Source organism: Molothrus aeneus, chromosome 3 (genome assembly GCF_037042795.1).
Source record: "Molothrus aeneus isolate 106 chromosome 3, BPBGC_Maene_1.0, whole genome shotgun sequence".
Classification (NCBI taxonomy): Eukaryota; Metazoa; Chordata; class Aves; order Passeriformes; family Icteridae; genus Molothrus; species Molothrus aeneus.
The window spans coordinates 9,895,335-9,967,423 of NC_089648.1; the positions used below are offsets into that span (position 1 = coordinate 9,895,335).

At 43.0% G+C, this 72,089-nt stretch overlaps 1 protein-coding gene across 2 annotated transcripts; it reads right to left on the minus strand.

The window, feature by feature from the left end:
• Positions 1-22,419: 22,419 nt before the first annotated feature.
• BTBD3 (BTB domain containing 3) lies at positions 22,420-43,356 on the minus strand. 2 transcript variants are annotated; one of them, XM_066546240.1, is made up of 5 exons: positions 43,313-43,356; positions 31,928-32,192; positions 31,286-31,376; positions 30,668-30,786; positions 22,420-26,775 (listed from the first exon to the last, which is right to left on the minus strand). In XM_066546240.1, exons 2-5 carry the CDS (start codon positions 32,068-32,070, stop codon positions 25,743-25,745), a joined length of 1,386 nt encoding a protein of 461 aa, XP_066402337.1. In that variant the 5' UTR covers positions 32,071-32,192; positions 43,313-43,356; the 3' UTR covers positions 22,420-25,742. The 2 variants fall into 2 exon arrangements, with proteins under 2 accessions (XP_066402337.1, XP_066402336.1); XM_066546239.1 differs by lacking the exon at positions 43,313-43,356 and having other exon boundaries at positions 31,928-33,237.
• Positions 43,357-72,089: the final 28,733 nt, after the last annotated feature.

A 72,089-nucleotide genomic window follows, 5' to 3' on the forward strand; every position in this document is an offset into this window, starting at 1 on the left:
GGCACAGGTTGTCCAGAGAAATTGTGGCTGCTCTATTGCTGGATCAGGCTCAATGGAGCTCTGAGCCTGATCTGGTGGAAGATATCTCTGCCAATGGCAGGGGATTGGAATTAGAAGATCTTTAAGGTCCCTTCCAAGCCAAACCTTCTATGATCCTGTGTAGGCTGTGTGTGCAGGATGCATCCAATTTGTCTGGGTGCATTACGTGTCAAACCCTCACAAAACCTGCAATCCCGGGTTTGCCCAGGACAGCCTCCCCATGACAGTGATGCCAGATCATTTTGATCTTTTTTTCCTTTCATATTCTCTCTGTATTTGTTACACATATATTTGGAGCTCTGGATTATTGCATTCATAGCTAGTTTTCCCTGCTCTGATAGGCAGAAAGACAAAACTCATTTATTGGTTTCTCTGTGTCTGGATTGAAGGCACTTGAGATGGTATTTCATGTTCTGACTCAGGTGTTTGTTATTTCTTATCTGTAAAACAGTCTCACAACCATGAGTTCAGCAGCAAGGCACAAAATGGCCAACAATCTCTTGTTCCAAGGTCTTTTAAGACTAAACTATCCAATTAAGAAAGGACACCTAGATTATTTTCCCTTTTAACCCAATAACCGATCCCAAAGAGCTGCAATGGGGACTTTTCCACCCAATTACAAAACACCACCCAAACCCACGAAGAAGGAGGAAGAAGCATGAAGAAGAAACCCAGGATGACACCCTGTGCCCTCCATCTTGCTTCCATCCACAACATACTCAAAATCCCAAAACCTAAATTTCTCACCAAGTGATTCACCTACACTGCTCTCTATAATCTATTTCACACTTTTGTGGATTCCAGTCTATCTTGAAGTCTAGGAAACTTTCTCCATGAGTGAGGGTCAAAGTCAGTGCTCCCCTGGGAGTCAGGGCACCCCAGAGCAGACAGAGAAATATTCCCAGTGCCCTGGGTTTCCACACTCATTCTAAAACCTCTATCCTATCTTGGGTCTTTCTGGGAACCAAGGCCAAAATCAGCTCTTTGGGACACATTTTCATCAACAAGTTTCCATCAGAGCGGGAAGGACTTAGAGAGGGGGAACTGTGGGAAATGAATTTGTGGAGAGTTCTCAGGGCCTGACAGAAAGCCCACACAGTGTGCATCCATATGCAGAGCTCGAGACAAGAAATGCTGACTTAGAAATGCCATGGGATGGGACAGATGTTGTTGAGAGAGAAATGGAGCTAGAAAAAAGTTTCAAAAGATGGCCTTGCAAATAAGACTAGATACTTTGGAGAAAAAGAACTATGAAAGATGCATTGTAGTGGGACCCATGAGGGGTAGTTTTAGATGATTGGCTTTCAGGCATCTACAGCATGGTGTGGCAAAAAGCTGATAGGCCAAGAAATGCTTATAATGTATTGGAATTAGGAAATAGTTGGCTTCTGATTGTGATGGTGTGAATTATAACATCTGTATTGTCTCACCCTTCTCATGAGACCAAAAATGGAATAAAAGTTTTTAAAATGCCTCTCAGTTGCCCCATCTCTGGGTCAGGAAAAGGGCATTGTCCGACAAGGGGGAAATAACCTCACCTCTTATGTCTCTAATTGGGGATTTTTGTTAAATATGCTAATTTGCTAAACCTAGAAAAACTGTATAAAAACCCATAGTCCTCTGTGGAAAGAACACTGACCACTAGTTGGAAAGCACTACCTTCTCTTTCAGCAGATTCAAATACTACATGGAATAAATTAGTGTTATAATAGGAAATAATAAAAATGCCAACAGCTGTTCACACACAACCTCCTCAAAGGAACCTTTGTGCTTTTAAGAATCAACAATCCAAAAATGAAGTGGGAGGTTTCATGTGGTCCCCTTGGTGCAGCTGAGTCTGCTGCATATGGGAGTGCTTTGTGCCAGGCTTTTGTGCTGGCACGGGCATATGGGATCAGACACAGAGGAGGAGTTCTGAACTTTGCTGCAGAAGGATGAATGAATTCAAGCTGAAGTAGCAGCACAGATCTTGCACTAGCCAGTCCAAAAATAGTAAAGAAATCCCTTTTCTACATTTAGCACTCTGTGGATGGGTTTCTGTGTTCATTGATGAGCTCCTAGGCCAGCTCAAGTTTTACAAGAGCTACAGCTCTTTATTTCTACAGTCAAAAGAGTGCAGGAGTTTTGAATATTAGCACAATATCATCTCCTTTTTTGCTTTCACTGCATTCAGCAGGGCTGGCTCCACTAAATAACAGATCAATCTTAACTGTCTGTTATACAAAGATTATTTTGAAAAAGGGTTTCTTGCCAGACTATTATCCATTTTGTACCACTTTTTCTTTCCTTGTTCTGACTTTTTTATTCTTCTATGAGAAAGAAAGATTTTTCCTCTCCTTTTTCTTTCTTTTTGTCCTGATCTAATTCTTGTGGCTGATATATAAGAGCACCAATTGATTGCAGTTTTTCATTTTGGCAGCTTTTTTTAAGCAAATTCCATAGCATGATCTGACCAGTGACAAATGACCCAGCACTTCCACTTGGAATACTAATGCTGAATTATCTGGCTTCCTGGGATCTGATGGAGATGCAGCAAGAATTAAAAAAATTACTGCACAGGAGCAGTGCTGACTGATGTAAGGCCTGCAAGCTGAGCTTTTGACCTCCACTGGTTCTACAGTAACTGTGCAATGCTTTGTGCTTTCTATTCTCAGGCTTGCCTTGGAAGCCAATTAAATTAAAAGGCTATTCATTTCATTCTGTTTGTCTCCAGGAGGCTCACATAGAAATGCAAACAATTCCTGTTCATAGTTCCCTGCATCAGAGAAACTGATACTGTGCTGCTAATTTGTGATAAGGCTATTAATCAATATGCAATCTGCCCTGATTTAAGAGATGTACATAATATGTTCTGTGAATTTACAAAACACTGATTAGGGAGATCATGGAATTCAATCTTCTGAAGGGCACATCTTCCAAACATTTAATGCAGCTCTTTTTCTTGGTTTAATCAGATAATTAATCATTACAACTCAGGCTTTCCAAGAGCCAGATTCATCAATACTAGGAAGCATGGATTTGTAATATTGAACATTTACAGTCTCAGGAAAGCTTGGTGAAAAGCAAAGCTGTAAAAGGTGGTTGGTAAGCATTTTGCTGCTTTAAAAAAAGCAGTGGAGGAACTGAGTGAATATTTCTTAGTAAAACCAAAGAGTCATTTGAGGACTGATCCACCAATTTGAACAACAGAGAAACATAGTCCCAAATACACTCTTCTCTTAGGGACTAGTCTTGTCTCCAGCTCAGTGAGAAATTAACATTTTTATTAAACTACAGAAAACAAATTGACACAAAACATTATTATTCTGTGTTTTTATTCTAAATTAACCTTGTGATACAGCTCCCCACGCAACTTTGAGCAAGTGTAATTTCAGGTTTGGAGGAATGACCTTCACATTGAAGTGAAGCAGGAGGACTTCAACACCATCCTGCAGGATATGAAATTACATCCTGCAACCTGCCATTTGTAGATCATTTTTGCAGGCTAGCAGCCACACATTGGAAGGTGCCTATCAACAATGGCAGGTCAAATGTTAAGGTTTTTCTAATGGCCATGCTGCTGAAGGTTTGTTGATAGAGAAGGTATGGGTTTGTTACAGAGGCAGCAGCCTCCACTGTGCTTTATCTGGAACAAGCTAAACGAGGCTGAAATGACAAAAATGTCTCCAGGCTCATGAAAACCTGGAACACTATTTCTGGGAAAAGCTGGCAGTTTAGTCAAAATTGCCAAACACTGGACTACCTTTGTCAGAGAGATGAAAGCATTCTGGCCCAGAACCACTCACCTGCAGGGGTAAAACCCATGGACCTTCCACCAGGGGTGGGCTTGAAGACACTTCTCTGGGTTGAGAAAATGAACTTGCTTCCCCCTGCTATGACTTCATTAGTTCTGTTTTCTTCCCTCCCTGACTCTCAGTAAAATTTCAATCAGTTACTGAAGTATTAGAAGACGAAAAATTTAAAGTGAAAAACTGATAAGTGAGGACAGGCTTCGTAATATAGCTTGGAAAAAGAAGCAAATATGAAAATTTCAAGCAGGTCACTTCAGCCTTCATCTACTATGCTTACTAGAAGGAAATCAATAAAATGAAGGATGAATGAATTAGAGGAGAAGTCCTTTTCAGCCTGAGGATTTTATGCCACAAAGTATCAAACAGCAGTTTAGCTGGCTTCCAAAAATCCAGCCAATGTAACATAAATGTAATGTAGTGCACACCAAAGCACCTGGAGGGGTTTGCACAGATTTGTATCCACCAGCACAGGGGGGACAGGAGAAAGCAAGATCTGCACAATAAGGACCAGGAACTCTGGGCTGGCACATTTCTCTATAAATTGCCCTGCTGTGAAGTTTCTGATCCATCTCCTGACCCAGCTGGAATGGGCCCTGCTAAAGAGAGGATGCTAAATGACAAAATCCATAGGTCTGTGGGACATGCAGCTTCAGGTCTTTCTGTGTCCTTTACTGCCTCATTTCCTGGCTTTGAGAAAGGAAATTTCCTTGCTAATTCTTTCCTAATTTCCTTGCTTTGAGACAGTTTTCCTTGTTATTGCAATTCCTCTGCAGAATATTAATCTTGAATTTGATGCAACAGTGATGGGGCAAAACTTCTACCTGCCTCAGTTTTGCAGCTTAGAGGATGAAGAGTCCAACAAGAAAACTCTGATAATTTTTGTTTGGTCTTCTAAGTATAGCAACCAGTTTCTAACAAAAACTCCCACAGCTTCTCAAAGCTTTTAGTTTTTCTATGACAATTTCCAAACTAAGGCTTTTCCTGAATGGGATTCTATTTGAAAAGAGAGTACAGAAGGGGACCAACACAGATTTTTCAATTCATTTTTCCTAAATGAAAAGAGATTTTTTAAAAGACTTATTTTTCTTTCTAAAAAGAAAGGTAACTTAGGTGTTTAGAAAGACCTGTAAATGGAACTCAAAGCTGCAAGGTAATTGTGACCAAAGACTCAGCTAGTTTTGAAGGAGAACTTGGTTTTATAGAACAACATTTAATTACAATAACTAATGATAAAAAAAAAATTATAATGGAAAGGAAAGAAAACTTGTTTCATGTAAGGACTTACCAATGCATTCTGGACAGGATCTGATGAAGACAGATTACCTTGGTTTTTTTGTTTGTTTGAGGTGTTCTTCACAATCACTTCAGGCATGGTGTCCTCGCCAGAGGTATGAGAACACCTGAGAGCTGGAAGTTTCTTCCTGTGAAAGTAACAGAGAAAATACAATTTTAAACATGGAGAACATCTGACTATGAATGGTTAGCAGATACTGTATCATGCATATACTCTGTTATGTTATTCTGCTTTTGTAGTTTTTTTAGAACAGAAAATTGAGTACTTCTTTGCATGATAGTGCTGAAAATAAATGGAAAAAACACCCCAAAAATAGCTTTGATTTTCTGTGTAAACTTGAGCATTTTTAAAATTTAGTTCTTTCCATAAATAAAACCCATTATCAAGGAAGAAAAAAGATGGTGAAGAATAAATCAATGGGAGTTTTTAATGACACACTCCTGTTATTCACTGAAGCATGGCACCTCAATTTGGGCACACATGCAACATGCACAAGATTGTGCTTCTAGGGAACACTTGTTTCTCATTAAGAGTAAATTCAGGCAGACTGTGCTGTCCAAAGCACCAATCTTGGTAACATACAAGTAGGACATCTCTAAAACGAAGCCTTTCTTATGGAAGATGAAAAAAAATCTGAGTCATATAATCAATAAAGGATTACTAAAGAAAAAAATCCTCTGAGACTTAAAAAACAAGCTTATAACTAGACACACACCCCCCCTCCGCCACCACCTCTTAATTAAATTTGTTGTTGTTTTCCACAGAAAGCTATTGAGGTAAAAGGGATATCGTATCACTATAGAAGAGATTATTTTCTTAGTTCATTTGTCTAATTAGAGGTTCAAGCCATAAGAACCAGCCACATTCTGGCTTGAAAAGTCAAATGTGAAGCTTACAAGTAATTAGATTTGAGAAATTAGGCCAAAAGAATTTGCAAAATTAGAGAGTGTTTTGATCAAAACTTTAAAGTATCTCTCAAATAAAGCAAAGTTAATTAAATAAAATGTTTCATGACTGATTAGAGTGTACATTTGACCACCAGTTTCATATCACATTCTCCTACCCACCAGCTGGAAAGCTGAAGGGACTTTTTATAACTTCATTAGGGCTACTTTGGGGAACAATTTAATTGTATAAAACCTTATAATGCAGATGCACAAGTACAACACTACCAGCTGCTGGCTTCTGCTCCTGTTGGGCCACTCTCTCCTTTACCTCTCCCCATGCCATCCACTATTGTATTCGCAGGGAATGCCCCAACAAAGGCAGGAATGATGAATCTGACTCCATGTTCTCAGAGGGCTAATTTATTATTTTATGATACTATATTCTATTAAAGAATGCTATACTAAATTTTACCAAAGACTACAGAAAGGATACTTACAGAATGCTAAAAAGATAATAATGAAAACTCGTGACTCTTTCCAGAGTCCTGACACAGCTTGGCCCTGATTGGCCAAAGAGTGAAAACAACTCACACCAGAATCCAATGGAACAATCACCTGTGGGTAACCAATCTCCAAACACATTCCACATGAGCACAACACAGGAGAAACAAATGAGATAAGAATTGTTTTCCTTTTCTCTGAGGCTTCTCAGCTTCCCAGGTGAAAAATCCTGGGTGAAGGGGCTTTTCCAGCGAATGTGAATGCCACAATCCACACTCCCCCACTGCCTGGGGACTGCCTCTGCAGGAGGCTTAGCTGCAAGAGCAAGTGGATTTTCCTGCCTAACATCCAATTTGCAGAGTTCCTGAAGGAGAAGGAGAGACACAGGGCTTCCTAAGTCCAGATCCCACTGAGGGAACCTCCTGAGCAAAGTGTTTGTCTGATAATGTGGAGAATATTTTTGGGTGGAATAGGTAATTTAATATTGAGAGGACAAATACCCACCTATGTAACTGCTTGAAATTATTCTTTTAATTCTCAAATAACTGCAAGGCTCTGTCACAGCACTTCCCTCTCTAGCCAAAGAGAGGAAAAAGCCTTGGCTAAAACCAATATTTGGATTTTCAGGATGAATGGCCTAGTGGTCATCTTTGTGATTGGCTCCGCAGCAAAGCAATGGAAGAGGAACGAGCAGCATTGCAGACAAGTGAGGTGACACAGCTCATCAACATGCAGCACTCCATGCCATGCTGCACACTTGCAAGTGCATCACATTTGACTTGATCTTTTTTATCTTTACCATTTACCTTTATAATATTTTTTTTTTGCTAGACTGTATTTCATGTCTTTCTTTGTCTGACCTCCAGCTCCTCTGTCGGAGGTGGTACAGAGAACGTGCAACAAGAGCAGAGGCAGGGAGAAATATCAATTTATATCTCAGTCTTTGTGACTAATCACTGAGCAGCATCTCTTCAGAACTAACAAGCCCAGAAAAGTTCCCATGTGTTCAAGGCTGACTCTACATGTTTGCTAATCAGCTTCAAATTATAATCAGGATATTAGAACACAACATTGCAAAGCAAGTTGTAGCCACATTCCTCTTCACAGAGAAAAGCAAGGCACAATTCTTCCCAAGAATATTTCTGGGATTCACATTCTCTGAACCTCAGAGAAAGGAAAAACAATTCTTATCCTTTGCTGTGCCTGTGTTTGTGCAAAAGGAGAATGCAATATGGAGATTGTTTACCCACAGTGATGGTGTTTTCTTTCCTTGGCCTATCAGGGCCAAGTGTGTGTGTGTGTGTGTTGGGACTGTTGGGTGACAGTCATGAGATTCTGGGCAGTTGTGTGCAGAGTTGAGTGCTTGGCAGGTTCAGTTTAGATGTAATGTAATAAAGTGTAATATAGTATAGAATAATATAGTATAATAAAGTAATTAATTAGCCTTCTGATAAGATGGAGTCAGATGCATCATTTCTCTCCCCCTCATTGGGGGCAAAAATATCCACCATAGCAAGTGGCTGAGAAGATCAGCAAATACTCACCAGTGAGAAGAAAACAGGACTTTGGAGGGGAGAATCTGACTCCCATCCGCTTCAGACTGATCAGTCACACAGCCTGGGAAGGGACAGAGCCCTTGCAGAGGGACCACTCTGATGGGATCTCTTCCTCATGGCTGAGAACAGGAGCAGCCAGGCTGTGTCTCTCCTGTTTCCCTCCAAAAAGAACCCCCAAATAATTCCCTGCAATCCAGCATGGATATTATCCAGACAAAGTCCCCTTGCCACGACTGGTGAAAGCAATTTATTTTTTCTTCTGTGAGTAGCCTCACTGAGCAGCAGGGTGCTGAGTGATTCAGCTTTTCTGCACAGCAACAGCAGCACAATGTGCTTCAGTCCTGTCCACCAAGGCAGCCTTCCCACCCTGCAGCCCCACAGGGCTCCTCCAGCAGCCCCACAAGTGCAGCCCACGGTGCCATGGGCAGGAATTGGCACAGATGGAGTGCAGGCACTCCAGGCTCTGTGTACAGCAGCCTCTCCCACGTGTGCCCTCCCAACAGAGTTGATGCTGCTGCTTTAAACCTCTTGTTTCCCCCTGCTCTCAACTTGGTCCCCTGGTTTTGGTGCATCATAGAGGCCTCTGCACAGGGGAAAGCAGGTATAGAAGTAGCTAACAAGATCCTCATTAAGATCAGGTTTTGATAATGACAAGCCAAATCACTCCCAAACTTCTGCTCCTCAGCATTCAGTTTTAATGATCACTTGATTTACAGCCAGAAAAATTACCTGCAGTGATACTGCTGTGAAACTAGAGCCTCCAGTCATATTTAGTTTCCATTTCAGCTACTCTACATTGAATATTCCCCTTGGAAATCCAGAGGGCAACTACACTGTCTGTTACATGTGTTACATAAAGACAATCAGAATGAGGTATTTGAGCACTGACCTGCTTGATTTTATTTTCAGCATTTTCTCCTTCCCACTCCCCCACATACATTTGTAAAGCATGAAATAAATTCACCCCTCCTGACTCAGTTCTATTCTTTTTCAATGACAGAACACTCGAGGTTGGTAAGTGAACTGTGCTACACTGGGTCATGTTTTCAAATGAAAAAAAAAGCCCCAAGACTGTGAAGCAGATTGATATAATTTTGGTTTCATAGCTGGCAATCATTTTTCATCATTGTTTCAAGCATGAAGGATTTAGCAATCGCTGCATAAAACTTCAGTGGCACAAACCTTTGATGTTCTGTCAAGCAGCTTTGCTTTTCTCTCTGTCCTACAGACTGCAGCCACAAATTACTCCCTGGCAATCCTAGGTGAGGATTATGAAGATTATTAGAAAAAAAGATGAGGTTTAAAGGGTTATTAGAAGTGCCTTTGGGTTTCAGCAACACGCGAATACTCAACTGCGTCCTTCACAAAAATCCTGATTTTCTTATTTTAATGTGCTGATGTTTTTTTTCTCTCTCTCAACAGATCTCTTTGCTTGGGCATTTTCACCTCAGATTCCAAGTAATCAAACTGTCAGGAGCATCACCTCCTAGGAGAAAGCAGTGAAACAAACAAAAAGCTCACATTAGCAACCTGCATGTGAGCTGCAAACACATGCACAGGTCTCTGAAAGGACAGTTGTGCTGCTTGGAGTGTGACTCTGCAGTGGCAATACAGAATTAGAATGTAGAGTTCTATTTCATTTGAAACTACTGCCTTCACAAATGATATACTATTTCCCTAGTTAGAAATTCAGGATGATTTTTTGCCCTGGCTTGAGCTCCTTTGGGCTGTCCTGAATTTTCTTGTGGATACCTATTTAAATTAAACAGGTCAAAATGCAATGTTCTGTCACCACAAGGAAAAAAATGCTTAAAAATGCTTAAAATCCACATCCTATTATTAAAGTCTTTCTACTAAACAATGTGTACTCTTAGTTGGGTTTTTGGTTTTTTTTGGCTTGCAGTTTTACTTCATCTACAGCATCTACAGTTTACTGTATTCTGTATCTTGTAGTGATACTGGATTCTGTAGGCCCTTGGAGCATTCCCCCAGCTGCTGCTGCAGTTTTGGGGATGCAGCTCTCAGACCTTTGCTTCATGACTGCAAGAGATTTTTATCATCCAAACAGGCTTTAGCTGTAAGATGGGGATAACAAAACTTCTCCAAGGAATTGATCTGCCCAAGGTTAAACAAGGAGTGGAGGTTAAATATCAGCATCTTCCTCAGAGCCTTGGAAATTAATAGTACAGATCATTACTGAGGTATTTGAATTCTAGAATGATGCTCAGGCTCTATTGCACACATTTTACATGAAACTGCCCTATTTCAGTAATCTCTAATGCAATGTGGAAAGAGCACAGCAGTTTAATGAAGGGATGAGAAGGAAGAAGAGAAGTAGTAATAAGTCAAAGAAATAGGCTTAGCTGTTTGTATGAGATTTGCAGATGAGTGTTTCCTAAGTATAATCATGTACAGACAGGTATTGAGATCCTCAAAACCGGGTAATTCACTCCAAATGCCTCAGATTTCATGGTTTACAAGATTTAAATTGACCTCTTCAAAGACTAGGCAGTGATGAAAGTTGAAATTAAACAAACTTTCCTCTGTACCTTAAGAATTCAACAAGACTGCACAAGCACCATTTAAGTGATTGGTTTTTGGTGTGCTAGTACTCTTACTTATTTCTCAGTATTTAATTATCAAATACCTCAATGAACTCCTCAGGATACAGCTACAACTCAAAAATTATTCACTGAAAAGAGCTGTTGAATAACATTTGACACACACAGGAATCCATTCGTAGATAATCCTCTATCAGCAAAATTCATTGACTAAATTATATGTGGTTAATTATTCACCCATCTCTCACCACACAAATTTGTCCTCTCCTTTGACAAATTCCTAAAATGATCAGAATGCTGATCACAGCTCAGCAGTCTATGCAGCCTCTTGCCCCTGTCTCCCTTCCAGTTCCTTCCCTCCAGCCCTTTAGTAAGCAAACCCTTCTGGTTCAGCAATTTGGCAAAGCAGGGAGATTTTGATTTGCAATTATATAACTCCTGCAAGGCACTCCAGTCAGCAGGAATGCCATCCAGGGGATTCACTGCTGCAAAAATGCAGAAACAGCCGTCCCTCCCTACCGTAGGACTTCTGTTGGAAATGCAGACCTCAGTTCTGAATGCTTTGATTTATTGGAGGGAGAGGCAGTGTGAAAACACTGTCAGGCTTCTGCAGCCACTGAGACAGGAGACTGATCCATTCCTGCACAGGAAAAGTGCAGGAATCCAGAAAGATATAAATTAGAAGATGCTGGAGATGTGGGGTGGGAGGAGGAATCAGAAGGGCAAACTTAGCTTGTGATTAGCTTTAAATCCTGAGAAACATCAAACAAATGTTGGCTGCTTCATGAATTACACCTTGCCTTTCCCAATTGTCCCTTTATTTGTAATTCTCCAGCACGAGTGCCGACCCACACTCCCCCTGCTCCTGGCTTGCAGCCACCTGGGCCAGCAGGGTCTGCCTGCTTTGTTGTGCTCCATTTCCCACATATCTTCTTTAGAAACCCTTTATTAAGATCTTAGACCTGATGTATTTTTAATTCCGCTGTGAAATCCTCACTTAGGGAAGATGCAATAAGGCCTTCCACCCATCTCTGGCCCTGAACTGTGCTCTTTCCTTCCCTTCTCTTCCTATAATGCCACTTTCTAAGGAGTCTCTTTTAGACTACAGAAATAAACTCTCTTTTCCCACCCTGTCTGCACAGTGCCTGGTTTATACTATTTATATAACAGCTCTCTAACTTATTAAAGGGTAAAACTGCCACAAAATTCATACTGCATGGAGTTCTAAACCTGAATTAGCCTTCCCTCTCTTGTGACAGTTTGTATTGAATTCCATGATCTGGGGCTTTGCTGACCATTGTCAGCCCTGACCCAGACCCACAGGTCCACATCTGATTTCTGGAGTACAAGATTCTGTGTGATATACAGAATCCTGTTTGCAGGTGATCCTCCTCTGCACTGACTGATCACAATTAGCCTGAAAATGCCTGTCCTGCACAGGATGAGCATGGAATCTCTGAAATTCCCTGGAAAAGTTTCACCATTCCTGCCTTTGGCTCCTCAGACAAAAGGGGCCTTTCCAGCAGAGCACATCAGACCAGACCTTCTTACTGCAAAGTTGTACTTTCAAGGCATTTCCTAGGGCTTTTTCCCAGGATTTCCTGGATTGATGTGGGAAGAGATGACAAGAGAGCCTGCAGTTTTTGGGAGGGGCAATTGGGCTGCAGCCCCTAACTAGTCATTTTGCAGCTCACCCTCTGTAAGGCATCTCTGTCCCACGTGGTAAAAAGGCTTATTTATTCTTCTCACATCTCATTACTAATGCTTTGGATGTATTCTAAGCAGACCAAGCAACCAGCTTCTGTTCTTGGATGCCAGCCCAGCTCTCCTTGACATCACCAGCATGCACAGACTATCTGAGGAGAGAATTCAGCTCAGTGTAGCATTTACACTGCATGCTGGTTATTAAAGCAGCCACCCGCTCCTGTTTCATAAGCAAAGATATAAATTCCAGGCCATTACATAAAATGACTTTACAGAGCATTTACTTAGCTACAGCTACAACTTGCAGACACCTCTGCTCACCCTTTGAAGGAGGAGCATGGGCAGCACCTCTCCTGCAGAGAGAAGCATTGCACATCCCACTCACTGCCTGGGAACTCGAGTGGGAACTCGAGCTCACTTCTGTGGGCAGCAGGGGAGGCAGTGACTGGTGTGACCCCACCTGCAGGGCTGTGTCCATATCTGGGGAAAAGCACAGGAAGGACATGGAGCTGGTGGAGAGAGGCCAGAGGAAGCCATCAAGATGATCAGAGGGATGGAGCAGCTTTCCTTGAGGAAAGACTGAGAGATTTGGGATTGTTCAGCCAAGAGAAAAGAAGGCTCAGGGGTGACCTTCCAGTACCTGAAGGGAGCCTACAAGAAAGATGGAGAGGGACTATTCACTAGAGCATGGAGTGACAGGACAGGGAGGAATAGCTTCAAACTGACAGAAAGTAGGTTTAGATTAGCCATTAGGAGGAAATTCTTCCCTGTTACAGCGGTAAGACACTGGCACTTTCCCAGAGAAGCTGTGGATGCCCCATCTCTGGAAGCGTTCATGGTCAGGCTGGGTGAGCCTTTGAGCAGCCTGGGATAGGGAAAGGTGTCCCTGCTCTCCTTGGAGGGATTGAAACTGGATGGTCTTTGCAGTCTCTTCCAACCCAAAGCATTCTGTGATTCTGTGGCATATCAGGAAAGCCAGCTGGAGATCTTGCAGCTGATCCAACTAACATGTAAAGGTGGGAGGGTGCCTTCTTAAGAGAAAGACTGTGCTATAGAGCAGAACAATTTCCAGGCCACTCTCAGGTGTCCTGTGCCTCATTTCTTCATCTGTAAAACAGGGCTAACACTTCCCTCACACACAGGTGATAGGGAGATGAAAGATGCTCAAAGATTAAGTATAGTCCATAAAAACATGACAAGCTTGATTCAGTATAAGCTGGCAACCAGTGTAAGTTTCAAAGGCAATTCCATTCACAGATTTTAGTGCTGTTTCAGGGCATTAACGTCTACTCTGCTACTGCAGTTTGCTTTGCAAACCCACAGCTGTCAAATAGAAGTCATTAGGAGAAGCAGGGAGAAGCCAGAGTTTTTGTAAGGATGATCAGGAGCAAATTAATTCATGTTGGCTATGAATTTTGCATCAGTAGGTTTCAGTGCCAATCCAGTGGTAGAAAACAGTTTATATTCCCCCTCTGGCTATTGTTGTGAGCTGTGTTCAGATGCATACTGACCTCCCTAAATTGCTTTATAGGCTGTTAACATCACAGAGATTTTCTTTGCAGCTGATAACCCAAGGCTGGAACCTTCAGGCTAAAAGCTGACACAGGAGCTCATGGGTACCAGCTCACTGGAGCTACGCTGAGGGATGGCTGAGGGTCTGATTTGTAATTAAAGAGCAAAAAATTGACTTCTGAAAACCAATAGTGGGATGAAGGTGAAGTCTGTTAGGAACTCATTGGCCCTGGAGTGTCAGACAACAGCTCTTAAATTTTCCTGTGCAGGGAGGCAGCCTGTCAGAGGTGTGTGCTTCCACCACCTAACCAGCCACAACCCACTGCCCACACAGTTGTATCAACAAGCAGAGCACAATGTTCCAGGCTGAATTTAAAAGAAATTAATTCTAGCTAATTTACCTAATCCAGTCACAGCATGGCTCTGGAGACAATTTGATGAGCACAGTCAGAGGAGCAGGAGTGTGTGTACATCCCTAAAACTGAGGATTGGCTGGCAAAACAAACCTGCTTCTGGTGGCTTTGCCAGCAGCTAGCCCTCACAGAAATCACCCTCACCTGATACCACCAAAAAGCAAATGATGAGAGCCCTTAGACTAGAAGACAATTGTAAAGAATAAAAAAAAAAAAGGCAAATAGAGGCCCCCCCTGACACTCCCTGTACAGGGCTCCATATCCATTGCTAATAGCCAATAAAAAATTGCTTCCAGAAATTCTTTGTGCCACTTCCACTGCTGGCTGGTGGCTTGCTGCAAAACTCTTCCTGCCAGAGCTTTAAACAAGGCACACAACTGACTCCAACTTAGATTTGACACTTTTCCTCAAGATTAAATGGGCTACTTGCAGAGACAGACAACTCAGTAACTTTAAAGCTCCCTGCCTTAGCTAACAAGAAACAAATTGCTTCCCCAGTGACTCCTCCTGAGGGATTAACCTGTGATATTTGCATTAATTCATCTTTAAATGTAAAGCAGAATAGATTCTGTTTCTTTAATAAATTTTCATATTATTTAAATAGACCTGTTTTAAAAGCCAATAACATGTTTGCTTTGGGGATATTTTGCATTTATATTTACCTTTTGGCTGGCAGTTCATTATATGGGAAGATCTGTTGGAAGTAAAGCAGTTGAAGATTTTAAAGGTTCTACAAAGGATTTACATGTGAGGCCCCTCTGAGTGTGATTTTCAGCAATGTTACTTGTCCCCATTCAGTGACATTTAAGGATATTGGGAACCTTTTGGTGACAGAGCACACCAGCAATCCTTGGCTTCTGAGGAGAGGGGGCTTTGCTGCACCTGTGCTGATTCCTGCTGCCTATGGAGCAGGTTTGATCAGCAGGTACCAAAGCACTGCTGAGGGGTGGGATTTCATCCTCCCCTTTTTGCAGCAGGGGAAATGGGGATAGGGAAGAGTGAAGAGAGCAGCAGAAGAAGGGTAATTTTTACATGTTTGCTCACAAAAAACACCACAGATTACAAGGTGCTCACTCATTCTGTCCTCTCTCTCCAGTTATGTCAAAGTGATTTGAGACCATTATTGGGGTATTAATGTGAACAATAATTATCTGATTGCTTGGGAGTGTGGTCTGGAGGTTGCTCACCAACAGGTGCATCTGTGATTGGTTCCATGTGAATTGTTTTTAATTAATGACCAATCACCATCAGCTGTGTTGGATTCTGAGGAGTCAGTCGCGAGCTTTCATTGTCATTCTTTTCTAGCCTTCTGATGTATCCTTTCTCTATAGAACAGTATAGTTTTAGTGTATCATTTCTTATAATATCATATCATAAAATAATAAATCAGCCTTCTGAGAACATGGAGTCAAATTCTCATCTCTCACCTCGTCCTGAGGACCCTCACAACACCACAGTCAGTGGAAGGACCTGAGGCACGGCTCAGTTCTGGATGCATGTGCAAATCTGTGAGGCTGTGTAAGCATAGATATCCATCAAAGTCAGGGAAAACCTTCCTGGGGCTTAGCTCCTCTTGAGCCCAAAGAGCTCCCAGACACTCACAGCGCTGCTGCCCTGAGAAAACAGAGCTGTTGTGCTGTTTTCATTGCTGACCCGGCCCACAGCAGCAACACGCAGTGTCACACGGTGTCAGCAGTGACATCCCACTGCCTGAGCAGCTGCAGCACTCCCAGCCTTTGTTTTAGCCTCTGATTAGCTGCAAGAAATTAGCTGTCACACAGAAATCACACTGATTCACAACCTGAATTCAACCTGATTCACAACCCACGGCTGGGAAATGGAATTTGTGCAAAGATTCTCTTAAGGCTGACGTGAGGTTCTGTATTTTTTAATAAAGCTGAATATTATGAAGTGGTGGGGGAAATCAATACTTTGGTCACTGGGTAAATCCTTTTGAGTTCTTTACTGGCTTTAAGATTTACTGTTTAGCCACTCCAATTCCTATGATGTGCAAATGTTTCCTACATTAACAGGAGAAGAGTGATTTGTGGGCAGTAAATGGGAAACAGGACATCAATTTAACAGGGCCATTTGGGGTTAGCATAAGATGACAGAACAGCAGGAAGCACTTAAAAGCTTCCCTCCCAGCAATCAAAGCCCTTCAATTTTGAGTCTTCTCCAATCAAGTAGTGTATTGATGAGAAACCAGTTCTGATAATGACCTTTGACAGACCTCATTCTGGCCTTCTGGTGTAAGTAATTTCTCTAACTATGGTGTCCTAACAGGAGCTCAGCAAATTCATCACTCGAGATGCACGAGAAATGGCAGAAACCAAAGGTAAGAGGTTTCTTTTTCCCTTAACTTGGATACATTTTTTTCCTTTGAAGACTCCTGATCTCAGCCTGAGTTGCTGGAATTGCTTTTTCTGTGTGCTGCTTCCTCTCCTGTCTGTCCCAGCTCCTTGAAATTATGGATAGACCATCCTTACTAATTCATCAGTCCTCCTGTGACTCAATGCATGAGTTCCTTCCTGTGCTGCATATTTTTAAATCTCATTCTGTAAGGCTGCTCCTGGATCTAGTCACACTCACATTTCATTCCAAGCTTTATTTCAATTAATATCACTTCTTTGGCAGTGCTGGAAAGAAGCTCTCATTTTTCTTTCAAAGGCAGACATGGAGTGAGGAATGCCAGATTTCCTAGACAGGAAATGGAAGGTGTTTGCTCCCAGTCCTGCTAAGGTCAGGAGATGTATTTCATCACACAAAAATACACCTTTGACAACAAACCTGCCAGCACAGACCATGCTATTGGAAGATCAGAACAACACAATAGCTTCCAGCTGATATTCCTGACCATTCCACGACCTGCTTTTTGAACTCCAGTTTGCAGTTGTGAGCCTCTGCCTTTTCCCAGGGCTGCAGAGCCTGTGATAGCCATGATCACTGTGACTGCTCTGCTGGGGAGTTCTGCCTGTAAAATGGGATGAAAAATGACTGCCATGAGCTGGTAGGAACCCCAACTTCTAAACATCTCATGCTGCACTTCACTGGTTTTTCAAGCTCCTAATACCCGCTGAGAAATGCCATGAAATGCTGACCTGACATGAACTCCCTCTGTCAGTTCCCATTTGTCCAAACCCTTGGCAGGCGTTGTGCCAGATCTGGGATCACCCATCCCCCTGCAGCTGGCAGGAGGGTGACACAGAGATCCATCCCAGCAGAGGCCACCCTGTGTGCCCCAGCTAATTCTCCACAAAGGCAGAAGGTGAGCCCATGCCTGACTGACACCAGGTCAGGACAAGTGTTTGATAAGGGAGCACAGCACCCTGCTGCTGCCATCCTGGAAACACAGCAGGCTGCAGGGAAAGCTTCCTCTCCCAGCTGCCCTGCCCTTTGCTGTCTTATTATGAGCCAACAAAGATCCTGTGTAGAGGGATGAAGGAGAGTGCTCTCAATTACAGACAATACTTGGAAATTATTTTCCTAAGCAGGGCCAACCAACCTGCTCGTCCCCAGGCACTGAGGAGGAAAAACATCTTATGTAGCATATATTGTAAAGAAACTACTGAAAGAAGCATGGAGGACAAAGCCAAAATATGCATGGATTGTATTTTGAAGCAGCAAAACAAATTCTCCCTTTGTAGAGTCTAGGGAAGTCTTGAGCATAGTCAGCTTTTGAAAATCATTTAAATAGTTGTCATGACTCCACTCTGACCTTCTGTCTGTTAATTTGGCTCCCATGACGCCTGAATAGCGCTCCTGAAGCCAGTTTACTGTCTATTGTTTGTGCCTGATGAGAGCTGTTATTTCTGATTAGATACTTTCCCTCTGTATTCCAGATCTCTGCCCTTCATTTCTCTCCCTCACCACATTTCTCCCTCAGCACTAGTGGTGTCTGCAGTGAGAACCACTCCTAGCATGCCCTGGTGAGTAAGAACAAAAGCAAGAATGTGTCACACCTGAGCGTAAGGCTGCAACCAAGGGACCATAACTTCACATCTGCAAGTGCCTTTATGTTGTGCTACTCCCATGCTCTGGAAGTTCTGTTGGATTTAGTATTTCTAAGCTAAATACATTTCCATCATTCTTTTATTCATAAAATATCCCACTACAAAACCAAGCCAGACATGCGAGGCTGTAGCTCTCTGGGAATTTATTTTATAGCATCACAACTTCTACAAAGAGGGGGTTAAAGAAAGAGATGGTTCCATGTATGTTTTTAAGGTAGATGTCAGCCTTGTCTCCCAACACCTCCTCTGAGCACACTGGGACTACTGACTCTGGAAAGGCAGAGGCATAAATCAGCCTCTACAGAATCACAACTCTTATACCCTACCAAAATAGTGAATTAATCTCATTTTCCCTTCTAAGCACAACCAGCAATTGGCTGGAGAAAACTGAAATACATCTGTACCCAGAAAAGAATTATCCTGCTCCTCCTGCCATGCCAGACCAGCATTCAGCACATCCAGGGCAGCATGCAAGCAGTGTCACCAAAACACTGGGGTGTCCCACCCTCCCTCAGCCAGTCTTTTTCCACCAGGTGCCCCCAGTCTCATCAAAAAGGGAATCTCTGGGCTTTAAGCATATGGAAGCCTCTGGCACAGAGCAGGAATAGCAGCTCAGGAGAGAAAAGAGCTGGAGAATGTCCCAGAACAACAAGAAAACAAAGTGGGATTCTGAGCTGTGAAAAACCACAATCATGTGCCAATCATGTGCACAATCACAGTTCAGCATCCCAGCCATAACCCTCCATCACCAAGGGTGTTGTGATACAGGATCAGATTTTTTGGCTCACAGAATCACCTTGCTCACCACTTGCCTGTATCTGGGAGCCTCCACCCCTGCCTTCACGCAGGGGTCCCCAGGGCACTTCATCCTTCCAATTCCTCACAGCTGCTGAGGTGTTTGACACCATGCTGAGCATGTAGCTGCTGCCACCACAAGGCAACACAAGGTGTTTGGCCCTCAGGGAGTGGAAACCCTTCCTCTCTACACAACTGTCTCTGTTCACAAGACAGGTGTCTGCTAGGGAAGGCAGAAAGCCTCCCTTGGAATGGAAAATGCAACCCCCTCCGAATTATTATAATATATAATTATAATCCCTCCAAATTATTATAATTTGAAATCAAGGGGCTCTGAGGCAAAGATATGGGAATAGGAATGACAGTTCTTTACTGGTGTGTGTAACAAGGTAAACCAAACAACGAGAACTATGACATTAACAACAAACAGAGCCAGGGTAACAGTCCTCAAGGTATCTCTGTTCCCTCCAGCCTGAGAGGGGTGCCCCGAAAACCAAAGGAGTTTCCCCTCCCTGCCATCAGTGCTTCTTAGCAACAAAATGGGAAAAGATTCCACAAGTAACAAGGAAAGAACAGAGAAAAAAACCACCAACCTCCAACGACAACCACAGCAGTCCCACTGAGATTCCTCTCCATGCAAGCCCCTGGTTGTTGTCAGGTTAAAACAAGCCACAGCTGTTTGTGAAATGCTGGTGCTCCCCAGGCAGCACATAACATCCCTGGGAAGCTTTAAAATGAGATCTAGGAAATTGCACTTGCTACTCTCTGTTCCAACCCCCTTAGATGAGGGTGGAGGATCCCTGAAGGCTAACTATGTTATCTTTGTCTATAGAAAACAATTAGAAAGCTGATTTTAAAATGCTACAATTAAAGGCTTAATATAAATGCATTTCTGATGCTATCAACAAGTACACAGGCTTCAAGAAGCTCTTTCAAAATACCAATTCCTTCAAGCAAAAAAGCTGGTTTTGTTTTTTCTTCATGGTGAGGGGACTATGGGCAATTTACACACACTTTCTAATCTTAAAAGTACTTTACCTGTGCTGTGTATCTTATGTGCTAGAATTCTATACACAGACTTTAAAAATATACATAAGGCCTTTTACAAATTTACTGTTCTGTCTATAGATTCATGGCTGAAGATAAAGCATTCTAGCAGAAAAGCTTGGGGGCAGGGCACACAAAATCTGATGAGCAGGAGTTCTGTAAAATTTAATAGAAACATTTCTACCTTTATTTCAGATAATCAGATTACAGTGGGATTTCAAAATTAATTTCCCTTTCTTTGGCAGTTTTATGCTGTGTTTTGGGAATAATCATACAAAATGAACACTAGAAATGAAAATTCTGGGTTTATTGAGGTCACTAGGGCAACTCCTACTGATTTCAATTGGGCCAGGGCCTCATTTTATGAGGAAGTCTTGGGGAGAAAATAAATTCAGTCTCTAGAAACAGAGCAACATGGCAAAAAGCCTTCTCTTAATTTTATTTTGAACATGGTCACACTGCCATCTGAGAAAACAGCTCCTTTCATTGCCTTCAGGAAATCAGCAGGTAGTCCTGCTGCCACTGATTCCCTGCAAGCATGGAAGGACAGGCTGGCTTTCAAATCTGCTGCTTTTTACCTGGGCAAATGCTGCTGATGGTCTCAACTGCCCATCGTGTCCTACCCTGGGCCAGGATCTTACCTTCCCCCAAGTGCTGGGCTTGGGAGGTCCCAAAGACTCTCTGAGCTTCCTTGAGCTTGTCCTGGGCTGTAGGACAGCCCCTCTTGCTAGGCTAGGAAACACGAGGCTCCTCCACTTGAGAACTGACTATTCAGAGCCTGTTTCAGACAGGATCTTGTCCTCATGAGAAGCAGCAGCCACGTGCTCCTCAGCAGATTCCAACTATGTGGCAGGAGGGAGCCTTCTCCAGCAAGCAGGGTATGACCTACAAGACAGACAAGTGAGTGCACCGCCTGGGGTCCAATTCCTCCCAAGTCAGAAACAGAATCACAGAATGATGAGGTTGGAAGAGACCTCTAAAGACCATCGAGTCCAACCTATGCCCTAACACCTCAACTATAGCACCAAGTGCCATGTCCAGTCTTTTTTCAAATACATAATACATAAACGTCTTAGCACTCTTTCCTTCCACTTCAAACTTCTTTTTTTGCTGGCACAATACACACGTGATTCTCTGCCTCACCAAAAAGGGTGCAATACTGACACTGCTCTCCCTAAAACCAAAGTGTCCTATCACTCCCATCATATTTCAGTCAGAAGCAAAGGAGAAAGTCCCTTTGGATGAGATGGGCCATGCTTCATTCATCCTGTCCATTTGGTTCTGACCTGTTTGCCAAAGCATCTGAGGCTGCCAGCAGCACCAATCTCCTCTGCTACACCAAGCCAGGCTGCTGCTGCCAGTGTGGTCCTTGCTGCACCACGTCACACTGAAATCTGCCACAGATTTAAGAGCTTTCACATTAGTACAGTGCAAGGCACAGGGCAGTTCCTGCTTGAAGCCAGCTCCAAATGAGAAGTGCTGGGCACCTAAGAGAACTTGGATCCAGAATGGAGCAGTGTGGTACCAAGTACTGAATTAAGATTCTAGAAAGGCAACTTACCCAAAGTGGCAAATTTAATGCCTGTAAACATGTTTCAATTAGAATCTTGGATGAACTCTGGAGGTATTGATTTTTTTTCTGGGGTAGATTTCCTCAAATTTCTGTATCTCTCTATCAGACTGTATTTTTTATCATCAGCCAGTAATATATGGAAGGTCTTGGAGATGGACATCACAGAAGTGAGCCTTTAAAAGAAGTGACCTTTAAAGTCAGTGAAGTCTCAAATCTTAAAATGAAGGCTCAAATCTCCTGGAAGAAAATTGTTAATACTCAGAATTCTGAATAATATTATATAATTAACTTTTCAGTAGAGAACAGCCTCTTGGCACTAACACTGTCCTTTCTGATACATCAGAGACTGAAAAGCATGGCCTTTCCTGTGCCAACTGTCTTTTAGAATAAACAAAAGACCCTCCCCCTTCATCTCCACATGCTTAACAATATTAATAGAACATGAAAATATTAATGCCAGTAGACAAGGTCTTTCATAAAGTACATAAATGAATTCATTCACTCTAGCTCATTAGCTTAATCATCAACCTTTTTACAATGCAACTGATTAACATTTTCATTGTTCTTCTTTGATTTCCCTTAGACTTTTGCTTCTATGGGGATCAAAAGATCTCTGAATGCATAAGCTCAACAAATATCCCTGCACAACTGAACAACAATAGAACTGTTAGAAGAGATAACTAAGTAAGGACTTTCACAGCTCATGCTTCAAAGACACTGCAGGAAACAACCATTTAAGAATCATTTTTATTTTTATGTTTAACGTGATTATACACATTCATGAGTCCAACAAGATCTGCACTGTGACATTAAAGATACAGTACAATAACATTCAACATGAGGTACTTTATATATTTATATATATCTGACCTTTATAAATAATGCTGTAAGCCTGCTAAGGTCAAACACTGCTTCAGCACAAATGGGTGCTGGGACCTGAAGTGAGCCGAGTTTATCACAACAAAAAACCAAAACCCAAAACAGTTCAGTGCAATAAGTGTGTAGAAATTAAAGTGTTTACTTCAATACTATTTTAGATATGCAGAAAGTATATTACATTATACTCTCTTATCACAGATTCCTCTCACCAGCAAATCAAAGATACAAGTAGCAGAGACAGCCAGGAACAGTTTAGACGGAATCTGTGAGGTGATCTCTATAGACATCACGTTTACATTCCAGGCTGACACGGCTGATGCTTGCAAGATGTCAATCAATGTACTCAAGCTTGGGTGGTTCTGCTAAACCAACCAAATCCACATTCAGACACCCACTGAAGTGCCCTGATGTCCCATGGTGAGTGACAGTGGCCACCTTCTTACATCCCAGTACTTGTTAGCATCACAAAGTGCTCAGAAGCAAGTTATGCTGTGAGCATCCAAAGGTGTTTTAGGTGCCTTTGTCTGATCACCCACACTTGAAACCTTTCCCTGCACCAGCTCCCAAAACCCAGAATGGACTCAGAGGAATTAAGCTAGAGGTTGCTTTCATCCTACTTCATCAAAAAGACTTCATAAAAGAATCAAATAAGAACAATAATTAAATAACAGCTCATTTTCTACACATTACAGCTACAGAGTGTTCTGATCTCTGAACTTCTCTTCCAGCCAGTGAACGCAGCAGATAAGTCACCTTTATGTGCAGGTGAGTCAAAACAAATAAAAAATTCCAAGTGAGAACCCAGGACTAGTTAAAGCAATGCAGTACTTTCTGACTTGTCCCACCAGCTGTGGTACATGTTTTTTTACCAACCAAATCAAAATGCAGCTCCCTGCCAGAACCTGTCAATCTGCTTATCACTCAGAGTAATTACATCTGCATCAGCCACTTGCTGTACAAAAATTTAATCAGCTGATTAGCATCTTTCTCTGCTTTGAAATGTATCTAAATAAATGGAACTGCTGCTCAGATGTTGTCTAAAAGTAGATGACCGTTACCTCATCACAATCTCAGATTCCTTTCTATGATCTCTTCAGCAACTCTTTCTCCACTCCATACCATTTATACTCTTGTCTATTTTCAGTAGTAGATCTAAATATAAGTAACTGGAGGTTTTTATAAATCTCTCCCTGGGAGTTTTCCACGGAGCATTCTGTTTAGATTTCACAAACAGTCTGGATTATGTACATCTGTTACAAAAAACAAAACATTTTTGTATTTTGAGGGTATTTACATTTCAGAAAGAGTGCTGCTTACACACACATGTATGTATGTATACAAAACATTAAATGCTAAGATGGATGAAAGGCATAAATCCTGTGGAGTACATTTTTACCTGGCTCTCCTTTTATTACCTAGAAAGAAGATCTGGGCTTTGACTACACTCAACTTCTCCTTACTTCAGATGGTATTTTGGACACTGCCAAGATGTATTTTGGCACTTTCCAATGGCTGAGGGCCAGAATTCCAACCATCAAGCAACACTTAGAGTAACAGCATTAAACTGGTAAAATAAATTGAGAAAAACATTTTTATTACAGAACTGACAAGTGAATTTAGGGTTATGCTACATTGATGTGTGGATATACTGTAACATTAATCTTCAGCAGGTCTAAAGAATCATTTGGTCCTCTCATTTTGTTCAAAGGTACACAACAAACAGAATCCAGTTTGGAGGTGAAGCAAGATGCTTTACAATGGGCAGTGCAGCAGGGCAGAGGAACACCTGTCCCAGTGCAGTGATGAAGGATTTTCTCATGTTTCAATAGTACCTGTAGTTCTTATTTATATTGGTTTCCTCCCCTGATCCAAGGAGTATCCCTCATACTTTTGCAAAAATGATACAGACATGTAACTTCCTGTTACATCACCAAAAATGATATGGACATGTAACTTCCTGGGGGGAAAAACTCAGCCAGGGAAAAGGTTCCAGACCACATAATCCTCTGACTGATGTGTAGCCATAAGCAATTGCAAGAGCTCCAACAATAACCCATCAGGGGAGACTTCCTCCCCCTCACTGCTATCGGATGGTATACACTAAGTGTAACATGGCCACAGTTGGGAATCTTCTGTCTTTGTCTAAATTTCAACTGGTAATAAAAAGAGAAAAAAAAATCTCATATTACAGAAAAAAAATCCAAGTCAAGATCGATACATTCTTTTGTTCCTCTAAAATCTGCCTCTACCATGTTTAGGAAGAAGAAAAAACCCACCCAAAACAAACAAAAAATTATCCTGCATCAGATGATTGATATAAATTCCCATTTATATAGCAAGGGTTCAAAGAAATGCCATTTAAAGAGCGTATCAACTCCAGTGTAGCAAAACCTGGCTCATGGGAGCAGAGTTTCAAGAGCTGCACACACAATTTGAACACATGCAAGTACTTCCATGCCTTCAAGGTGGGATTCCTAGAAAATGAACTCCAAGGGTAACTTGCCAAGCCCACATCCCTTCCTCACTGTGAGCATGTCCATGCACTGGGGATATGGCTGGTATGCCGTGGAGCTTCCTGAAAGATGCTGCCTTCTTCCCATCTTCCCCTGGAGCCATCCCAAACAGTTGGCTACAGGAGAATCTCACAGGATGAAGGTTTAAACTTGTGCTTTTTCTGCTTATAACTGAAGGACTCCTTCCAGCCCCCATGGTCAAAAGCAGCTTGGTTCACTGGAATCTCTAAAGTCTGCAGAGCAGACAGCAGAGAGAGCTATAAAACAAGACTCTTTGTTTTCTATCCCTACCTCCCCAACTCAAGCAGAAAGCAGAAAATGGAGAAAGAAAAAAATGGATCAATGAAGACAGTGTTGAGATACGAGAGGGGGACATCCTCTGGTGATTCACTGGTATCAGCAAGGAAAGGGTCAGCATCACCAGCAAACAGGCACCCCCCTTACAAAGCCTTTAAAACTTGCTTGTTTCTAACAGCTTCCAGTTTAAATATTACACTTAATCACCAATGATGCTACAAGTACAGCAAGCCAGGAACTTGCCCACAGCATTTAGTTACATATTCCCAGTACTGATCACATATCTGCAGATAAAAAGCTAAGAATCAGTAGGCCTGACCCAGACAGGCTCTTCATAGCAAAACGCTTTGTATCCACACACTCCCATTCAAGCATAAAATATGAGTTCGGGAATTTGTCCTCCCTGTACCCCTGTGCCATTCGTACTGTCCGAGGAGCACTGAAACTGAACAGTCACTTTCCCACACTGAACTTCTGTCATTCCTTCCTGTCCAAAATAGCTGAGTTCATTACCATCCAGAATCACGCTCGCTGTGTAAAAGGTGTCAGGCTCAATCTGCACTGGGTACTCAAACCACACGGGAAAAGTGTTACTAGAACCATCCGAGAAGTATTTACTCAAGTTCTGGCCCAGGATCACTCCTTGTCGCTTCAGTTCAATCTTTGCGCTGTACTCTGCCGACCCACAGCTGGAGCCATAGAGCCCAAAGCCAGCGATGAACACTCTCTTGTCGACAGCAAACTGGATGCTGTCACAGCGGCCCCGGTAGCGCCACTGGTTGCTGCGGTAAGCGCAGGACTGGAAGCGGTGGCAGCGCTGCGGGACGAGGCCTTTGCGGGGCTTGCTGACAAACTGCAGCTCCGGCTTCTTGGCGGCCGTGTACCACAGGAAGATGTCGTTGGTTTCGTTGAGGGTCAGGATCCCGGACTGGGCGGCGCCGTTGGCGAAGTCGTCCAGGGCCATGGTGGGGATGCGGATCAGGTAGAGAGCCTTGCCCAGCACCTTGCGCTTGTTCTCGATGGTGGCCGTCAGCTCCTGGCGCTGGCACTCCACCTCAGCCCAGTTCAGAGCTGCCTCGAAAACAACGATTTCTTTGGCATTCAGAGTCTCCCTTCGGAGAATGCTTTCAAGGGTCTGAAAATCAATGTCACAGAAGCCCTCAGACTTCAAAGCCAGCTCAGCTTGGGCATCAATCACTTCCCAGCAGCGCTGGGTCAGGTCAGGTTCCTCGAATAAGCAGCTCTGGGAGAGCAGCACGCAGGCATTCTTTGCACTCAGGCTTGTCTCGAGAAAGTTAACGCAGGCACGGGCCAGGTGAGGGACAATGTACTTCTTGGCAGCATAAAGAGTGGCCAGGACAGTGTCTGCTGCCAAATCAATCTCGTCACAATAGATGTACCTGAAATAAAGCACACAGGTGTAATGCTGCTGCTTAATGTGACACCAGTTTGTCAACAAGCTCATACAAAATCATAAACAAAGAATATTTTAATAGCTCCAATTAAAATCAAGCAGTGCTTGGGGGGTATTGATTAAGCCCAGAAAGAAAGTACAAAAAAAATTCAGCACTTATGTAAAGACCATAGAAGAATGGTCTTTACATAAAAGAAAAAATGCCCAAACAAATAAAATCTAAGGTGAATCCAACTTTCCCTTTGGAGTGCATGCTATGAGACAATTGTTTAAAAACTGTGGCCCCTGCAGGGCTGCCTCCCTCAGCTACCACAAGAGCCTGGAACATGTGTTACCAAGAGTCCTTGGGCTGCATGTCCCCTGATGGTGAACCATGGTTTACTGAGGTGCATGAACAAACACAGGAATGGTAACAAGTTTGTAGAGAGTAACTAGGTAATCTAAGAAGAGAAATGCTATTCAAGTATATCAGGTATTATCATTTCTGTAACTACTGGATTGGGTTATTTTCAGAGGTGGCTTTTTTTTTTTTTTGGCTTGAGGTTTTGGTTGGTTTTTTCAAAGGGTTATGAAACGTATCAAAAATGGAAAATTTTCAGGTTTTTAATGCTCACAACATCCTAACTCAACTAGGACAGCATTTTCCCTCAGTCTCACTGCATAAGGATGAAAAAAGCTTTATTGCTATGGCACTATGGTGGAAGAGATGAAGGTGAAATTCTATTTATGTGACTAAACTGCTGGGATTCATTGCTCAGAGAAATGAAGCATTGTACAGTTTGTTCTTTTCAATATCTCATGCTTCAGGGCTCCATTTGCAGCTGGTGAATGCAATGTGCTAAAACCATGCCAAATGCAATTTCACTCTTCACAGGGATAAGCAAGTCTTGATGGTTATGGCTGATAAAAGTGTCTTCCTCCAGAAAAGCTAAAGTTGTATGCAACCCTGTACCAATTAAAATTTTCTAGTTAGCAGGTTTCCCTACACAATGAGTTTTCTGCAGAACAGATGTGCCTATAAAGAGGAATTAGTACCTACACTGATCTGATTATAGTTGTAAATAACCATTTGTATTTTTGCAGCTGTAAGATAGTATCGTCCATGCCGCACTTGGAAAACATGCACAGAGGAGATGCTGCTCCAGCAATATAAAATCTAAGAGGTTACAGAGGAAAAAGAAAACTTACATAGAACCAAGCTTATTTTTAGTGTTTACTGCTTGGTTTCAGCTTATTTGTGAAACCTAAGAACCCATCTGTATATCAATGGTTACAGGCTTAGCTCCTTCACCGCCCAAAAAAAATTCCATTTTCAATTAATTTGTTTTTATGATTCTCCTGATTGCTCTCCTACTCTTTCCTCCCTTCTATTACTTCTCTTTGCCTGCTAGTGCAACAGAGAATGATGACATCTGTTTTAAATCAAAATAGTTCAAAAGTTGCTATTTTAATATTGAAATATTGAAAATAAAGAACTAATATCAGTGATGTACAGCAGACACAGCACAGATCGACTGTCAGTAATACTCCACACCTCTGACTCTGCACCTCAGCTCTGGTTTGCAATTACTGATATTCCAGTTTCACCCTGTTCTCAAACACAGGATTCTGCCAGACCACGGGGTTTGGTGGTTTAGTAACACATTCAGCCTGGGATGAGATGAGATCACAGTTCTAACTTGAACAGTCAGGACTGAGATAAGATATAATTCATTAATGCACCAATTCAGTTTGGCAGCTAGACTATGAGTTTAACCCTGTTTTTAAAGCTGGAGAGAACAGTTAAAGCAGTTTTACTGGGAGAACAACTAATGTCTACCCATCATGGTATTTCCTATATTACACCTGGCAATACCTTGTTTGTGGTCAGAATGTAACAAAACAGAAAAAATATTTATGCCATCAGAATTCATTGGCCCAGGGGAAAAAAAAATCCCCAAACTTCTTGAGCAAGATGTCAAAACCAAAAAATCCAAGCTAAATATATTTTCTGACGAAGTTTATGATGCAGAAAGAAGCCTGTGAAGGAGAGGCTGCTTTGGCATAGCTAAAGTCTTTCCCTCTGCAGCAACACAGCCTTGCCATCCATGGCTCACAGCAGTTGCAGGAAACACTCCCAGGGATGGTTTCCCAGAGTGAGAGGAGTGAAGGGGACAGTGGCTCCCCCTAAGCTCCACATGCAGTGGATGCTGTGATTAGGGGACACTGCAGTGCTGAGCAGCATCCCTGTGCCTTCCCTGCACCATCCCAGTGCTGCAGACACTGACTGGGGCACTCTGCAGCCTCAGACACGCTGCATCAGGGAAGACAGCACTGCCAAGGTTACCCCAACAGCCACACAAACCACAGGCTTTTTCTGGTCTTTAGGGTTTTTTCAATAAAAGCTGAGAAGGTGAAGAATCCCATGGTTCTGGCCATGCTCTCCTAGACAGTTTCCTAAATTGCCATGGGCTAAATAATATGCCAAGACCTAGATGTCAGTGTTGCTACTCTCTTTCCTAGGCTTTCTTTCTGCACACATTTCTAAATGATAAATTCAGAAAGCATTCAGTTTTTACACAGCACATCATGTTTAGCCACAGTGAAATAGATTTGCTGTTCAAAAAGAAAGGGGGGGGTGCAAGAACCCAAGTATCTTGTATTTGTGATTTGTAAAATTTAACATGAAAGTAAAGTGTAAGTCTGAGCTCTGCCACAAAATCAAAAAGGCCCAAACCAAAGATCCATGACACACCTCCCTACATAATGTCACATCCTAACTTTATATTCCAGGTCTACAGAGTATCTGTGGAGCTCTTCTGGCAGTTACCAATATTTGCACAGAATATTCCTGATGTTGATGATAACCTATAAAAACTCTATATGCAACTTTGAATGCTCATCTATGATGCCAGTGAAATGTTAAAAATGAAAAAGGAACTTTTCTGTAATCACAAGTTAATCAAAACAATCTATGAAACACAATAAATTGCTAGCTAGTGATTATATCATTATGTGCAAGAAAACTTACAGCATATTAAAGGGATCACTATCAGATACTGATGTACTTTTTGTATAGGAAAGCAACAGCATTTATTTAAGCTGAAGGAAAAAAACCAAAAACTCAAAGCCATATCATTTCTGTGATAGGGCATTTCTCCTCAACAATCAGAGTTTATAGATACATTCAAGGACAATTCAGCAGGGAAGCTGCTTCATCATGCCCATTTAGGAAAAGAGAGCATTTCTTATGCAGTTTGCAAGAAGAAAAATAATGATCATGTAAACTGACTCGTTTTCCTTGTTAGATAAAACCCCCTATCCATGTAAACAGCCTTTTTATCACTTTCCAAACACATCAATATGATACATAAGGAGAAATTTATTTTTCAGAGGCTATGCTGAATAACTTAGGGTCATTTTTCTAAGCCAAGACCTGCGTACTGCAGGTTTATAAAAGAGCTGAAACGATGTCAATCTACAAACCCAGCAATTCACTGGGCTGAGGGGGCTTTGTGCATGCATTTTTAACTTTTCTCTATGCTTGCAAAGTAGAACAGTTGGTTTGGGGTTTTTTGTTACAGCTGACAAACCTTTTTAGTAACTCCATTCCTTTGTGTAACATATAGTGACAAATCAGATCAATAGGCATTACAGTACACAATGTGCCCAAAGATCCCCTGTCAAAGTCATTATTTACAACTGCCTACATTAGTCTAATATGTGTGTGCCTGGAAGTACAGGGGGAGAGCAAAATTAGGTGAAAGTTTAAAACACAAAAAGAGGAATATTTCAAGCAACTGCTTTCTTTCTGTTTATATGCAAACTTCAACTATGACATTGGCAGGGCATGTATACATCAGACAGGAACACATATCCAGCAGATGAATGATGCTTACTTCAGCATTGCAAGAAAAGCAGCAGGCTCAACATCTGGTATACGGATTTCATCTTTGTCCTCGGCGAGCTCTCCGTAAAACATTGCATGGAATACAGAGCTCCCAACAGCCAGGACATACTGTTGAGAAAGGGAAATCTTATTTCATGCTTTGAACTGAAAACACTGCCAACACAAACAATGTGGGAGAGCCACTCTGAGCAAACTGGGCTGCACTGACAGGCTCTACAGACACACTTCAGTAAGAAATGAAGTCCAAGTTAAGAACAAGTTACACGTTTTCCTTGTATTTTACTCTCCTGGGCATAGATGCATTAGCTACTGGAAAACGCTCACCTCCACCACAGAAGTTAACTATTTCTAGGAAATCTCAAGAGCAGTATTAATCAACAGCACTAAGCAGTATTCCTAACTTTACTGCCTTAGCCCAACAAATGTGCTGTTTAACCAAAAACACAAAGAAAAGCCAGGGAGAGATTATCCCACTGCATGTGGCCTTTCCCAACACAGACTGCTGCCTGTCCCAGAAGAGCTGAGCCTCCCACACTCTGTCCTGCTGTAACTGTGGGAGCTCTCCCTGGCTGTCCCCACCCCAGCAGATCATGCAGCTGTTGCTTACTTTGTGTCCTGGCAGCCGCTGGGTCCCACCTGGTGGCCCGACCACAAAATGAACATCTGCCATCAAGTCATTGTTGAACATCACTGCATTTCTACAAACAGAGGTAACATGTTAATTTGTGGCACCCAGGAACTTCTCTGCGTGTCCCAGACCCAAGAAATATGATTTTTTAACAACTTCAAGTTGCTCATTAGCAAAGAGAAGCAGGTCACACTTTGCTTTCAGCTGCTTTACACATCATTGTACAAATATATCAGAGAAAATACTAAAAGTGTTTCTTGTGTGTGTGGGTGCAATAAAACAAACCCCCAAACTTCTGAGAACTTTCCAAGAAGTGGAAATCAAAGTCCAGAGCATTTATCACTGAAAATCCCCACTAAGGTCAAAAAGGAAATCTTTATGGGTATGGTGCAGCTTTCAGCAACATTTTTATTAACTCAAACAAATGCACTGACTGGAAAAGAGATACTAAAATATTTCTCCATTACCAAAATTCTTATTTCCCACACACATACAGGGAGAAAAAAATGCCCAAACAAATAAAATATAACCATGTTTTCTTTAGCAAATAAATGCATTCTGGACATTTTGCTACTTTTCACCTCTCCATTCAAACACTAAAAAAAGCTGCTCTGAACTTACCTCTCTCTGATGGTTGGATAAAGTCCTTGCCAATTAGGTGCAGGAATAGTGTTGTTGTTATTGAGATTTTGCTGATGGTACTGCTGGACAGCAGCTGTATTAGTATTAGCTGGTTTCTTTCGGGGAAAGATATCAGCAGCCATCTTCTTCTTCTTTTTGGTCTTCAAGGTAATGATTTCATAGCAAACTGGAGGCAATTTGCTGTTGCTACTGCTGCTGCTATTTCCTTTCTTAGAGCTCTTCTTAGACCTGTTCTTGACCGTCTCTGGAAGCATCAAGAAGAAGGTGAGACATTTCATGTTCTTTCCTTTCTCATCTACCATCAGTATACCCGTGAGTAAAGACTGACAGCCTAACTAGCCAGGAACATTTAGGAATCTATGTGGAAGCTGTAACACCGAAAGCAGCAGAGCTGAGACTCAGCAAGACAAGGTGACCTTTCCAGCACCCAGAGTAAGAAACTGAGTTTAAGTTTGATCCAGTACTTGAACCGTTAAGTACATCCCCATCATTCCTTCCAGCTTTCCCGATCAGGAACCGGCTGGCAGCGCTACAGCCGGGGCAGAGGGCAGGAGGAGCGCACGGTGGCAGCGCCAGGCTGCCGGCGAGCCCAAGTTGTGCGGGCAGGGCTGGGAGCGGAGCGGCACAGGCAGCCGTGCGGCCGGAGCCAATGGCTGCAGGCACCGAGCGCGATTGGGCTCGCACACAGTGACACCTATTGTAGCCTGCGCCGCTCCCACGGTAAAGCCACAGCAGCGCTCCCGCAGCTCCCCCGCAGCCGCCGGCGAGGATGGCATGGAATCAATGGCACACGCGGCTGGCCGGGAGGGCGGGAGTGTTTCTCTGCTCTGAGCGTGTGTGTGAGCTCTCCTCGGCGCCGCTTCGATTTTCACAGGCGAAGCAGTAAGAAGTTGAAATCAGGTAGAAAGATCTATCTGAGTCTATTTCCACGGCATTCGATATTAGCACAGCTTCCTTTGCCTGTAGCATCCCCACAAATCCCTCCTGTAAGAGCTGTTCAGGTTGTGCGCGACCGATACCAGAACCGAATTAAAGCAATCGAGCAGCAGCACGGACAGCGATGCAGCCAAAGGATCCCTTTCAGCGGCTTCTACTCCAGTGTAACATGAACAGGGATGAGGTCACAGCTTCAGCTTTAACTCCTTCTGTTTCCAGATAACAGAACAGCCTTTGACAGGGGTCCCAAATCACTAAGCAGTGCTAATTAAGCCAGCTTACACCAGACATGGATGCACCACATCAGAAGAAAACTTCTAGATGTGTAATCAGATTAAAGCAAACCAGAGTGAATGTATTTAATCAATGTTTCAAAGCATTAAATGAAAGGGTCTGAATGGTTTAGAGAGTCTCGGGCAAAAATCACTCCTTGAGATGCAAACAGTCCAATTTTACTCACAAATAAACAGGATATAAGCTATGCCAACCAAACCATTTAAATAGGGAATAAGTCTATTTTATAGCAATTAGTATACTCAGAACTTAAATTTTGATCAGATTTCTTTAATAGCAGGTCAAGTGTATAGAAAAACCACCAAGTAAGCATAGCCAATTAAAAACAAAAGCAGGGAAATAAAAAATACTTGGTATGAGGTGTCAACATATAACACCTTAAAATACTGGGGAATAGATAATTAAAATATTATTTCATAACTACTTTCAGTTTTAAAGAAAAAAAAACTCCTCTGCTTTCAAAGCTAATTTAGCCACATTTTGCCGTAATTAGTTTTGCTGGACAAGGGTACAGCAGGGAAATTAAAGTGATAAAAGGCTGGTGAAGAAATCTTGTTGAAGCCCCTGACTCAAACAGAAATATTACTCAGGCTGTTTATTCAGTCTCCATCCCAACTGCTGGAATCACAGCTGTGGCTGTGTAACACACACTCAGGATGTCTTTAACCTGAGATTGTGCTGGTATTTCCTTGGGAGGTGCTGCACACCAAGCCCTCACTGCACGCCCCAGCCATGTGGAGGCTTTGCTGCAGTGGCTGGGGATGGGGATGATGCCATTCCCAGACACATCTGTCCTCTCTGTCTGAAGGCACTGCCCGTGGAAGGGGAAACACAGGGAAACGTGTGCATGCCTCAGCTGCTGCATTTCACAATCCAGCACCTCACTGCAAAACCTCCTTGACTGCTGCTTTAAAGGAAGATGGGGGGTTATGCCTGAAAGGCAGAGACACATTCCTAAATACATTGAGGGGAGGTTATGTAACTTACAGAGAAATTATTTCTAGCAACATTTTCTCTCTCCTCCACATATTTTCTTTTTTATCTGCAATAGACTGATTAGGAAGGGAAACTAAAAACCTAAACCATATTGAACTGTTGAGAGGGAGAAGAAGGGGTAAAGGAGAAGAAACTCATCCCACAGATGGGATCTTATAACTGCTCACAGCTGAGTTTATAACAGGAACACAGCAGGTATTCCCAGCACAGAATTTGAGTTTGTTGAGTTTGTCTAAGTTTTTTTTTTCCTCTCCTTATGTAAATTTCCAGCCCTTCCAAATAAAACAATAACCCTTTTGCCACTGCACAGGACAAACATTTCAAAAGGAAGAAATCTTTAAAAAAACCTCTTTAAGATACAGAAAACCACAGACTCCAGAAAATCTGCTTCTCAGCATTACAGTTGGCAGAAAGCAAAAGACAGCAGGGGTTGGGAGATTTGATTGTCATTCCACAAATCCATTTTATAGACTCCCAAAGTATATTAAAAATCAAGGTCTCTTCACATTTCTTCAAACCAATGACCAGGACAAATCCAAAGATTTTACACACACACCAGATAAGGTCACTGGGAGGCTACAGGAGGTAAAGAGAATGAGGGACAGACTGACCAGTTAACTCCATGTGGGAAAGACAGATTGTAAATGTGAACCCATAGGAATCCACCAACCTTTGAGCTGTGGAGCACACCACACATGCACAGCACGTGGTGCTTTCTGGGAAAGGAAAGGAGAGAGAAGCTGCAGCTGAAGAATGTTCTGCCTGAACTCAGAAGTCAGACAGACCCCAGTAGACAAGAAGTATCTGCACAACAGGATAAAAAATCCAGTCCAGTAAATAAAAAAACATCTTTGCCTGTTCTTAAGCCACCCACCAAAACCTGGTCTGCTCTAACTAGAAAATAGCACAGATTCCAGAACAGAACATCTAAATCTACATAGATTTAGATTTTCATACAATTCCTATGAAAAACTACAAACCTCCTATGAAAAACAAAACCCATGAAAAACTACCACCTTCCAGTGCACTTCATCACCTCAGGAACTTATTAGATGGATGTGAAAGAGGAAAAAAAAACGCCCAAAGAATTATTGTGCTATTCTCTGTAGGTACAGAGTTTGTGGTGATTGGGAGTGGGGCTGGGGCTGAGCCCCAGTGGGTACAGCTGTGAAAAGCTGTGAAAAGAGGTGAACAGCACGGGCAGCAATGAGCCACGGAGCGCCTGGCTGTGCTGAGCAATCACCAAAGGGAACAGAGGGCGCACAGGTGCAGTGCCTGAACACGAGGGGTATCAGAGGTTGGGCTAAAGGGCAGCTGCCTGCAGCCTGCTGAAGTGGTCTGGTCTTACCCTGCATGGGGGGAAGCCTTCTGATATTCTATGGTGATACTCTGTGTATCGTGGCTATCTGGACTGCAGCATGTGCTGTGGCATATGCTGTGACAATTCTCACTCCCTACTCTTTGTGTTTTGGCAGCAGCTTCCATTTCCTTTCATACAATGGTGTTTTGTTGGTTTACTGTACAAATATGTTAATAAATTTAGAACTCAGTACCCTGGCAGTCAGTAAAAACAGCCCATGAACTGCTGCCTGTTGAAAGACCAGTCAAAATCCCCAGTTTAGATCAGTCTGTCTCCAACAAGAGGATGAAGGAAGGTCACCTTCTCTGACCCACAGATCTATCCATTTCTGAAATCTTATTACAATGTGCTCCTAATCTTCTTCAGCAAGTCTCATCTTTCTTCATTAATTATATATTAACAGAACTAAACTTTATATATACAACTGAGAAAGAGGGAAATACAGTTCTTCAAAGGCACATTAATTTTTATTTTACAAGCAAAGTAGTCAGACCAGAAATATTTCAAGTTAAAGGGTATAGGAAATTTCATGCTTAAATCTTTACACTGGTCTAATGGATATTCAAAATGCCAGAAGAATTAAGCAAAAGACTATATTCCCAGTCTGAGCTACTACACACCAAGTTACATGTCCCTTCCAAAATATCAGGAGTAGGTTATGAGCCCCTGGAAATCAGTTCCTGACTAAACATTGTGAACTGAAGCAGCAATTTTGCTGTTCAAACCCAAGTGTGTGCAACACACCTGCCATCCCAGCTTATTCATCCCTCAAGAACATAATATACCTTGTGAGGCACAGGAGTCACAGTAAAGCCCAGCTCTTGGTACAACTTTTAATAGCATGTAACTACTATAATTATGCCTTTCTAAAGGTAACTTCCAATAGGGAAATCGGTTTAATTTCCAGACCTGTTGGGAGTATTCTTCCTCATACTTCATCAGTTTCTCCTGCTGCAATAGCAAGGATACCAAAGAGTTTCTATCTTTTTTTCTCCTTCTAATAAGCTGAGGTTTTGTGCATCTCTCATTTACAGGCCTGTTCCTCATGTAGCAACATGAGCTACACAATTCTATGAAAAACAAGCTTTCATTAAAATTCCCAATTGTTTATTACAACCACATCATGAATAAAAGAAGGAATTCTTAGTAAGCAATGAGGAAATGCATACATTTCTTTTTCTGTAAAATTGCCAAATGTCTTCTTTGGCAGTTACTCTGCCTGTGCAGTATTAACACTTTTTAAATCCTGAATTTCCCCTTACAAGGAAACAAATTTCAGAGGACACATCTTGATGAACCAAAATAAATAAACAATGTTACTGTTTAACAAATCTACCTGTCTGTCCACTGCTAGCTTTCACTGAATTTAAGTTAACTTCAAGGACTCATTTAAAAATGGAATATACATGTTCAAAAACTAACTAAACCAACAGAAAGCCTCAATAAACCAAACCCACACAGCTGTGGTGCCTTGTTCTGTTTACCTGTCTATGAATTATTCAGTCACTTGGAAGAGTCCTTCCCAATCACCATTCCAACCCTTCTGTTTGTAAAAACCAATTTGAAAAGGGCACTGATAGCTCTACCCTTCATTTCCTCAAGTAAAAAAATGCATTGCAGTGGACAAAAACTTCCAATCTCCTCTCTCCTAAGTTTCTTATTGGCAGCACTGGAAGAAAGCAAGGTGGCATCTGCTTCTGTCAGCTGCATGGAAAAGCTGGCAATGAAGTCTTAGTCAGGTCTTGTATGGAAAAAAGAAATAAAAAGGCAACCAAAGGCAGGAAGAAAGATGGGCAAAATTGTAAAAACTCACAAAGAAGCCAAAATAGATGCTAAAAAAATAGCAATTACATCCCAGAATACTGAAGAGCTGTGAAAGTATCAGAGTAGAATTGCATCTTGAACCAAGACTAGAAGCTTCAAAACAGTCAAAAATAGTTAAATAGTATTTTTCTATAGAACTCATGCTATGCTAGCAACATACTTGTTACCAAATATTCTCAACTGCTTGGTGTTTATGAGGATTTAAATACTTTGCATAACATTATCCACTAGGATAGCTTTTACTTTTTCTTCTTAAATGCCCTTAATGCTTCAAAGAAAACAAAAGCAGGAAGTCCTGAGCAGCCTAGTCAAAAGGTAAACACCAACTTGCATAAAACAGAAACCTAAAGAATGAATATTCAGAACTACTTTGTACTCCTGCAGTGTTTCCTAGCACGATACATGCTATTTGTTTTAGTCTCTCTACCAAAGCAGCCTTTCAATTAAATCTTTTTAATATGTCATTAAGCAATGTCCATTTTGAGACAAAGCAATCACAACAAAACATACAATATTAATATCTACTCCTATGTTTACTTGCAAGTAAATCTTTGGATGCATTATAAGTCACTTTCCATGAGCCTGTTCCTACTTCAACTGCAACATCTCCTATTCTCATTTTTTCCTGTTACCTTTCTTGCTTAGCTGCTTAAAGCCTGCAATTTATCTTCAGTGAGAGGTTGAATAACTTAATATTTATGCCCCAAACACTTTGCTCTGCTGGGTCTTTTTCCTTTAAAGATTTTCTTCCCTGATGGACCAAAATACTGTATCAGAGTGAGAAAAAAAATGTTCCAAATTTTCTTGTATTTTCATTCTGATTTGAAGACCATGCATGCCTGCTGCAGGAATGACAGTCCACACAAACCACAACTGTGGCAAGGAAGGGCTACACTTAGACAACCTGCAGTGAACAATGTACCTGATCCCATTACGGTGAATTACCCCACAGACATTCTCTTCTGGGCATATGGTACAAAATAATGTCAAATGCTTCATTACAATCTAAAATATATGATTTGACAAACCTGCTAAGAGATATTCCCCTGTATCATAGTTTGGGAGCTGCAGGAAGAAAATATCTCAGAGCAAAATTTGCAATGCATTCTATGTGCATTAAGTTGTTTCTTGATAGTTCAAAGTAAAACAAAGAATTACAAATGTACTCTGTGAAGAGAAAACCTGCAACCACAAAATGATAATTCAATGATAATTCAAATTCAAGGCTACAGGAGATAAAACTGTTTTCCTACTAATTTAAAAGAGACAAATTATGCATTTTTTCCCCATCGTGGCTACTCGAGCTTGTCCATTTCATTTCACTTCACGTAGAGCTTTGCTCTTGACAGTCTGTGGGGTCAAAAATTAACTTCTTTCTTAGTGGCTGCCATTTATTTATTTATAAACATGATATTACAAACCTGAAAGCACTCAACCCTTTTTCTAAGGCAAAGGTCAACTTTAATTCTACCGTGCCTCTTACCAAAACTGACTGACAAAGGAAAGCTCAGATAGCTCAGGAAATTGGTAATGAGATACAGTGGTTTTCATCTCTGGGTCACTAATTCTAAATTGACTAAGGTCAACAGTAATCAAAAGTCATTAGCATTTAATGATCCTTCGGTGCCCTGTGAGAAAGAAGCCAGTGATCTTAGCACACTTCAGGAAAACCACCACTGCAGCAGCACTCACATGCTGCCTGCTTCAAGGGAGAGGTCAGATCAGATGACTACAGACAGGACTTCCAATCCTCCAGACAGATCTCACCTCTGCAGACAAACCTTTAACTGATTTTAACTTGGCTTACAAACCATCATTTTCAATAGTTAAATTAATATGGGCTCTCTGAAGGGCAGGCTGTAAGCTGCCTGCTCCTGCTTCTTCCCATCAGCAGTTCCCAAATGTCTTTGTTCCTTTGCACACTAAGTCTGAAGAATGCAAATGCAAACAGGCCCTTCCTCAGAGAGGAAGGCTCTCACTCAACCCAGAAGTAACTACTCCATGAGTATCCAGAGTGGAACTGTATCACAGTTAATTATCTTGGTGTATAACTCAAGGACTACATTTTTCATGTGCAGGCAACCTACATTCACCGCATCCCACCACCACTGTGCTGAAGCTCCCAGTGGGACAGAAGGGGGGAGAGGAGATTGCTACAGTGCACAGCCACACCTGCTCTTTGCCCTGCACACTTCAGTCCCCTGGGACTGTCACAGCAGCAGCACCTTCAGCAAGGGCAAGGAGAACAGAGGGGACCTTTGGAAGGCTTAGTCAGGTGTTGGAATGTATGGGTCTAATGGAAAACCACATTGTGGCTTTGCATCTAGGCAAGGTTAGGGAACATGCAGCTTAAAAGCCCACAGCAGATGAGCAACCTGTGTGTGTTCACAGCAGCAGAGCATCACAGCTGGCAGCATTCAGGGTGTTAAAGAGGAAAAGTCTGGTACAGCATCTTCTTCCCACTGCATTTGAAATTACAGAAGAGGAAAATCATGACAGTGAAAGAGGAACAGGTCAGTGCACTGGCAAGCCAAGCCTTTGATAAGAAATGCATTCTCAGCCACAGTGGCTCGTACTTCTCAAAAGTGAGAACTAAAACCAGTGAGTAACTACCCCAGCAGTGAGTTTTCTAAGTCCAGTTTTTAGGTATGAGAGACTGATTGCTGCTAACCTGAGCCTAATCCAAACAGTTCAAGGAATGGAACAGGCATGACATCCATTACCCTGCACTGTCCTGAATGACTCTCCCTGTGCCACACATTAGAAGCTGTGTATCCTTTTACTTGCCCTTCACTGATTCCAGACTCTTCCAGCACACACAGCCTCTGTTTGAATCCACAGGGAGATAAAGATGTTCCCAAATTTCTCTCCTATCCACTGCCTGAGAAAATCAGATTTATTTTCCTTTGCTGCACAGTCACACTTGCCTTCCTTAGCAGTCAGTTACATTTCAGTATTTCCATCAGTTTCTCCTTCTCTTTACAAGTGAATGGCTGCTACTGCACCATCATGAATTTTCAAGAAAAACACATAAGCACTGCTCAAATTCTGGTTTCAGAACATATTTTTGTGCCTTAAGATGTATTTGTCTATCAATGTTAGGATATCTTAAATGTTCTTCTTCACAGTAACTCTGTGACAGATCAGAGCTGCAGGAGAGAAAAACTAAGGAAGGAGCAAGTAATCAAACAGAACAGCATAATTAAGGGACTGTACAAGATAAACACAAATACCCATTAGTTTTATTTATATAGCATGAAAATCTTTCCTTTTTCTGGGGTAGTATGCACATGGGGTAGTATCACTTTGGTCTTGTAAAATTGTAAAGGCAAAGAGCTCTAAGAAATCCTCACAGCTCTCAGACAAGCAAACACCTCACCTGCCTGAAGGACTGCTTTCTTTCCCTACTCTCAGAAAAACCTTGCACCCAAGCAGAGACAGGACAGCTCTAAGTCCAGAGAATGTAGTTTTTAAAGAAAATTACTCCTTTAAAATGCTTTGGATGCAAAGAGGAGAAAGTGCAGCTAGGGTGGTTATAAGGTGTGTAACCTGGCACACAAATATCCTGTCACAGAACAACGTTAGCAACAGGTCATTCAGCCTGGTATTGAAGTGCTACACGATCCTCTAGTGAAATATTTATTCAGGATATCAGGTAATCTTAGGGTACAGGCAACAGGATGGACAAGGGGATGTCTCTAGATACCTTCCAAATCTGTTTGTTGCCAGTCTTCACCCCACACATACGCACAGACTGCCAACCAGCTCCCCAGTGTTTTAAAATAAAAACACTTTCTATGTGTTGGACTGGCCTGGTTTCCACAGCAGCTTGCTGAGATATCAAACTCAGAGAGGGCAGCAGGATCAGAAAACAGATGAGCCAAGACTCAAAAATGGGAAGTTTGCAAGTTTGAATGCAGTGATGTCTTACTTAAGCTCCCCTCTCAGTTTTCTGACACACACATAAAAAGTGCTTTTGTAACCAAGGCAGGGGATTGGAATTCAACTGAACGGCAGAAAACACAACTGATGACAGCTTCCACCACAAAAAGCTTGTAATCTTTTCCTTCCAAGATTCCCATCTCTTATATCCCTCTTTTGCCTCATCCATCAGCCCTTTGAGACAGAAACTGCTGCTTTATCACTCATTTAAGTGCCTCACAAAGCAGAGCTCCCACATCAGCTCAGGTACCTGAACATTTGTAAAACAGAACAACAGCCAGCTAAGTCCAAGGAGTCACCAGAGACAGTATCAGGGCAGAATCATTTTGAATTATCAGAGAAAGCTAATGATGGGCATAAACAGTATCCCGCTGCAAAACTTATTTGCACAAGTTTCTGCAACAGGTGATCTAAATTTCTTCTGCCAACAAAACACATGGCCTACCATCATCAGACCTCTGTTTTAACTGAGCCTACCCTAGGACTGTTGCTTTCATTGTAACTGTTTGGTAAATTTAGGAAAAAAAATTGCTCACAAGCTGTAACAAGCAAGTGGCCAAAACATAAAAATTATTGTTGCAACCTGCATTTTTTCCCCCCAGCCTTAAAGGGCAAGCTAAATGAATCCCATGTTGCTTCTGGAAGGTGTTTCCTCTGGGGCAGAGCTGAGGATCACTGGCAGGGAAACACAAGGGAGTTATTGTGCAGTTAGCTGCAGCGTACTTACTGGGGGGGATTTAAAGTGGAAAAAATAAAAAAAAAAGTACTACAGTCGACATTCAACTTTGGCAATCTTGCAGAACTTAGTTCCAATGAAGGCCCTAAGAGATTTGATTTGCAAAGTAAATCCCAGGTACTGCACACTGCAACATCCTGCACACACAGTAGGAAATGATGACCAGTTCTCTCCCACTAAAATAAAATCTATTTTGAGCCTAACTCTGGCATAAAAGTTTAAGCAATGCAAAATAAAGTACCATACACCTATAACCCAGCACCATCTCTCCACAAAAAAAAATCAAAAAAACCCAGAGCACAGATTAAAATTTAACACACACATCACATGCTGAAAACAAAGTTCTCTGAGGACTAACTACAAGGCAAAAAACCTGCACCAGCACTTCTCAGATGAGCCAGCCTGTGGAATTAGGTAACTACACTTCAGGAGCACGTAGGTATCTTAACTTCAATCCAAACTTTTCCTCCAACTCACAACAACCCACCACTCCCTCCTGTTTCAAAATGCTGCAGCACTCAGGAAACACCGCAACGAATTGAATTGATAAACCTCCAAGTTCACAGGTGCCTTTCTCCAAACACACAGGAAAATGGGGAATTGTAAAGGTGTGGGCCCTAGGGACCCTTCAGGGACAGGTACATCAGAAGTTCGGCCAACAACGCAGGGAAAGGAGGAGGAATTTATACCAAACCGGGTGCAACTCCTACTTGTGCCTCCGGGAAGGTTGCCGAATTAATGCTTAAAGTACTTCTTTGACAAAAGAGCTTTACTTTAAGCAGGAGAAAAGCCCCAAAGCCCAACTTGTGCTCTGCCTCCCGCTGGAGCCTGGGCAGAGCCGGGTCCGGGGCTCCTCCCGAGCCCGCTCCGGGGGCTCCCCTCCGGCGCCGCCGCGAACCCACCCCGCTGACTGCCGCACAAAGGGGCACCGAGGGGACACCGACACCCGCCTGCGGACACGCACCGCGACTCCAGCCAGGCAGAGGCCGTGCCCGGGGCGCTCTTTGTGCGGCAGAGCCGGGCGGCCCCGCTCCCCTCACCGACGGCCCGGTGCTCCGCGGCGCTGCCGGCGCTCAGGTGCGGCCGCCCCGCCCCGCCCCGGCCCGGCCCGCCCCGCCCCTCACGGCGGCGCCTCCGCGGGGCGCGGGGAGCCCATTCCCCGCCGGCACGGCCGCCGCAGCCCGTGAGGGGAGCGGGATCGGCCGCCACATCCCGGGGGAGGAGGGGAGGGGAGCGCGGCTGTCCCCGCGGGGGCCGCCCCGCACCCCGCACTGACCTGAGGGCGCTCCCGGGGCGGCGCGCGCGCGCGGCCCCTCCTCGCACCGGCGCGCGCGCGCGCGGCCCCGCCCCGCAGGAGCGCGCGCGCGGCCCCGCCCCCGGCCCCGCCCGAGCGTGCGAGGCCCCGCCTCCGACCCCGCCCCTTCCATCTCGCGCCCGCCCTGAGGGAGGAAGGGAGTGAGGGAGGGAGCTCCGCCCCAAAAAGGCGGCTGGGATCACCCCCCGGTCCCCGCCACGGGAGAGTTGGGATTTCACCTGCGAATGAATTGAGTTGGGAAACAAACGACACCTTTTTTTTTTCCTTTTCTTTTCCTTTTTTTCCCCAATTAGAAATCACGTTAGTGCCCGAAGATATAACATATTCATACAGCCCAGACTTGTGATTTCACCGGAGAGCTAAGTTGGGAGACAACCTAGCTTTGCCTTCTGGGAAAAACGAGGTTCACTGCCTGTAAAAATTCTGTAAAAAATGCGTATTTTATGATTGGCTTTTCACAAATATTAAAATGATTATTACATGTGTTGCGTTCGAAAGTTATGCTGTATTAGTTCTTTTAAGTAGTGTGTTAAATATCGTTTTAGGTTATAACAAAATGTTAAAATAGAAACTGTGCTATGTAGGATACTTTTTTCTAAAGAGAGGACTCACACCGAGATAGCAGCCACAGGACACCTAAATCTTTCAAAGAAAAATAATTTATTGCTCCATTATCATAAGAAACAAACTTCTTCCTGCCTCGCTCAGCCATGAAGGCGCTGTTAGGATTCAGAGGAAGAAGCTGACACTGACAGACAGAATCCTGTGTTTGAATGGAATTTATGCATCATGGATGAGGTGTATGAATATGCAACAGGCTGTGCTTTTAAGGGTTAATCCTCTGTTAACGTGGGTCCTTTTTCGGGCTGATTTTGCCCAGAAAGAGGTACCCGGACTGTCCGTAACTCTTTGTGTCTGTTGTCTCATATTGTCCTAATCGTCCAAATTATTATTACTCTAATTGTATTACTATTTTTATAACCATTTTATTCGTATTAAACTTTTGAAATTTAAAAAAACAAGTGATAGGCGTTTTTCACAATTCAAAAGTTTAGTAAAGGACGATAGGAGACAAAGAAAATAACGATTTCACTGCCGGGTGCTTGGCATTCCATCAGGAGCACACCTGCTATTTCAGAGATGCTCTTTAAATACCCCTTCTATTGCATCAGTCTACTGCATATTCATAAACAATTTTACATATTAAAACTTTTCCTCAAGAACTGTTTAGCATGGCTCCTCCTTGGGTCTGCCTTTTTAGAGCATGCAAATTTCTTGGCTGTGATTTTGGGGGTCTTCATCATATGAATATTATTCCAACCAAGCAGGCAGTTTAACACTACATCAGCTATTTCACTACTATGTCTAAGTTTAGTTAACAACAGAAATTTAAAAAGATTTTTTTTTTATTTTACTTTAACATTATACATATAGCATCCATTTTAATATTAGCGAAAAGCCAATATTACAATGTGTATTTATAACACCTCAAAAAAAAGTAAAATTCACTTCTTTTTTCTTTAATTAAAAATTCTGTTAATACCTGAATTGAAGCATATTCACTCTGCACATACAAGATAAGTTGGGAGACAACTAACAACATCTTTTTTTTTTAAACAAAATAAATTAGAAGTGACCTTATTTTAAAATTAGGAATCCCATGAAAGTTCAAGCATATTTATGGCTTATTGCAACCAACCTGTTTGCCCTCTACGAAAAAAAGCAATCTGTTTTTCTGTACATGCACCAATGAAGAAGAAAGCTCTCACCCTTCCATTTGGACAGCAGCTTTGTTAGACTAAAAGGAAAAATGGATCAGATTATAAGGAAATTATTAGAAAATTAGATTACAAGGAAAAATGATTGGTAGTTGAAATCTTTGTGTTTGTTCATCCACTGTTATTACCAATCTCCAAGCAAAACCAAAAAAAACAAAACCAAAAACAAACAAAAAACAAACAAAAAAAACCAAACCAAAAAAAAACACCAAACCCCCCCAAACAAACACAAAAAACAAAACCCAAACAAATAACCCCCAAACCCAACAGGAGAAACTCCTCAGGCAGCAGCAGCAGCCACATTTCATCCCAGGGCCAATAACAGGCAGCCAGAGGGAAAAAACACCCTTCCCCATCACATTTATTTGGTTTTTTCCCAAATAAACTCAATCTTACAAGAAGATTGTGCCATACATCCTTCCTTGCAGGTCCTATCCTGCTCCTCATAGGGTGGCTAGGTTAAAAAAATACTAAAACAAAAAACCCAACCCAAAACACTAAAACATTTTATTTTTGAGCTGCTGAAAAAATAATCAAGAGGGATGGAGTATTTTCACGACAAGCACCCAGGATTATTCAGGATTTATCATATAAATAAGGGATTTCTCATAATGCCAGTGCATGTAGACACGTGGGAAATTAAAATGCATTTGCTAGCATTTATTCTTAAAAGCAGAGCAGAAGGCTTTGCTTGAAGCTTTAGGGCAAGTTTGGGTTTTTTTTTTATTATTTTCCCTCTGAAGAAACAATTATTTCTGGAATTGCTGCTGTGTTCCAGCTTTAGTCTCCCGTGAACACTCATTGCCTGTATTATATACACATTATTCTAACAGATACCTTCACCATGTGAAATTAGGCATATCTGTGGATAATCAGCACTTTGCTTTTCCCATTTTAATATTTTAGCTATTAAAATAGAAAACTAAACCAAACAGCAACAATAATGACTACACACACACACACACACTCACTTTATAGCTGTTAAGGATTTTATCAGCAAAGGGCACACTTTAAATTACAGTCTGTAAATGATCTTTTAATTGGGTCTCGGGAAGCCAACAAAATAATCGTTGTCTGAGGTGAACTTAAACATGCTGCAGGAAAACACTGCAATTTTCCATCCTTTTTGCAGAGTGAAGGTAAAAGGCCCTTTTGCAATGGGGGTAATTTAGATGGGCAAGTTGTGGGGAGAAGCCTTTTCCTCCAGGTTAGAGGAGTGTCAGGTACCTGTTGCTGATTCCCCAAATTCTGGGACTCTGGCTCCCAGGGGGTTCCCCTGTCAGGGGAGACCCTCCTGGAGTGGTCTTGTGTCAAGAAAGAGAGATGCACTGGATTTTTTCAGTCTTCAGGTTCTTGTTTATTGTTATCTTATTTAGAGTTTTGCACTCTGTCCACAGCAGGCTCAGTGCACTGGAAAAGCACCGCAAAAATGGCCAACAATCTCTTGTTCCAAGGTCTTTTAAAGCTGAACTATTCCATTAAGAACTGACACCTAGATTATTTTAACTCAATAACTGATCCCAAAGAGCTGCAATGTGGACTTTTCCACCCAGTTACAGAATGCCACCCAAACCCATGAAGAAGGAGGAAGAAGAAGCATGAAGAAGAAACCCAGGATGACACCCTGTGCCCTCCATCTTGCTTCCATCCACAACATACTAAAAATCCCAAAACCTGAATTTCCCACCAAGTGATACACCTACACTGCTCTCTATAATCTATTTCACACTTTTGTGGATTCTGGTCTATTCTGGAGTTTAGGAAACTTTCTCCATGAGTGAGGGTCAAAGTCAGTGCTCACCTGGGAGTCAGGGCACCCCAGAGCAGACAGAGAAATATTCCCAGTGCCCTGGCTTTCCACAGAGGAGGTTATTCTGCAGCCTGAATTCAAAATCCCATAGCAGGAAAACATATTCTGGCTTTAATTCCAGCATGCACAGGAGTTAAAAGGTGAAGTTCTGGAACTAGATCACCTTTAAGGTCCCTTCCAACTCAAGCCTCTCTGTGGTTCTATGATTTTTCTGCACATACACTTCTGATTGAGAGGCAGTCAGGAGGGCCCAAACTGGGGACTCAGTGACATTTGTTTTGATTTTATTTTTGTGCTCCTCCTGCATTTCCATCCCAGTCTTTTTTGGCTGTGCACAGTGGTTTGGACATGGCTGCCTAGCATCCCCTAAAGAGCCCCAGGCCCTGGTTTAATACCAGTATCAACACAGAATTGCAGTCACCACCACCCTGTCTGGGTTAAACACTGCATTTCTCAGGGATGCCTTTAATTCCAAGCACTGCCAAGTTTCAGCTCAACTCCAGAGCAAATGAGCCACCAGATAAACCACACCTGGCCAGAGCTGCAGCACTGGGGCACCAAAACCATCTTCCAACAGAAGGGTTAAAGTGCCAAGCTCATGGTGCTGCTGGGTGTTTGATGTCTCATGGTGCTCTCACCCTCCAGGCTGGCTGTGAAAATAAAACTGTATAAAACAGCTCATGAGGAAGGTGAGCCATAGCCCAAGAGCAGCTGCACAAAGGCCTTTGGAACACTCCTTCACAGCTCTGGGGTTTTTGCCTCGTCCCAGCCCAGGTTTCTGGACAAGATCCAGCATTGCCTATGGCAAACCAAGGGCTGCACTATCAGGGAAGGTAAAACTCAAGCAGCTGTGTGTTGGGGAAAGCTGATCAAAGGATTTCAGCTGGTGTTTCCAGAGCCATTAAACTGGGATAGCTTCTGCTCCGTGGTGTTGGTGAAAAAAGCCAAGTGTTTGCATTGAGTCACATTCAGACTCATCTGTTCCTGTGTCATGGGTCTATTTTCCAGGTAGTGAGCAGTGCTTTCCAAAGACTTACTAACTTGAAGAGCAGTTTAAATATTAATTTTCCAGTTGAACTTGCATGCTGGGTAGGTTCTTCCAAGTGCTCCAGGGTATAATTAGTTCCTCCAAAAGCATCTTCCTACCAGACACTTTGCCAACACCACATTTCCCCTCCATATCTCCCCTCCTCCCCAACCTCTTTTAAAGCTTCACTGAATTTCTGTGTACAGCCTCCCACAAAGGTTATCATCTTATGTTTAATAGTGGGGAAAAAGACAGCACACAAGATTTACTGCAAATGGAAGCCATTACTGGAGCAGTTATCAAATGAAAGAACAATATAATAATGTCCAGTCATAAAGATATGAAGAGTTGCCTGTCAAAGACAAACCCCTGACTTGTAAAATTGGCCTGTGCAGCTGCTGGAGGCTTTTGGCAGGCAGGATGAGATCCTTGCAGCACAGGGCTAAGCACCCAGGTGTTTTGCAGCTAGAAACTGGGCACCCAAACTGGGACCAGCTGGAGGGAGATGCATCCACATCTGCACAGGACATTTCTATGAAGCAGAGCCAGGGGGGTCAGCTCAGCACATCCCAAATACCCCCAGTGGGGTTACAGCATCCCCTGGGTGGATTCAGGCACTGGATGCCTCTCAAAGCCAAATCTCTTATCTCCAGCTCCAGCTGGAGCCCATTGAGGCTGCTGACCCCAATTTTTTGGTTAAGCATTAACTAAGTAACAGCAGATGGTGTTGAATTTTGTCTGCCCCTTGACCCATAAGGTCAGGTCACACAGGCTGTGCAAGTGCACCTAGAAGATGCCGATTTCTAGTCTAGTGTGTGGACACAGATGATTTTCCTCATCTTTCCCTTGGCCTCCTGCCAAGAGTTGGGGCAGAAACCCTTTCAGGCTTAACTAAATGGTCATTAACCTTTCCCAAATGAAAATGTATGGACAAGTGGGTGCCAGTGCCCATCACAAGGGAGGAAAGTATTCTATTAGCAGAGGGATGTTGGCTCCTGTGTGAGGGCTGACATCTCCTATCAAGGACTGTCCAGCCTCTCTCACCCCACACGCTCAGCTCTTTCCCCATCCCCAAGAAAATCACTTACTGTCATCAGCACAGCCAGTTCTCACAAGGCCTTTTCCACCAGACACAGTTCCTGTATCAAGCTCCTAGACTCCAGGAGCTTGCGCTTCTCCTGCAGCCTTTGTAGCTGGAATTTGTCATCCTTAGGCTCCAGGTGCAACAGCCCAGGTGCATTTTAACCCTTTCTCATCTATCCCAGGAGGATCAGTGGTGCCTGTGGCAGCCAGAGGTGCTGCCTCTCTGTTTGGTGAGTGCAGTGCCACTTCTTTTGGTGTCTGGGTGTGAAAGTGTTGGCCACTGTGACTTGGAAAACAGTTTCAGACATGGAACAAAGCCTGGAGGGAGCTGTCCCAGTGCTGGCTGCTAATGGAGATGGTCAGCTTAGCCTGACAACAGAGAAAATCCCATCACAGCCTTGCTAGCAATACTTGCTTTTAGACAGATGAAGATTGGTTCCTGCTGTCTTTAGCCAAAGCTAGAGAGCTTGAGAAAGAGCTGAAGTCTCTGTAGTAATTTCAGGAGCATCTGCACTTCTCAAACATGCCAGAATAAGGTATTTGGTGAAAGTCAAAGGGTCCAAAACCCAAAAAAAAGCTGCTTTTCAGCATTGTCTTTTGGAGACAGAGTTCAAAGGTTGTCTCAGAGGGAGTCCTTATGTCCCCAGAGACTAAAAAGCACTGAAGAAAGTTTCCCTTAACTTGGAACTTTGTCTCAACCATCCAAACTACAGAGAGACACCATTGTCTGAATGCCAGGAGAACAAACTTCTGCTTCCATCAGTAAAAAATAGAAATAAAAAGATGAGACATGTTTTTTGTTGTTGCCACGATTAAAGGACCACAGTCTGTGGTCATGGTTTTTTTTTTTTTCTTTCTAGCAGAGTTGTCCATCAAAAAGGGGAAGATGGGAACCTGAGCTTTTCCAGGTATGAGTGGGCTGCAGCACACCTCTGGTTTCCTCCCTGACCTTAGAAACACAGAGAATTAAAATATCTTCTCCAGTCCTTCATGAGTTATTCCTCCCAAAATCTGTGGCTGTTCAAGCCTGCCTCAAAGTCCTTGGAAATACTCTTAATAACTGGGAAGGTCTCTGCAAGCAGCTGCTTGCAGGGTGTGATGAAAGAGCTGCACAAGTTCCCCCAGTTTCTGGCTGGTCCAGCCCACAGAGGCTTCACTTGCTTCTGAGTTCTGATGATGAAATAAGCTGGTACCTAATGGAAAAACAAGAAAGGAAAATGATTATTGAATTTTACTGCAAAACCCCAAGGCAGGATGAAGTGTGGGATATAAAACTGTTGGAGGAAATTAAACCAGCAACAGGGAAGGGCAGAGTGTTAATAGAAGCAGCCCTAATTATCCCAACTTAAAATGGGTGCACCGTGTAAATTATTCCAAGTATCATTCAAGTGATCACAACAAGTTTGACCCACCTCTTCTTAAATACAGTGCTGTAATTATTAATACTCCTGTATTACCAGGAGCTGCTGGAAGCAACAGATCAAGTCTGTTATTGCAGAGCAAGAGTCTTGTGCAGGAATCTCGTGCTTGGTAATTTTGTGCACATGTATTTGCAAAGCACTCCTGACGAAGGCAGGAACAATGCATCTGATTCCATGTTCTCAGAAGGCTAATTTATTATTTTATGATACTTATGGTCTTATATTAAAGAATACTATACTACAGAATACAGAAAGGATACTTACAGAATGCTAAAAAGATAATAATGAAAACTTGTGACTCTCTCCAGAGCCTCGACACAGCTTGGCCCCAGTTGGCCAATGAGTGAAAACAACTCACACCAGAATCCAATGAAACAATCACCTGTGGGTAAACAATCTCCAAACACATTCCAAAGGAGCACAACACAGGAGAAGGAAATGAAATAATAATTGTTTTCCTTTTTCTCTGAGGCTTCTCAGCTTCCCAGGAGAAAAATCCTGGGTGAAGGGATTTTTCCAGAGAATGTAAATGCCACACACATGGGTTATGGACCAAGCAGGAGGCTGTGCAAGAAGGTGCACACAGCATCTACACAGCATGTGGGAGGGGGCATGGATGAATCTGAACCTCCTGCAAAGTGACTTGAGCTCATATGTGCCTGGTTTGTCCACCAGAGATTTCCACTCACTCTTCCCCATCCATCCCTGTGCGTGGTTTTTGGTGACAGTGTGTTAATGGGTGGGTAGTCCAACCTCAGCTCCATGGGGAGAGCTGGTGGCAGTGATATTCACTGGCTCTGCCTCCTGCTGAGCAAGTGTGTAGCCTTTAATGCCATCTTCTTGGTGCCTGGAGGAAGAGAATGGGCTCCCTCTGCTCCTTGAGTCTGTGCAAGAGGGATGGGTTAGCCCTGAGTGAGGCATCTTGAGAGTTGGGACAGTCTGGCTGTCATTAGTTTGACTTGATTTGATGCAAATGGACAAATGCAATGATTAGTGTAGCAAAAACTCCTAATTAAAAAAAAAGAAAAAAGGGAAAGGAAAGGAAAAGGGAAAGGAAAAGGAAAGGAAAGGAAAGGAAAGGAATTATGGTAATCGAGGATGGATTTTTAAAATTTTTTTGCATGACTTGAAAAAACACGTTAATTAAAATCAAGGCATTTTTTAGTCATAGAATCATGAATCATTTAGGTTGGAGAAGACCTTTACAATCATAAAGACCAACCACTAAAATAACATGGCCAAGCCCACCACTGAATGGTGTTCCCAAGCTCCACATCTGCATGTGTTTTAAACCCCTCCAGGGATGGTGACTGCACCGCTCCCCTGGGAAACGTGTCCCATGCTTAGAAACCCTTTTGGTGAAGAAATTTTATCCTAATATCCAATCTTATCCTCCCCTGGTACAACATGAGGCCATTTCCTCTTGTCCTATCCCTTGTTACCTGGGAGAAGAGGCAGATTGATTTTCAGGCAGCTGTAGAGTGATAAGGTCTCCCCTGGGCATCCTTTTCTCCAGGGGCTGAGCACCCTCCCCTCCCTCAGCTTCTCCTCACAAGATTTGTGCTCCAGACCCTTCACCAGCTTTGTTGCCCTTCTCTGCACATGCTCCAGCACGTCCTCAATGTCTTTCTTGTTCCTGTTTTTATTCCTGTATTGATTATCTTGTTCTTGCACCACAGAGTCCTTCTGTTAACATTATTTCTTACAGTATCCTTGTACCTTAGAAGAGGATTTGTCTCATTTTGCAGCAAGCTGCTCTATGCTCCCTGAACCTGCTGACCTGTCCTCCACACTCTGCTCCCCTCTTCTCTCCTCTTGGTTTGGGAAGCCACTGGAGGGGCGACCACCTTTTTGTCCATTTCATAATAAAACCCACAAAATCCGTTTTAGAAGGCCACCTAACAAAGAGGATTAATGAACCTGAAAATGAAACCAAAGGGCTCATGGGGACTTTTTTTTTTCCTCCAGTCTCCTCTGGTTCAGCCAGTGAACCAAAACTCTCAATTATTTATGACTGAGTTACACCAGCACTCAAGAATTAAATGCAATTAAATACATGTATGCAGCCCAAGAGCAAGGTGATTTCTCTGTGAGTTGCCTTGCTGTGCATTAAGAGTTGCTGCTGGTGGGTTTGTTGCAGAGTTACATTATTTCCCCTGAGATCAAAACAAATCAACATTTCCCCACTTGGTCTTTTTGAAGACAATGTTTCAGTAACAGCTGAACAGCAGGGTCTGGAAGAAAACAGGAATATAGACAGAATATTAAAGGAGGAAAAATTCAAAAGCTATAAGAACTCAAGGAGAGGAACCAAATTATTATTATTATTATTGTTGTTGTTGTTGTTGTTTTTTAAAGTTATTTGGTTTAAAATGATAAAACCATGTGTGGTTTCTCATGGTCAGAATTTTAATACAACTACACCATTCCCTTGCCAATTATCAACCCAAAGTAATTTAATAAAACCAGACCAGAATATGGCCAGGGAGATGGGAGAAAAGAAGAGCAGGAGATTCAGAAATGAGAGAACTGACCTCTAAAGTGGCAGATTTCTTGTTCTGAAGGAAAAATCACAAGAAAAATAAAACTGCAGGCTCTCAGATAGGATTCCTTGCAGCATATACAGTTCTTCCATTTAGGGAATAACCAGGACATTTTATTGCTGTTTTTTTCTTTGATTATACACACTTCTCTAAGAGGTCAACATGTTAAGATTATCTTTTTTGTACAATGTTCTGGGAGCACTTTTGCTGTGTCTTTCCTCTGTCAATCTTCAGCTTTCCACTTCTGACAGCTGCTGGCTTCCCTAAATGAAGGACAGGCTTTTCTGCAGTGAAAGATGCTTTTTTCCTTTAGGGGAAAAAAAATAAATTCAAAACACAGAACCAGCAGGGGGGATATAATTGTACTCATCACCCGCAGACAGATATATTCCAATTTTTATTTGGTGTTTCAAGGATATGATGAAAAGTCCAGTTTGCTTATCTGGGTTTAGTGGGAGAAATTGAGAAGGTTTACTGCAGGTGCATGAGAAACTGTGGGAATGAGGATCCCCAGGGACTCTGGCTGGACTGATACCCACAGGGGACATCCCTGCTCAGTCAGGAGAGTCTCCCCTCCTTGTAGTGCCTGGTACCCATAACCAGTGTGCTCCCAGGGTTTTACAGGCCTGGAAACCTCTGGAGGAGGTAGGGCAGGCTCTTTGCTGGGGCCCCTCTCAGTTCTCAGGGTGATCATTGTTCACACCACACAAATATCAGCTCTATTTTATCTCACTGGAAGCAGAACAAGTCTTGGGGTCAGCTTCAGCCTGGGGATACTGTGCTGGCAACACAAACTTAATTTATTACTTAAAAAAAATAAATGTCTGTATGCATTGCTTTTATCATCCTTAATGCTCCTGTTTGCAAACCTCTTTGTCAGATTTGGTGTGAGATGCAAATATTTTTTAATTTGATCAAATAAAGCAATGAACCCATTGGGCTCAGCTGTCTGGAGCACCCTCCAGCCAGAGCAGCTGTACTGTTGTACACTTGCAGAGATTTTGGCCCACATTTTGCTATAGCTGAGCCCCAGACAGTAAAAATAACAGTGATTTTCAATTCTCATAGTAAGAAAAAATTGATTTATTTTTTTTTTCCATGTTGGCAAGTGGAAGAATGTTACGACCAAAACAGCTTTTCTAAGCATGGAATTGGGCTACTCAGCCCAGTTATTAATTATTAATATATATTTAATATATGTTAGTATAATTATAAATATATAATAATTATATCATTATATATTACATATATAAAATATATAATATTATATATAAAATATATAAAAATATATATAGAATATATAAATATATATATAGAATATATATAAATATAGAAAATAATAACAAATAAATAATAAAAATAAATATAATAATATTACTATATATTTTTATTAATATTATTATTAATATTATATATATACATATATATATATAATTATTAGCCTACATGGTAAAGAGCATGGTCCCACAGAAATGTGGGAAAAAACCCCAAACTTACATTCAATAGAAATGTTTCCTCATGTGTAGAAATGCCATTTATTTGTATCTTGGACCTACCTGAGAAGAAATTAACTCTACCCTAGCTGAAACCAGGATGGACATAATTCCTCACAAACGTTTTTCTGGCATGACAAGCTATTTCCCTACTATATCTATGCATAATGTAGTGTGTCCCACCTGGAACACACAGAAAATTAGTTACATGTCTTTCCATGTTTCTGTCAGAAGTATCTTAAAATTTTTTTAAATTCGGACATCAGGCTGGGCACCCACCTACAGCCACTCTTTGAGGGGCACATTTGTGCACCAGCTAACAACTCTGCTGCACTTTTGTACATCATTAGGCTAATGTGCTGGTTAAATAGAGTCATCAATCATGTTGTTATTAAAGCCCTTTGTGCCTGGCAACAAACTGATGGGAAACGAAAGCATTAGTAGGTTGTTTGAGTATTGTAAAACAGTACTTGTAAAGCTCCCACTGCTTCAGTGGAAGGTGAAAAAGCACAGAGGAGCTAATTTATTGTGCCAAAACAAGCCTCTGAAAGTGCTGTGACTTGAATTGAAATAACCAATTGCGTTGCCTTTTAGTTGTTCTGACATGCTCCAGACTTCCAAGCATACATTGGCGTTGCATTTGCAGCTTCTTTCCTAAAAATCCTGAAACTTGCAAGTCTTAAAAAAAAAATAAAGAAAAAGGAAAGCTGAGAGTCTCATGAAAGCTATAGTTCCAGCAGCCTGTACCTTAGGAAGGATGAACTGACATAAGTCTCCTTATTTCAGAATTCAAACACTCTATTCTTGCTCAGAGCTTCTTGAGGACTTAAAAAATTATATATTTCTGCTTTTGCTCTTGGGTATCTTTATTCAGTAAGCAGTTGCAGGGAGCTACTCTAATAGTGCCCCACTTAATCCTGTATTGAAGCTTTGCTCTTAAACTATAAATAAAACTCTTCTTTCTCCCAATCCCATTGTTAAGTTTAACTTCCATATTATGGCCATGGGTTTTTCAAGGAAACCACAGTTTGTGCCTTACATCCTGTATGAAACACACTTTGGCTTTTCCCAGGAAGCAGTTAAAAATCACATTTATTAGCCCTGTCAGCAGCAGCTGTGGAAACACTACAGGCCAACTGGTTCATTCCCACAGCTGTAGCTCCTGCAGGAGAACAATGAAAGGTCAAAGGCAGTGGCTGCCCATTTTCCTGCACTGAGATCTGAGCTGTTCCTCAAACCTGATCAGCTACAATGGGAGAGACCAGAGCAGGTGAAGACATCAGTTGCTCACCCTCTCTTCCAGGAAATATCTTTAAATGGCCCTAGACTGAGCTGCATTCAAAAAGAGGCAAGAAGAGATCTCAGAATATTCTGAGTTGGAAGGGGCCCACAAACATCAGTGAGTGCAACTCTTAAGTGGGTGGCCTGTACTCACAACCTTGGAGTTATTAGCACTAATATTAGTTATTTATTGGCTCCAGCCAGCTGGGCTGGGGAGGAGAGCTGGAGTCTCCCTGCCCAGGGATGCCAACACAGAGGTGGTCACTGAGATTCAGGAGCAGCACTCAGACTGCACAAGCGCTTGGAAATCTCATGAGGGATAACAGAAAGGTGAAATAGTATAGGTTATTCCTGCCCACAGGCTTCAGTGCAGGGAGCACAGAGTCATGAACTGGTTTGATTTGGAAGGAACCTGAAAGATCATCTGGTTCCAATCCTGCTGCCACAGCCGGGGACACCTCCCACTAGACCAGGTTGCTCAGATCCCAATCCAGCCTGGCCTTGAGCACTTCCAGGGATAGGGATGAACTGCAAGGTAGAAGGAGACTCCTGCCTTCTTGTGCCAAGCAAATTCTGAATACTCATCTTGTCTTTGACTCTGGTCCAAAAGCCAATGGAAGCAGCTCTCTGACTGTCAAGGGGCTCTTCTACTTACACAGCAGCTTGAATTATATAAATATGGGAATATGGGAAGCAAACAGCTTTTTGAAGCTTGTCTCGCTCCAGCAGATGAGAAACTGCAGACTCTGCTTCCTAAGCCCCACCAAATGAATTACCTTTGCCCTCAGCTCTGATTCCAGCACAGACAGCGTGGCCTGGCGCTCTGGCAGAGGGCTTGGGGAGGGTCAGGGCTGGTCCCCTTGCAGTGACACCCTCCAGACAGTGGCCTGGCAGAGCAAACAGACCTTCATTCCACACCAAGAGAACAGCAGAGCAGAGTGAAAAGCTCAGGGAAGCCATGCAGGCAGCATCGGTTTTCTGCCTGCCTGTTGTATGCACTAAAGACAAAACAGCTCCCTAAACCTCAGAGTGCTGTAAAAGTGCCAAAAGCAGGAAAAAGAACAGACAGCTATTGCACTGTTATCCATAACAATTTTATGTCTCAGAATCCTCTGTGTATGAATTTTTCATTTTTTTTTTCTTTAATAAGTACTAGCATGCCAGAAAGTCTCATAAAAGAGAAAGAGCATCAGGGGTAATATAATGCTGGGGAGAGGAATAAGTAAGAGCAGGCCCCATGATCTGGAAAGAGAGCTTGTTCTCAGATATCTGAGGGTGGAAACCACTTTCATTTTAATTTCCTGATTGAAGCCAAGAGCCCTAGTTCTTCCTTCCTCACTAATTAGACAAGTAACCATGACTAAGTCAATTTGGTTGGAGACTAACTAATGAAAGAGAAAAATCCCAAATTAACATTTCCACTTGTAACACTAATTCAGGGAAGAATTAAGGTGTTTTGGGTGCTTATTTTTGCATTTCTACATCTTAGCAACTTGGGGCTCCTCTTTATAATGTAACTTAATTTAGGTTTGAATTCAGCTTCCTGAGTGTGTGTTTTCTTGGGGCTGGAGCATCCCTGTGGTGTGCTTTACCCATAAGCTCAGCCCTAATTCTCTCCATGTTGCTTTCTAGAGCTGTAAGCAAATAGATGGTGTTAATAATACATGCTCAGGCCACACACTGTGCTCAACCTTGCCTCCTAACAGAGAACCCCTTGCTTCATTGCAAATAAGTGTGATAGCAAATGGATGCATTTTCCCATTTATTTTTGGTTTTAGAGGAGCAGGATTAGCGAAGGATGCAGATGCACAAACATAGCAGGAGCTGCTGCTAAACAGGAGCACATGGGACATTTTTTGGCTGGTGTGATCTGCCACCAGGCCACCACTCACCTGTGTGAAATCCCAATCAGCTGCTGTGCTGGCAGTGCCCTCGCTGCCTCCACACTGAGCTCACTCCTGCTCTGTTCCTTCAGGAGGTGGCTGCTCCCTGCTGGGGCTGCTCCATGATGTGCCACCAGGGCTGAGCTGTGTCTCACATCAAAGTAGACGTGAATTTGTTAAGTCCTTTTTCTCGTGGAGCCTTTAAGCTCAAATATAATTAGCTAAAAGCCTTTTCTGACACCATCATTCTCCCCATGGGCTGCCTTTCTGGAAGATCAAGGTGAAACCTTGGCTGATGAAGGACTGGAGGTACAGCCAGAGTTAAGCATAGGGAGGGTGGTTGCTACAGCCAGCAACTAAACCCCTCTCTCCTTCCTGCCCTTTTCCCTGCCCCTCCTGCACTCCCACACCCAGGAGTCTTCCACTGCTGAGCTGGAAAAAAAAAAAAAAAGGCAAGCTGGGTTTGAGAAGCAAAAAAAAGAAAAAACCTTGATTGTGCAGTGGAAACCTGCTGCAGCCAGTGAAATCTAGAGAAGGTTAATACTAAAATTAAAGGAGAAATATATTGAAAGCGTGTCTAGGAAACTTACAGAGACCTTCCAAACACTGAAGAGAGAGGGAAAGCTGAGATCCATATTTTTATGGTACCTGTGAAAATGAATAGAAATCAGGGATCATCCCCCCCCCCATCCCACCACAACCAGGGTTTTAAACACACCCAGCATTATCCTGGGAGTCTCCAATAGCTTCAGCTAGTGATGGAAGATGCTTGGAGGACTTAAGAAATTACTCAGTCCAACTAAATGCTTTAAAAAGGGAGATGGTTTGGTTATAAAAATATTTCTGCCCTAGACTGGGAAGAGTTAAACCCCCCAGTTCTGCACAGGATTTTTTAATTCTTTGCCTTTTTTTTCCCCTTCCTTTGAATGGATTTGTTTCTTTCCCCTTGGAGACTGCACACACAATAGGCAGATTTTTCAATTAAGCCTTTTTTTTCCACTTTTAGTCTTCAATGGAGCCCAGGTGCCAATTGTTTGCTGCTTGGTTTCTGCCTTCCCTTTCCTGCCTACAGCTTAACCCCTTTCTCTCCTTCCTGCTTTTTGGCCATCACTGGTCATGCAGATGATGCTGATGCAGATGGCTGATAAATAATTACCAAACAGGTTGGGAATGGTCTGTATCAGGTATCAATGACATTAAAAATGCAGTCTATGGACCATCCACTGATGAATTTAGCAACAGGTGGATAGTAACTAATAATCTTTCCTTTGGAGCCCTCTTCAAAGCATAATTATTTATAAAATGAAAGCATTTGGTTTTTATTTTAAAAAAATTACTACAAATCACCAACAGCCAGCTTAAGTGAGCATGGAACACTGACAAAGACATTGGAATGTTTTTTCTTTTAAATCCCTCACGACCCCATCACGTACTGGAGAGGCAGCTCAGTGAGTTTTAGCCCACAGCTGCCATCCTGTGCTCACGGAGAGCAACCTCTCCAGCTGCCCCAGCCTCAGGAAAGCACAGGAGAGGGCTTTACACAGATCAGGGATTAAGCTAGACCCAGGCTGGGCTCAGCTCAGTCACCATGGCACTGTTAGAAGCCTTAGACCCTTTTTCTATCAGATTGTGGCTGTCGTGCAGCCACTGCGTTGCTGTCAATGTGCTCCACTGCAGCCTAGCCTGACATGGTGAGCAGGTGCTTGGGGTTCTGCCTCATGTCTTAAACATCAAACCAGAAGATAAACCAACAGATAAAACCCCTGCCCTGCCATGTCCCTCACTCTGCACCACTGCTATGAGAGGAGGATAAAAGACCCAGTCAGTTTTAGCTCTGTAAAGAAGCTACAGAGCAGTGATGAGTGCCTGAGTCACATCCCCTGCAGCCATCAGGGGAGTGAGGGCAGGGAAAAGGGCAGAGAAAGGGAAATAAAAAAACAACAGAACCACCAAGACTGGAGGATGTGAGGATGAATCCAAAACTATGCTCTCCAAGAGCTGAAAGAACACTTCTAAGAACAAAACATCCAAACTGGAATGAGGGACTTGCACTCTTTCCAGATCTTCCCAGCACCATAACCCATTAAAAAAAAAAAAAAAAAAAAAGAAAAGCTATCTGTGGAAATGGGATGCTCCTTTAAGCCTTGCAGAGACTTTCTCCAGCACCACAAACCATCCTTCCTGTTGCTCTTCCTTTACCACTCAGGGCTGAGCCCATGGAGAACTGCTTCTTTTGTGTGTGTGTGTGTGTGTGTGTGTCTGTGTATGTATTGTGTGTATTTCGGTTTTTTTTTTTAAACCAAGGAAAAAAATCAATATCACATTTTAAAAAGAACCCCCAGAGATTTGGGGAAAGTGGGCATAAATGTCAAAAAAAACACAAAGAAAGACTGAGCTACTAAGGGATCATACTTAGAGCAGCAGTGGTGGGGTGGGAGGGAAGAAATATAGCAGACAAATTTAACACCATTCAGGAGGGTTTATGCACAATGTTTTCATTGCAAGCAGCATTTAGAAGTGACAATTTAGTGATTTATCATATCCCAGTACACTCCTTCCCTGTCAAAGTGATGGGCAGAAGCTGCTGAGCAGCTCTGAACACACTTTTCACCATAAGGCACCACCAACAAACCCAGAACAGCTCCACCCTTGGCCAACCCTGTCCCCTTGGGCCTTCTGAGAAGCTGGGATGTAGGAGAAGGCCTTGCAGGGGAACAGTGTTTCAAATATCAAAGGATTTAAAAATATACAAGGCTATGAAAGCTGATGAGACCTGGAAGAATTGAAGGAGAAGGTGTCTGAGCAGAGCATCTTTGGCCAGTGCAGCCAGATAACCCTCAGAAATCATTAGTGGAGGATGTGGGAGTGAAGCCCAGCAGGAGATGCTGGCAACGTGAACTCCTGCCCCACACAAGAGGTCCCCAGAGACCAAAAACTTCACGCAGAGCAGACAGGATCTGACCACACCACCTGCCTTGGGCCAAACCTGCTCTTCATTTTCCATGAGCCACACAGAAACATGGTGTATTTATGATCACTTCTCTCACCAGAAATCAGCACTGGATCCCAAAAGTGAAGGAGAAGCCTTGTGTAGCCAATTCCTCCTTCAAGGCTCAGCTCCAGTACCAGGCTCAAGACTTGGCATGCACATGCATTTGGCAGGGAGTAGCAAATCAAGTGAAAGACCCATTTCAGGTTGGTTTTTTTTTTCAGCTGATTGTTTAGGAATTTACTTGGAATAAGCTTCCTCCCCAAGAGGGATTTCAATTCTACACATGCACAAAGAGGAGAGAACATTAATGCAGCGTTGAGACAGCTCCGTGCTGAGAGCAGCATGCACAGGCTGAGCAGAAGGCCACTGCAGTTATGTGACACCCAAAACTGAGTGTTAGCAATTTTTCAAGGACTAAGGTGTGAAGTGTGCAATGACAACAGCAACCTTTCCCCTTGCAAATTGGCCCAGCAGACACAATTCCCCCAAGGGAATTGTTGTTCCAGCATCTCACAGGACAGGTGGGTGACTGCAATGCTGCTGGTGCCACAAGGGACACGCTCACATCAGCTCCTCCCTGGGAGCTCCAAGGCACAGGAATTGTTTCTCTTTAAAGGCACACTTTAAAGGCTGTACTCTGTGAAATAAAACTAAAAAAATTCCAGCAACTGTGGCATCCTAAAAACAAAGTGGGACAGTGTTCACAGGGGCCTTAGGATGAGGGAAGAGACGAGGATCTGACTCCATGTTTCAGGAGGCTTGATTTATTATTTTATGATATATATTATATTAAAACTATACTAAAAGAATAGAAGAAAGGATTTCATCAGAAGGCTGGCTAAGAATAGAATAAGAAGGAATGATTACAAAGGTTTGTGGCTCAGACTGTCTGAGCCAGCTGGGCTGTGATTGGCCATTAATTACAAACATCCAACATGGGCCAATCACAGATGCACCTGTTGCACTCCACAGTGGCAGATAATCAATGTTTACATTTTGCTCCTGAGTCCTTTCAGCTTCTCAGGAGGAAAAATCCTAAGGAAAGGATTTTCCATAAAAGATGTCTGCGACAACAAGGTATATTCAGATAAGACTTACCCTCTGGCTCTGCTTTCCATGCAGCTTTCAGGTGGGCTTTGCTTTCAGGATCCTGCCTGGTTCCAGGCATTACATAGCTCTGGTGATTAGTTACAGCATGTTACTATTGGGATTTAAGCTTCTGTTGAATTTGTGGTTTTTATTTACCCATCCTGACCAATTTGTGCTATCCATAGACTTGGGAGCCGTCAGTAAAATGGTTCATTAAATATTAAGGGTGCTGCTTCTCCCACATGGGAGAGCTGTGGGAACTGACCTGTGGGTACCAGGGTATAATTAACTCGGGGTAAGGTTAGATCATTATGTTTCCAAGCAAAATAGGGGTGCAGAACAGCATTGGATCTTCAGTGGCCAATGCATTTTGCAAACAGGCTAACATATGGAGTCTTTCAGAAGACTCTGAATCCAAAGCCATGTGTGGATGTAATTTAATGTGCAGTGCTTTATGCAATTATACCTACAGATGCCTAAGTGAGAATTTAAATTAGCATTAACTTGATAGCTTTTGCTGAAGGCAGACAAATGCAAACGGGTGCTGGGCAGATTTTCCTGTGAAGCTCTGCTGATCCCCATCAGTTCCTGAGGCACTGCTCCAAATGTAAACCCTGGGGATCTTTTTAGCAATTAGGCCCATTCTCTGCATAAGTGGGTCCAGAAATGAGAACAAACCCATCTCTGTACCAACCACATCTCCACTGTGCAAAGTGTCACATTTGGGCATCACAGAGAATGATGCTCAAACAGGAGGTCCCCACCCCCTGGGATCATATAAGGGTAATCTTCACCCAGAAATTCTTACAAATCCATAAATATCCCTCTTCTGACCCCTCTTCTTCTGCCCAGAAGCCCTAAAGAAGACAAATTATCAAGCAACACATGGGCAAGGGTCAGTGTCTCATGGTTCTTCTGCATCACATCTCCTGTCCTTGATGCTCCTTGGATGGTCAGCATCCAAACCCCACACCACATGTCCTGTCCTTGATGCTCCTTGGATGGTCAGCATCCAAAATCCAGCAGGACTAAAGGACTTGACAGGATGTGTCTCTTTTAAACACTTGTTGCAACTTCAAGGCTGCCCACACCTCAAAAGCAACCTTTACTCCGATCTCAACAAAACATGGAACCTTTCATCTACCCTGTCACCTTGATTTTTCAAGTTTTTCTAAGCCTTCTGATTTTTACATTCTTGCAACGAACTTTCTCATGCACTTTCTGTAAATAACTCATTGTTTTGCATTCTTTTATGGAAGAGGAGAAATTTGGTGGACTGTTGGTTTGTCTGCTGTCATTGGAGAGGTGACACTGTCACCCTCCAACCTACTGTCACTTTTGGAAATCTGTAAATGTTGGAGTCCAGAAATAAACTTCCCTTTTTCACCTTGAAAGCAGCGGTGTGTGCACGCTGTGTTGTTTCGTGTCCTAGAGTGACACTACCCAAAGGAATCTCGTTTTCTGGCTGTGGTGACTGCAGAAGCCTGCAATGGCAGAGAGGTTTTCTCCCTGTCACTAATGAGTATTAGGAGGGCTGGCTTCTTATTGAGCCAGACGTGTTGGCAGCAAACACAGAGCATAAAAATGATTGAGACCCTAATTTTATGAAAAAACAAAGCAACAGGACACATAATCAGCTATGACAAAGGAATTATCAGCTGGGGAGGGCACCATTTGTTTGGTGCAGAAGCAGCAGCAGGCTTGGATCCTTCCCTCCCAAAAGCAGGTGCAGGTCAAGTGAACTGAGATGTGCCAGGGCATTGCACCTCTTGGGCAGCTCCCCACCAAAACCCTGCATGTCACCTGTTACACAGCCAATTTCATCTTCCCCACTCTGCTGCAAGCAAAGTGCCAGCTCATCTGATGAGCTGCCTCAATCCACAGCTGCACACATCACCTTGGTAATCCACTACTTGGAGCAGTTTCTCCCTTCAGCAGCTCTTACAATTGGAACTGGAAGGCTGAAAGGTTTTTAAACCACCTGGGAAGCATTTCTGGACCTCTCATCTGCCTGAGGACTGGCATATCTCAAGGAGCACACACCACTTCTCCCATAATCCAGAGACTGGATTTTCCTCTCAGCACAGATCAGGTTAAGAAGCACAATTGCTTTGTATGAAAAACAGATTGTAAATTATTATTTAAAGGAATGGTATTAAGACAAGCCTTGCTCTTGTATCCAGAGAAGGCATAAATGTCAAACAAAACACAAAAAAAGACTGAGCTACTAAGAGGTCATACTTAGGGCTGCAATGGTGGGAAGGAAGAAATATAGCAGGCAGAGAGGGGACAGAGAATGTTCCCTCCTTTCCTGGGATCGCCTCTGGGGACCATCTATAAGACATTTCTGCAATTTGGATGTTGTAGCACCTGGATTTCTGTGGAGAAGTTCAAGCAGCAATAGTGCAGCAAGACTCTCATCGAAAGACAGCAAAGTTCATATCCCAAAAGTCACCACAGTAAATTCTCAAGCTCACTAAAATATTTCAAGCCTCTGCATTCCCCACCCCCCGCCCCCCCGTCGTGAAGGACCTCGGAGAGCTGCTTTGTAGCTTGGTTTTCTTTTTTTGCTCAACAACAAAGGAACAGCTGTTCAGATTTTTTTGTTGTTGCAGGAATGTGTGTACTGAATATTTAGGACACATTATCTGACAATAAAAGTACTGTTACTAAAGCAGCTCATGAGCAAACACATGATGCCTCCCAGAGTGAGGCAATTTCCCAGTTCGCATTTCCCGGTCGGGGTGTGAGCGTGGGACGGTGCGGTCCGGGCAGCCTCAGGGAGGCGGTGCTGGCAGTGCTCCCTGCAGGAAGGTGCTGCAGCACGCAGCTGGCGGGGAATGCCTTGCTCAGGAGCACGGGAGGGACGCAACTTCCTTAACCCTTCACTTACGCGAACTGCGGAACTTACGCAAATTGCGTAGCTCATTTACGCAAATAGCGTAACTTACGCAAACAGCGTAACTTACGCAAACAGCGTAACTTACGCAAATTGCGTACCTGCTTTACGCAAATTGCGTAACTTACGCAAATAGCGTAACTTACGCAAACTGCGTAGCTGCTTTACGCAAATTGCGTAGCTCATTTACGCAAATAGCGTAACTTACGCAAATTGCGTAGCTGGCTTACGCAAATTGCGTAGCTGGCTTACGCAAATTGCGTAACTTACGCAAATAGCGTAGCTTACGCAAATTGCGTAGCTGCTTTACGCAAATTGCGTAACTTACGCAAATAGCGTAACTTACGCAAATAGCGTACCTGGCTTACGCAAATTGCGTAACTTACGCAAATGACGTAAGTTACGCTGTTTGCGTAAGTTACGCAAATTGCGTAGCCGATTTACGCAAATTACGTAACTTACGCAAATTGCGTAACTTACGCAAATTGCGTAGCTGACTTACGCAAATTGCGTAACTTACGCAAATTACGTAGCCGATTTACGCAAATTGCGTAACTTACGCAAATTACGTAATTTACGCAAATTGCGTAGCCGATTTACGCAAATTACGTAACTTACGCAAATTGCGTAATTTACGCAAACAGCGTAACTTACGCAAATTGCGTAGCTGACTTACGCAAATTGCGTAATTTACGCAAATTGCGTAGCCGATTTACGCAAATTACGTAACTTACGCAAATTACGTAACTTACGCAAACAGCGTAGCCGAGTTACGCAACTTGCGTAATTTACGCAAATTGCGTAATTTACGCAAACTGCGTAACTTACGCAAACTGCGTAGCTGACTTACGCAAATTGCGTAACTTACGCAAACTGCGTAACTTACGCAAACTGCGTAGCTGCTTTACGCAAATTGCGTAACTTACGCAAACTGCGTAACTTACGCAAATTGCGTAGCTGACTTACGCAAATTGCGTAACTTACGCAAACTACGTAACTTACGCAAATTACGTAAGTCGGCTACGCAAATTGCGCAACTCAGGTAGCTCCTTGCTCGGGAGCACGGGAGGGACTCCGCTCCCCGACCAGACTTCAGCAGGTGATGGCTCCTCTCCCAGCCTATACATTTTTCCTGGCTCAGTTTTATCTGAACCAGGGGCAAGGGTTTGTGGTTTGTGGAACTGCCAGGCAGGGCTGTCTCCTGGGCTCACTTCACAGCAGGGACTGACTGTGCTAGGCAGGCTGGTGCCAGCCCTTCCTCTTCACGGCAGAGTGGGACAAAGGACCGGCAGCACAAAATGGGGTTTTCATTCCTGCTGAATGGATCTGCTGATGAGAGCAAAGCAACGGTCGGAGGTATCAACCCGCCCCCTGCGCTGCTGGCGAGGTGCCTCCAGCTCCTCCCATGGGCCACCTCCTCCCGTGCTTTTATCTAATGATCTCCTAGGGAGAGCTCAGATTTTATTTAGGCTTGGAATAGATTTCTTGAATAACTTCTGGAGCACTCCTCTTTGACTCCTCAGTTCCCATGAGGCAGAAAGAAAAGTATCACTGGCACATCCGCACTGCCTTGGGATCCCCGGTGGGGATCACTGACTAAAAAGTGCCGGTACGCAAACCGCGCTCCCGGTACGCAAACCGCGCTCCCGGTACGCAAACCGCGCTCCCGGTACGCAAACCGCGCTCTGGGATATCAAAGTAAATAAATGAGGAAAAAAAAAATTTAAAAAATAAAAAAACACCAATAAAAGAAACACCTGTAATGCTGTGATGGAGGTTACAGGTCTTTGGGGTTTTTATGTACCTAAAGAACCTAAAAAAACCTAAAGTACGTAAATTACTCTATTTTCCTAAAACACCTAAATTACCTAAAATCCCCAAAAACATATAACAAATACAAAAAAAAAGAAAGAAAAAAATCAAATTTAAAAAATAATTTAAAAAATTTTAAAAAACCAAAACCCCATGGATCCTGTGATGGGGGTTTCAGGTCTATAGGGTTTTTTTTTTATACATAATGTACCTAAAGTAAGTAAAGCACTTCAAGCACGAAAAGTAAATTTAAAAAAAATAAAAATATATAAATGAAAAAAAAAAATAAAACCAAACGTGGATCCTGTGATGGGGGTTTTTTACGGATCCATTTCCAAAGGCTTTTCCCAAGACTGACTCCTTCAGGCAGGCACAGTCTGCTGCCTTTCCTGTTAACAACTAAATGACACAACACTCATGGATGGAATTACTGCTGAGAGCTCAATGCTTCCAGCAAGCCTGGCTAGCCCTGGGCAAAGAATGCCAGAGATCTTAAGGAGAATCTCAAAAAACCCAAAGCCCTTAAATAAATAAATGGCCTTAATAAAAGAGCCAATTGTTTTCTTTCAGGGAATAAGACTAAAAAAGGTTGTGTTTTTTTTTTCCCTGTGCTAATGATGACAAAGTCCATCCACCACTGCCCTGAATGCTGGGGCTTAGGGAAAGAGCCTGTGAAGGTGTTGTGTTTTGTTTCTTTTCATGCAAAGAATACAGGCAGACAAAAAGGATTTTCTACACTTGACTCCTGCTGGAGGTACACAGACACATAACAAAATGAGGGACAGATTTGCCCAGCACATGTCAAGCAGCAATATGGATATTGTCCCTGCTCATTGAATCATTAGCTAGTCTGCCCCCAAAGTTACAGGACTTGAGATAAAATTACTACTGGGATAATCAGTGATGGGATCCTTTTCCTGCTCTGCAGAACAGTTCTCTTGCTCTCTTTCTGCCTCTGCTTTCCCACCTACAGAGATGATCATTTCCTTTTCCCCTGAAAACAGGAGACTAACCTCAAGAAAATTACTTTTCTTGGATGGAAGACAGCAAATCAAACAAACTATTTGTGGATATTAAACAAGGGAAACGTTGAGACAGAGGAGCTGTTTGCCTTCCTTGTCATCCAAAGGATCATGAATCCTCAGGTCCTTTGTTTCAAGTTTATCAATAAGGTTTGGAAGTGCATTGAGCACAAGGGGAGTCATCACTCTCATGCTGCTCTGCAGGGCCAGGACCACGCTGGTCCATTAAATCCCCTTTCACCAGGGCAGGGGAGGGATCTGCCACTGAGTTATCTCCCACCCTCTTGGTGGGACAGATCACAGGGAGAAAAGGGCAGCCTGCCAGGGAGGGACAGCTCCTGCTCTTTGAAATGGTCAGTGACCTGTCACCAGGGTTTCTTCCTTCCCATTTGCTCTGAATTTCACAGGAGCTTCTTGACCTCATGAGAACACTGAAGACCTGTCTTAGGACTGAGGTTGGTGGGAAATTGAAGCAGAGCCAAGGAATATTCCATGAAAACAAATGGATCACAGAAAAGCCCACTGTACAATTAAACCTGAAGAGAACTCAGTGGCTGGGAGGAAGCCAGCAGCCTTGCAATGATGCTGCCATTGCTGCAGAATGCATTTGGGAGCACTGAGAGAGCAGGAATTCATTCTTCCCCTTTTTGTCAGCATGAATTCCTCTCCTGGGTAACACCAGCAAGGACACATGAGCCATCCAGCAACCTCAGCTGTCCCTCCCTCCCCAGGGCCTGGGGGAAGGAGCAGCAAGGAGCCCACACAGCAGGAGAGGGGCAGGGAGAGCAGGACAGCCAAAGCTCTCAGTGCTGATGGTGGCAGCTGGGCCAATTGTCACCTTCTTGGACATCTTATCTGCCTACTCTGCCCACGAAAGGATCCAGCAACAGGCAAGCTGGCATCAACCCTGCCTGCTCCAGAGCTGAACCCATCTGAGTCATTCCAGGAGGAGCTCCAAAGCCAAACCTGACCTGTGCTGCCATCTCATTGCAGGGGCTCCATGCTGCTGTCTCCTTAGCACAAAAGGTCCAGACCTTCCTGGTGTTGGCTCGTGGGCAGCTCCTCAGAGCACTGACTCCTTCTTCTTCACAAAGCAGCCTACTGACTCCAGAACCCTTCTTTTATAGCATCTTCTTCTCACTGGTTACAGCTGTGGCCTGGTAAAGTCAGGCCTGCTCCCAATCCTTGATCATTGGCCCAGCTGCAACTCCTTAGGGCTGAGATTACTTTCTACACTATCTTTATTTTCTTCTATTCTATCCCCCTACATAGCTACAGGCAGGGTTTAGGGTTTTTTCCTTCCTGGAAATTCAGAGAGCAACAAGGCTGAGATGTTTCCCGTGGCTGGTCACTGAATCTTGGCCATGCCCAACCCGCCCTTCCCACCCTGCCCATGGACAGAGGAGCTGGCAGCACACAGCTCCCTCAGCCCATGGTGATCTTCAGCAACACTTTTGTGCTGACCATGCCCAGGGCTGAGCCCTGCCTGGGGCTCACCTGTGGGAACCCAGGAAATTCCTCTGGCTGCCCTGGAGGGCTCCAGAACCTGCCCAGGGGGCTCAGAGGCCTTGGCACAGAGCCCAAGACCCCTGTGCCTTTGATCTTGACCCATGGGAAAAATGACCAACCTTGTATGAGGTTTTACAAGCCATGAAAGTTTAAGTAGAATGAGAGTGAATTTATTACAGGGTGAAAATGTAGAATTTTGGAGTTTTCAGAATGGGGGTTCAGGGGGCAAGATGGAGGAATCTGGGTGTGTCCAGCCTTCCTCCTTCTTCTTCTTGGCCTCCATCTTCTGCTGTGATGGTGGCACTTTTGGATTGGTTTAAGGTAGAAAATCGCTCACTGCAAGGAAAAATCCTTCAAAAGCATTTTGTTCTATTTTTATCCTCTGAATGTCCAACTTCTTTTGCTAAATTTCTACAGATTGCAGCTCAAATTACCATTTCTGAACAGTGCAGAGACAAATGATGAAACATTCCTGAGTTATTCTTACTCTTCATCTTATGGAAGCATCAGCCAGCACTAAATTTGCATGTTCTAACCCAAGTAGATATTTCACAGAAAAGCACTTTCTAGAGCAATATTGAAAAACTTTAGTTTGAGGTAAACCCATCAACTTGCTGCCCTCACTGCTGCAAAGTCACCTGTTGTTTGAAGAGCATCCCACTGAATTTGCTAAAGACGTGTAAATGTTGTCATCTGGACCACAGGAGATAAAGCAGGTTAAAACACTGAGCAAAACTGAAGTGAACAAGCACAAGGTTCATCAACCTTGCAAGAGAAGCTTGCAGAAACCTTGCAAGGCTCAGCCAATAAAGCCCTATGGCACTTTGTTCTTCCCCCTCCTCTCCAATCTCCATCTCTCTGAGCCAGCAGCAGCAGGAAATTTTGCATGGAAGCTTGCCAGATAAAAGAGCTCTATCATCTGCCATTAATTCTAGAGAGTTCTTCAAAAAGATGTTAAAAATCTCTATTATTTTTTAGCTTTGTCCTAAGTTAGGGATGGGCCAAGTCTTGTGTCTTTGTCTCACAAAAAGGTGACTCATGTGTGCTTTAATATCATACGTGCAAATATTTCCAATCTGCATTCTGCCCTCCCCACCTCATCCTGTACTGAAAGCTGAAAATGCTCCTGCTTGTTGGAAAGGCCAAAAAGTTCTTTAATTTATTTAAATCTACCTCACTGCTGTCTGAATTGTCCCAAAACCTCCAGGCAGAGCTGTCTCACAATGCTAAGTGGACTTGGGCTTTAATCCTTGGCTGGGTCAGACTTTGATATCCCCGTGCAGTGGCTGACACAAACAGGAGTTTGTCACCACGAGCTGGGGTGAGCACTGAGCTCCTGGAGTCCTGTTTTACAAATAACCTCTTTGATATCCCTTCCCACAGCATGGCACAGGTCATCTAGTGTGCCCATAAATGCTTTAAAAAAAATCCCATTAATTTGACACCTGGTAGATTTATTTCCATGAGGATGGAGACCTCCTCAAACAAGGGCTGTCTGTGTGGGTCAAGGTGCATTTTGTTATTGCTGAGCTTTTTAGCAGATGCGTGCATCTTCCTCTAGAGTGTCTTTGCAGCTTTGATTAAATTACAAGGATTGTGCTCTGCTGCTGGAGCAGATCCCACCCAGAAGACTTCCAAAGTGAAAGAAACTTCATGTTCCTGGGGTGAAATGTCCCATTCTATTATTTGTCACTTGGGAGGCTACCTGGGACATTCTCATAGACTCATGGAAAGGTTTGGGCTGGAAGGGACCTTAAAGATAATCCAGTTCCAGCCCCCTGCCATGGGCAGGGATCCCTTCCAGCAGAGCAGCTCAGAGCTCCATCCAGCCTGGCCTTGAGCAATTCCAGGGGTGGAACATGCACAGCATCTCTAGGCAACCTATGCTGGTGCTTTTTATCAAGGCAGGGACACACAGAATTGCTGGGAACTTGCAGAGAAATGCAGGAAAATAAGATTCATCACATTTGACGTTTACCAAACCTGACAGCATCTCCTTAAATTTCTAGAGCGAACATTTTCAGAGTAATGAATTTTATTGGGTGCTCTTTATTAATACAGCAGCGACTTTTCTTTCTGTATTTTTAATAGTCAGGAAATGTCATTTTTGATCTACACTTTAATAATGTGTGGAATATAATTCCCAATGAGAAGTGCCAAGGAGGGCACTTATGTGAGGCTGCTCTGCCTCGAGCATTAATGAAGTATGAGATGGTGCAGCAGGCACAGTTGTGTTATGTGCAATGATACAAATTGAATGTGTGTAATGTAATTATTTGTGGTGTAACACAACTGCTGCACAAATAGTGCTCCTGGCAGTAAATGCTGCTGTTATGGTAGGAAGGCACTGGTAATGCCACTGAGCATTACAATCAATTCTCAATAACATCATGTCAACCAAGGTAATAAATTGGGAATTATATGCCTCCTGCACTTTTCTGCCTATGTGAGCCAGGATTTGTTTGATAATAGAGTATCAAATAATCCTGCAGGAAAAAAAAAAAAAAGTCAAAAAAGCTGGAATTTAACAACCCGAGAAGAATCCAAACGTAGAAGTGAAATTATGGATTGGAATTGTTTGAGACCAGGCTGGATGAGGCTCTGAGTGACCTGGTGTAGGGGAAGGTGTCCTGGATGGTTTTTTAGGTGCCTCCCAACCTAATCCAACCCATCCCCTGATTCTATGATGCTGCTTGCCCAGCTGCACCTGTGTGAAACCCAGGGCTCCAACCTGCATGAACAAGGGTGCCCTGGCACCTCTGCCCAGACCAAAACATCCCAAGGGAGCCAAGAGGAGCCACTGATGATGAGGAGGCTGTGGATGTTTTGGTGGAAAGGTTTCCTCCAAGCCCCCAGCACGAGGCAGTGCAGCAGGTCTGGAAAAGGCTGTGAGCCACACATCACTGGGCTGGAAAAACAGAAGAGGGATTATCCTGAGAAGCTGCACAAGCTCCCAGATAAAGCACTGGTGCTCCCTGTGGAGGGAGCTTTTGCAGCTCTCCTCAGATAGACTGAGAGGAGGGATGAGGGCTGGCATAAACCTCATCATCTGCTAAAGGAGAAATTGGAGAAATCACTCAAACAAGGCAGGGATTC

Bases quoted from the DNA above. Each gene is read 5' to 3' on its own strand.
- BTBD3 (XM_066546239.1), bottom strand. From the start codon at position 32,250: ATGGTAGATGAGAAAGGAAAGAACATGAAATGTCTCACCTTCTTCTTG. The intron at 31,377-31,927 runs GTAAGTTCAGAG...CTCTGTTTGTAG, and splicing joins TATCCAACCATCAGAGAGAG to AAATGCAGTGATGTTCAACA. The intron at 30,787-31,285 runs GTAAGCAACAGC...CTTTCTCAACAG, and splicing joins AGCGGCTGCCAGGACACAAA to TATGTCCTGGCTGTTGGGAG.